This window comes from Podarcis melisellensis (assembly GCF_964234715.1).
Source record: "Podarcis melisellensis genome assembly, chromosome: 12".
Taxonomy (NCBI): domain Eukaryota; kingdom Metazoa; phylum Chordata; class Lepidosauria; order Squamata; family Lacertidae; genus Podarcis; species Podarcis melisellensis.
In genome coordinates this window covers 27,369,392-27,441,277 of record NC_138544.1, presented here as the reverse complement: position 1 = coordinate 27,441,277, position 71,886 = coordinate 27,369,392, and the positions used below count along the sequence as shown (strand labels likewise).

Below are 71,886 nucleotides of genomic sequence, written 5' to 3'. Positions count from 1 at the left end.
TGCAGCTCTGGCTCGCCAGAGCAGCGATGTCACACTGGCCATGTGACCCGGAAGTGTCTCCGGACAGCGCTGGCCCCTGGCCTCTTAAGTGAGATGGGCGCACAACCCCAGAGTCTGTCAAGACTGGCCCGTACGGGCAGGGGTACCTTTACCTTTACCTTTTTAGGCAAGAAACACCATTTTGAATGTGTTATAAACATGCAACACCAGGTGGCGCCAGAGAGCAAAGAAATTCTAAGCAATTTTCTATAGCGTTTTTTTCCTTTTGTTATAACGATTTAATTTCTGATTTATTTATAGCACTGTTTTCTTCCTGTGTGTAGATCCATGCTTAGAAGAAACAAAAGAAAGCACTTCTTCCCACAGTGCACAGTTGAACAATGGAATTTGCTCCTCCAAGAAGTAGCAATGCTATCAACATGAATGGCTTTAGAGGGGGCTAGACATATTCAAGGAGGAAAAGGTTATGAGGGGTTACTAGTCCTTATGTCTATGTATTACACTCAGAATCGCAGGCAGTAAGCCTCAGAATACCAGATGCAGCATGGTATAAACAGAGCAGTAATGTTATCCTGCTTTGGACTTCCCATAGACATCTCTTTGTCCATGGTGGGAACTGAACCCTGGGCAAGATGGGGCTTTAGTCTGATTCAGTGGGGCTCTTCTTTTGGAATGTTCTTATATTATGAACCAAAATTACAGCCATGGGATATTTTGCTATAGTATACAAGAATTGGCTTTTCCGTGGTGGCTCCCTGTTTGCGGAATGCTCTCCCCAGGGTGACTGGAAGGGTGATCCCTTCCAGTCGGGATTCAGGCCTCTTCCTGGGACTGAAACTGCCTTGGTCGCACTGGTTGGTGATCTCCGGTGGGCTAGGGACAATGGTGAGAGCTGTTTCCTAGTTTTGCTGGATCTCTCAGCGGCGTTTGATACCATCGACCATAACATCCTTCTGGACCGTCTTGAGGGGCTGGGAGCTGGGGGCACTGTCATACAGTGGTTCCGCTCCTTCCTCCTGGGCTGTGTTCAGAAAGTGGGGGATGAGTGTTCAGACCCCTGGGCTCTCACTTGTGGGGTGCCTCAGGGTTTTGTCGTCTCCCCCATGCTTTTCAACATCTACATGCAGCCGCTGGGAGAGATCATCAGGGGGTTTGGGGTGGGTGTTCATCAGTATGCGGATGATACCCAGCTCTACCTCTCTTTCAAATCAGAACCAGTGAAGGCGGTGACGGTCCTGTGTGAGTGTCTGGAGGCGGTTGGAGGATGGATGGCGGCTAACAGATTGAGATTGAATCCTGACAAGACAGAAGTACTGTTTCTGGGGGACAGGAGGCGGGCAGGTGTGGAGGATTCCCTGGTCCTGAATGGGGTAACTGTGCCCCTGAAGGACCAGGTTTCGCAGCCTTGTAGTCATTTTGGACTCACAGCTGTCCATGGAGGCACAGGTTAAATCCGTGTCCAGGGCAGCTGTGTACCAGCTCCATCTGGTACGTAGGCTGAGACCCTATCTGCCTGCAGACTGTCTTGCCAGAGTGGTGCATGCTCTGGTTATCTCCCGCTTGGACTACTGCAATGCGCTGTATGTGGGGCTACCTTTGAAGGTGACCCGGAAACTACAACTAATCCAGAACGCAGCAGCCAGACTGGTGACTGGAAGTGGCCACCGAGACCATATAACACCGGTCTTGAAAGACCTACATTGGCTCCCAGTACGTTTCCGAGCACAATTCAAAGTGTTGGTGCTGACCTTTAAAGCCCTAAACGACCTCGGTCCAGTATACCTGAAGGAGCGTCTCCACCCCCATCGTTCTACCCGGACACTGAGGTCCAGCACTGAGGGCCTTCTGGCGGTTCCCTCACTGCGAGAAGCCAAGTTACAGGGACCCAGGCAGAGGGCCTTCTCGGTAGTGGCGCCCTCCCTGTGGAACACCCTCCCACCAGATGTCAAAGAGAACAACAACTACCAGACTTTTAGAAAACATCTGAAGGCAGCCCTGTTTAGGGAAGCTTTTAATGTTTGATGTATCACAGTATTTTAATATTCTTTTGGAAGCCGCCCAGAGTGGCTGGGGAAGCCCAGCCAGATGGGCGGGGTATAACTAATAAATTATTATTATTATTATTATTATTATTATTATTATTATTATTAGCTGGTGCCTTCATTATACAGTGGTACCTCGGGTTACATACACTTCAGGTTACAGACTCCACTAACCCAGAAATAGTACCCCAGGTTAAGAACTTTGCTTCAGGATGAGAAATAGAAATCATGCTTCGGCGGCACAGCAGCAGCAAGAGGTCCCATTAGCTAAAGCGGTGCTTCAGGTTAAGAACAGTTTCAGGTTAAGAATGGACCTCCGGAATGAATTAAGTGCTTAACCCGAGGTACCACTGTACACCTTTAGGCACCAGGCAAAAATGTTTCTCTACAACCAGGCCTTTGTCTGATTAACATCCAAAATCCATTTTAAATGTCTTAGGGTATGTGTGTGTGTTATTGGTTTGTTCTTGTTTTTATTAGATACAGTGGTACCTCGGGTTAAGTACTTAATTCGTTCTGGAGGTCCATTCTTAACCTGAAACCGTTCTTAACCTGAAGCACCACTTTAGCTAATGGGGCCTCCTGCTGCTGCCGCAGCTGTTATAGTGACATCCATCCTACTTAGAGTAGACCCAGGAAAATTAATGTACATTTATTTCACTGGGCGAGTCTACTCTTGAGTATGATTAACACTGGTTATCCCCATGACTAAACTCCCCAACAACTATTTCTCTAGAAAACACTTTGAAGACATTTTAAACCCTAAAAAAAAAAATCACTTAATCATAATTCTTGTTTACTATTACTTGAGTGGTTTGCTGGTTACAAGGCAATAAACCTTCATATCCTCTGCATAGAGAGGGTTGGTTTTTTTGTTTTTTTTCAAGGACTTGTCAAATTGGTGTTTTTTTTCTTTTTCTTTTTTATTTGCTACAGTCTGTTCAGTGTCACTGTGTTCGAACAGCAACGTGGCTCCAGCTTCCAGGTCTGGGAAGCTGTACATCAGGCACACTTTAGCAGATTTATGTCATCAGCCCCCACACAGTATCAATCATTCTTCAAGGTCAATTCTTAGCTACCAGAGCAAGTGCTGTATTGAAATCGCCAAGGCAGACTTCGAGCTAAGCTAGCTGCAAGCTTCCAGGTGCTGCATAGGCAAAGGGGCCACCTTAAAGCAGCCTTTTCCCCAACCTGCCAGCTATGGGCGGATGGAAGCTGCGGTGCAAAACATCTGGTTAGTACTAGTTTAGGGAAGGCTGTGTTAAAGAATTCTTGGCAATGTGTCTCAAAAAGTTTGTGATCTGGAAGGAGAGGGATGTTGTTGCCATCAGCACAAATGCAAGATGTCTGTGTTAAAAAAAACCAGGGCACATTTTTTGAGACAAATAAACAGAGATTTATCAGTTTCTGGCTGCAGTTTTACGAAGTGCAGCACTGAGAGGTCTCTTCTGCCTCTTTCAAAGCTCCACAAATTAAATGGGATGCATCCTGTGATCAGCAGAAAGAGCCAGGATCATGTCAAATAAATATTGCCCACGTTTGATGCTGTTTCATGTTGTTTTCTACAGTTTATCATTCTCAAAAGCCCCAAACTCCATTGAGAGAGAATTCTTTCACATTTATTACTGGTTCCAGTTTCTAAAGATTTACAATACAGAGGTTGGGGGTGGGGGAGACTTGGTGTCCCGTCCCCCGTCCCCCCCACCTTCTTGCTCAGGAAGTCTCAGCAATATTCCATTTCATAACTGTTTGGTTAGATGCTTTGTGAATTTGCTTCCCTATTAGGGAGATCTCATTAAAAGCTCCCCGCCCCCTTTTGATCCACAGCAGGAAAACTTCAAATGGACATGAAAGCAATGTAGGGGGGGGGATCTAAAGGTTCCTTACCACTATGTGCTTCAAAAATTTTGATTAAGGTTTCCAGACACTGGCCTGCTTCACAGATCACATTAAGTCAAACCATGACTTAACAAGAATTCACTAACAGGCAGGCTTCCCAGAGAAAAGGTCAGAGCTCCTTTGCTCTTCCCTGCTTTTTCTACTGAACCATGATTTGGCTTAGCATGTCATCCACACCTGGGCTCCTGGTTTAACTCTGCCAGACAAACCACAAGCCATAAACCATAGCACAAATCTCGGTTACAGCTCATGGTGGTTGTTTTTTTACCCCAAACTTCAAGACAGCCAAACTCCAAGCCCAGGTTTAGATGGCATGCTAAGCCAAACCATGGCTTGACATGGCATAGCAGCAAAATAGCCAAGGAAGAGCAAAGCGGCTGTGATCTCCTCTCCAGGAGTCCATGCATTTTTCCTAAACCATGGTTTGCTTTAGGGTGGCATGCAAACCAGGCCACAATTGTGATCTAGAACAATACATGTGCATTGGGGTCAATTTCCAGCTAAGGCGTATGAAACTCAAGAAGTGTGTCATACACTCTGTTGTTAGGCAGAGTGAGGTAGCTGCCCACCAGGAACCTAATTTTGAGTATCATGAACAAGCAACAAATTACTTATTTCATTGTATTTTTACTGCCAGCAAAAGGTGCATGCAGGATTTCCTGCCTCGGGTGCCAAAATAATCTGACCAGCTTCATGGGACTCTGACCATGATTCTGATGGTCCAGCTCATGCAGCAAAATGTCTTGGGCCACCTCTGAGGGTGCAACAACTAGATCTCTAGGTGGTAAGCAAGGAGACCGGGGACTCAGCTACACTGGTCAATTATATTGTTAGAACTGTGGTATAAACATACGACACCAGATAGCACTGTAAAGCTATGATTCATCACTAATGGGGTTTTCCATTAAAAGCTTTTCTGATGTGCTTTTCTGTAGTGATTTTTTTTTTTAATGTGTATAGATCCAGCCTGGGTTACAAAATGGGTAAAATCAAAAGTGACAATCACAATATGAGATGCATGCAAATCCCCAGTTGGCCCATTGCCCCCCTCCATAAATCTAATGTCTGAGTCATGAAAATAGTGGCAGGGGGAGCGATGCAGCAACTTAGCCTGTTTAGCATTGTTGAATACGTATCCCATATACATTGACAACCAAGCAGTTGAAAGGTGGAGTGGACTATGAGGTGTATTTTGTTTACCTCTTTAAAAAAACATATTCTTGTTCTTCGTGTGGTAATGACTTCTATAGAGCTTTGAAAATCAATAAAACATGTCAGGGGCGTGGAGAGAAGCTGAACAGCTGAATAGGAAATACCGATGTCCTGTTACACTTCTGTAGTCCCATTTCTGTTGTTCATGGCTATCATTTCAACATATTTACAATTAGAAAATAATATTGTTTGGTGGAGCTTTAAGTAAAGACTGGCTCTGAGGAGTCTCCAGCAAAATGATCTCTCGTGGGCTCCCCTCTATGTTTGGGGGCCTGGGAGGTAGCAGCAGCCATCTAAATCAGTCTTAGGTGTCAGATCAAGGGGATTGTGGGAAATTTAAGTAGTGGCACCCATCACTGATTGTAGCAGGTATCATCAGTGGTCTTCCTGGAATGTCAGGGACTCCTGGCATCTACCCAAGGATGGTGTTTCCTGACGCTAGGCCTGCTTTTTGTAACTTCTCTGGAAGTGTCATCAGGGCCTAGAAGAGACTGTCACCCCACCTCCACACACCCGGCCCTGTCCCTCACAAGGCACCATTCTATGGATTGCAATTACAAACCACTTTGGGAGTCAATCTGCACTGAAGTGCAGAGCACAGTGGAACCTTGGTTGTCAAACGTAATCCATTCTGGGAGACCGTTCAACAACTGAAGACATTCGACAACCGAGGCACAATTGCCGGTCGGCAAAATCTACTGAAAAAATGGAGAAATGGACCTCGAAAGACTCTTGACTTCCGAAAATTGTTCAAAAACGGAGGCATTCACTTCTGGGTTGTTGGTGTTTAGGTTCCAAATTGTTCGGCTTCCAAAGCGTTCAACAACCGAGGTTCTACTGTATAAGGACTCAGCTACATTAGTAACGAAAAACCGTTTTATATGCGTTATAACACTGTGACACCAGATGGCGCTGTGGAGTCTCGTTTTTCCTCAACGTGATTTCCCTTTAGGAAGTTTACAACAGTTTTAACTGAAACTCTTCTCTGATGTGTCTAGATCCAGCCTAAATGTTATGTATTTAGTGATAGAGGAAAAATTCATTTGGTCTGTATTTAGGGCAAACCAACATGACTTACTAGTCCCAGGCATGAGGTAGATCAGAGCACAGCTATCAGTTGGATGACATTCTCTGGATTTTGCAAAACAGTTCAAAAAATGCACATAAATATGTGTATACAAATGCATATTTTAGGGGAAGAATGCATACAGAACATGAAGTTTAAGAGAAGTGCATACAAATAAAATTAAATTTGGGCTTTTTTATCCAAAAACCCCCAACAAGCACTCAAGGCTGTTCATCCCTAATTGTATTGTAATGACTCCAATGAATGTCATTCTATGTTCCTTAGATAAAAAGTGGGATAAATTTATGATAATTATCACACTACAAGATGGTTCCAAAAGGCAATGCTTAACATCCCAGTTCCATATGAGGGTCTTTAGATCTTTTTATATCTGAATGCACAAATCTTTTACAAGTGTTTGTTCTCACCTGCTGAAGGTCTAGCCGTTTTTTATTTACTTTAGGTACGTTTAACCACTTCAACAGCTTATACACCCACAGAAAGCAGGATAAAAAATAGGACTAATTAATGGGGGGGGGGGGTGTTCTGCAAGTAGGCAGCGATCTCCAGCATCAGATCCCAGATGGTTCAAATGTCTCCAAGCCTTGCTTTGTTAGGTGGCATTTGGCGTGTGGGGGTGGGGAGAGAACCTTGAATTAATTATATATATGGTCTTCAGAGGAATGGTTGCAACTGATTTTTTTATAAAAAAAACCATCTTAATGTTTGCTTAAATGTTTGGGGAAGTCATTAATCAAGACTAGCTGCCATCAATCTCGAAACTTGTAAAAGTCAAGCGAAGGAGGCAGGAATACTTTAAAAAATGTGTTAAGCTAAAGGAATCATATGGAACTTTTTAACGGAATGTATCAAGGGAATTTGCAAGCTCTAACCCCATACAACTGCAGGAAAGGCTACTGAGGTTTCTATCCTAGGGAGTAAGCATCGCTGAATGCAGTGGGTCTTAATTCCAAGGAAAGAGGCATCAGACGCCATCGTGAAAGTGTGAATTAATTTAACACAGAATAATTCACCCTTGGTCGTTCCTAAGAAAGAGCAGGCATGCTGGGGAGGCGCGGAGAGCAGAGTGGTGTGCAAAATTATAAATCTGAGCAAGAGAGACAGACAGACAGAAGGCACACTTGGAAAAAAAAGCTAGGCATCATTTTAAAATATGCTAGACACGATGATTGATTTCCCATAGGGGGATTCTAAAAGATGTGCCAAGGGGGTGGAAGAGGAGGAGAGGAAGAGCCTATCATTTTCAAAAGGTCATGAGAAGAACCAGAGCAGAAAAGAGCATTTGATCAAAGCGAAGCTGTCAAATCAGTGTGCTGAAATGCAGGCAGCCAAAGTTAAAAGATGCTTCAGATCCCGAGCACTGCAAAGAAGGGGACTGGGTTGCTCTGAGCAATGCTGAAAACACGAGCTTTTCGAAAGGGATCAAGGTTTGTTCCTATTTGGGTTGGCGCTCTTCAGACAATACATTAGGTCTATGCAACACACACACACACACCACACCACACCACACACCACTTCCTCTTCTGCCGTTCTTCCAGCCCAAACTCATAAACTGCTGATTGACGGATTTACAGGGCAGTCTACATATGGATCCTGCATTTTTATTTATTTATTTGTATTTAGAAACTTGCTTCCAGCCAAGATTGGATGCCTAAGCTGATTGCAATTAAAAATCCACCAGAAGATGGAATGCAAGTCAATGGGTTGATGTACATATGGTGGAAGGAGGAGGAAGGGTCAGGGCTGGCTGAATACATTTGGCTGCTGAAAGCGGATCCCAAATTGACCGCCTCCTGCCACTAAGGCCAATGCTTTAACCATTGGCCCTGACTCCTATGGGCCAAGGCACTTTTGGCCCCCCAAATGCATCTCTGGCCATTTTAAGAGAAAGAGGGAGGTGTTCATGGTGAGTTCCAGCACCTCTTTTTCCTGGAAAAATTGCTCTTTAGGAAGGTTCCACTAACTACTGAAAAACAGCAACCCTACATACCTGTCTACCTCAACCTGGTACCTTTCATATGTTTTGGACATTCGCGTCATCATTGACCATGCTGGCTGGGTCACCATATTGGGAAAGGCTTTTATATGCACTTACTTGGGAGTAAGACCCCATTGAATAAGACTTATTCTGAGTTGGCATGCATAAGATTATGCCGCAATTAAATGAAAGGTATGACGAAAATGTCATACATATGAGTAAATAGAAGAAAATTGATTTGATCGGATAAATAAAACGCTTATTAATAAGCAGTGCTTTCAACTGCTAGAGTTCTAAGGTATAATGCAAAAAATAAGGTAGAATATTTAGGATGCCCCTATTTGGCCACAACTAGATAGTATCTTTCTATTGCAATTGCTTGCTTTGGAAATTTTATTAATACATAGGAATGCTTGCAAAATCCTCTAGTAATTTTTCTCCCATGCATGCACACACACAGCCTGTTTATTTCAATGGAGAAATTCCACAAAGTTTGTGTCCGAAACCTTTTGATTACTTTTAGCATGGCATGGCCGATCTATATGTAAAGCAATACTCCGCCATGTGGCATTTTGCAAAAACAAAGCAGTGTTTTAGAAAGCTTCAGCAACAGAACTCACAAGTGTTATGTTCTTTAAAAACACTGGATTAGAGACAGGGGTAGCTTTTCTTCCTGTGGAAACATCTTCTGAGAAAAATGTATAGAGGATAGATTGATATCTCCATCACATTTCAAATTTAAGCATGCACATGAAAGCTCATACCAGTAACCTACTAACTTGGTCTCTAAGGTGCTACTGGAAGGATTTTTATTTATTTATTTATATTTATTTTGTTTTGTTTAAACAAATAATAGAAAGCCAGAAAAATTTAACCAAAACACATGGAAGTAAATGCTTCACATACAGAAGATACCAACTTCCGTCCTTGTCATCTCCAATCAGGGTAGTTCAAGACCTTTTACTTTCTGAGGCAGAAGCTGGGATGGGAGCAACGGGAGCTCACCCCATCGTGCAGATTCAAACTGCCAATCTACTGATCAGCAAGCCCAAGAGGCTCAGTGGTTGACCACAACTGCCAATCTAGCAGTTTGAAAGCATACTAGTGCAAGTAGATAAATAGATACCACTGTGGCAGAAAGGTAAATGGCATTTCCAGGAGCTCTGGCATGGGTTTTTAAGCAGAGGTTAGATGACCATCTGTCCTTGATGCTTTAACTGAGATTCCTGCATTGCAGGAAGTTGAGCTAGATCACCCTTGGGGTCCCTTCCAGCTCTACAATTTTATGATTCAATGAAAACTCATGAACCTCAGTTTTAAGAAGCAAGTATAATTTTAAAAATAAGAAATAGATTTTCCCTTTACAGCTCTTAACTATGACGCCTGCATTTTGACTGGGTCTAGAAAAGGCACATATACTCATGTGTTCTCCACAGTACTGTAATGCAAGAGTTCTGCCGAGTTGCAAAGGGTTACTTGGGATGCAGTTTTGAAGTTTATTAATATCAATGGGAACTTTGCCACTGACTTCAAGAGCTGTGGGCTGTACCTTTAACAGCTTTTTTTTTAGGGGCCCAAACGATTTAAGCAATGGAACAGACATCACTTCCATTTGGAAAACTATCATTCCCATAGATCTCAGATTACCTTCTGCGGCTTTTAGTCTTTTTTTTATCCATTTAACTACTTTTTTTTTTTTTTTACGTCTTTGATCGTGTTTTACTCATTTCCTGCAGCATGCTAACATCTCTTGGCTATCTTCTCCATTAAGAGCTAGTTTTATCCTGAAGTGTTCAAATGGTTTAGAATCAGAAGTGTAACATGTGTTTCATGTGATATGTGCGTGTGTGTTTTATATATGTATAAAAGCTGCAGTTCAAAAAGGTCTTTTAGCCATGTGAGACTTTTTTATTTGAATGGCAGTGCATTGCGATAAGCTTTTGAAAGCCCCAAATTTCATAAGCCCACTGTCTTCCACCCCCCTCCGTACCTGGGGTTTGCTGTTCAAAAGAAGCAAACTGAGAAACCCAACTGTGCTTAAGTCCATTGATTTCAGTGGACCTACTTGGAGTGTGATGCATTTGGATCTCAATCATAATTCCATAATTCTGTTTGGGATTGTGGCACAAGCTTATGGGGGGGGGAATCCTCATTTATTTAGGTTTGGCTATTTATATACTATCAAACCTATCCATTCTTAAGGAAAGCAGCCCTGAGTCCTCACTGGAAGGTCAGGTCGTGAAGCTGAGGCTCCAGTACTTTGGCCACCTCATAAGAAGAGAAGACTCCCTGGAAAAGACCCTGATGTTGGGAAAGATTGAGGGCACAAGGAGAAGGGGACAACAGAGGATGAGATGGCTGGACAGTGTTCTCGAAGCTACCAGCATGAGTTTGACCAAACTGTGGGAGGCAGTGGAAGACAGGAGTGCCTGGCGTGCTCTGGTCCAGGGGGTCACGAAGAGTCGGACACGACTAAACGACTAAACAACAACTACAATATATACGATACAATACGATATCTTAATGTCATTGTCCCATACAGAACAACGAAATTGAAAAACTACATAAAACATTCAAAAACCCCTAAAACATTCAAACCCCTAAAACATTCAAAAACCCATAAAAACATTCAAAAACCCATAAAAACTCTGAAACCCCATTTTAGATTACAATATACTATAGAGACTCCTTATGCTCCTAGGCTAACTGCCCAAGTTAGCCATGTCCACTGAGCAGTTTACAAGTTAAAATCAATAGAGCATAAATACAATTAAAACAATAGCTGTACTAGGATAAATGTTGACATGATATAATATGAAGCAACTTTTGTCCATTTTGGGAAGTCAATTTTTTGGGGGGTGGGAGGGAACAGTGAGGGCGAAAGCATAATCGTTCTAATTTTAAAGCCCTGAAGAACACAAAGGTTTTTGCCCGGTGCCCAAAAGTTCCTCCCATATGCATTTGGGCAAGCCTCTCTGAGGACATTCCATAAATGGGGTGCCACCACTGATAAGGCCACTTGCAGTAACCACTGGCCTCACCTCATTAGGCAAGAGAACCTGCAGCAGTGAAGATCCAAGCAGGTTTATATGGGAGGAGGAAATCCTGCATGTTGGATGACATCACTTGGAAAACAGAGGCACAGCATTAACAACAAATGCATGATGCCACCCTTTAGCCAACATTGCTTACCTTAGAACTAAGAAATCATGATTTCAGAATGGACCATGACTAGTTACACAGTCAAACGTAATGGAATTAACGGATTCAAACTGCTAAGCTCCATGCAAGTGTTTCCACGGACCCTGTGGATTTTTACTGTAAAGGTCTCAAACACCTGCAAGGAATTCCATTATATTCTTATCCTTTAAATCCACAATGAAAATGCAATAGGCTAAGCTTCAGGTTCCTTCTAGACATCACCTAACTGTGTCCTTTTGGCAGGGAAATGTCTATAATACATGCTAAATGTTTTAATATAAGTCACAAATCATGACAGCGAATGAGGCATTTTTAGGCATATGGAAAGCAGTGTCTGAAGTCACTAGGAAACTCTGAAGTTGCCTTTTTAACACATTATAAATCTTTATTAAAATGATTCATAAGCACAATACTGGCAGCATGAACACAAATGTTGCCATATTTTATCCTTCGGTCACATAATAGACATGGCTTCAAATTGATTTTAAAAATGGTGATGGGTGAATTTATTTTCACTCGATTCAGAACCAGCATAGTAATTATGAGCTTTCTCTGTGAACGTTCAGGGAGGGAAATCTGTTTCAGAGCTTTCTTATGGCTCATAATGTTGGCATATGCAGTGATGGCACTGGACAAAAAACCTTTGCCGCATAGCACCCTGGGAACTGTAGTTCCCAGCACCAGCCATAGCAGATTGCCACACGGAAGCTCCATAATCCAGGAACAAGGATGTGTTCTAGACCATACAAAACAATTGGCAAGAAACAACCAAAAGCAGTTCCCAAATAGGGTAGTTAAAGTGCAAGTAGATAAATAGGTACTGCTCCGGCGGGAAGGTAAACGGCATTTCCGTGCGCTGCTCTGGTTCGCCAGAAGCGGCTTAGTCAGGCTGGCCACATGACCCAGAAGCTGTATCCCTCGGCCACTAAAGCGAGATGAGCGCTGCAACCCCAGAGTCAGCCACGACTGGACCTAATGGTCAGGGGTCCCTTTACCTTTACCAGTACCCCCCCCCCAAAAAAGGTGCCTATTTGGGTGTATGCCTCTGGATAGAGATGAGTACACTAGTTCTGCCTTTCTATCCCCTTCACCTTCGCGAGTTGGAGGGCAACAGTCTGCGATGGTCACCAACTTTGTTTTGAGAGGGAATTAGACAAATTCTAAGGCTATCAGTAAGGCTATCAGTGTTTACTAATTGTGATGGCTACGCTCCACTGTCAAGAGGCAAAATGCCATTGGATGCCAGTTGCTGGAAACAACACGAGGGGCGAGTGCTGTTGTACTCAGGTCTTGTTTGAGGGTTGAGAACAGGATGCTGAACCACTGATCTCATTTTCAGGATCTCCTTCCATATTCCAAGCTGGAAAAGCATTTAACTGGGGCTCAATTTTTAATGCAGCCAAGCCTCACAACTTGGACATATTTGTTTTAGGAACCAAGTATTTACAAAGTTCAGCATCATCACTTTTAGTGTATCTCTACTGAGCTCACCATTTCTGGTATGCTTTGAAAACTATACTTCACTTCCAAACCTTCCCCACCCCACTCCCTCACCTGCCACATAGTTTAGGTTCCAGTCAAGGACTATCGAGTAGCATTCACACACAAGCACCTTTGGAAAGCAAAAAACCAAAGCTGATTTTAGAAATGGGGGTCTAAGACCCTCAAGAGATCACCTCTTCCTAAAGATGGGATCGCTCAGAATTAGCTCAAAGTGGGACAGATTCACAACAGTTTCTGTATAATCATTTTTTCAAGTGACTCCTACAGGTTAAGAGTCAGGTGTGGATAAATGTTGGGCAAATCTCTGGAGCAATCCCCACATCTTTCCAGCCTCTTACAATCATTCAGCAAGATGGTAAAGAAATAAAACCAGCAGCCTAAGTTAGCTATCCCAAACACAAAGTTCATTTTTATCTCCATTCACAGAAGGTGTGACATAACCAGAATGCAAACAGCTTAGATGGGCCTTAAAATTTTGGACACTTCTAGTGACATCCCACCGTCTTTGAACTGCAAACCTAGGGTAGCTAAAAATATCAAAGGAAGTTACAATGTGCATAAAATGTGTATATACAAATGCCAATTTAGAAAGGATAACTTTAATTTAAATAGAAGTGTAATGCATTATGGTGCAGAAGACAGTCTGAGTGGCACAAGTGGCTGGCTGCTCAGTTTGCTGTCCATGTACTAACTGGGCAACCTCAAGATCCCCTGCTGTTTGGATATGTGGTGTTTTGGTCGAGTTTTTAGGAAATTTTATTGTTGCATTTTTAATTGCTTTTATTAGTACAGCATAAGCAGTAAAAACATTCCATTGATATCCTATCACATGCTGCTTTGGAATCCTCTTGGTTTCAAGAGACTGTCATGGGGCATGGGGGAATGCGATAGCAAAGTCTAAAGGACCATCAAGCATACACAATGAAAGATGTGAATTTCTACACTCGGAAGTCTTCCATCTACAGGCAATAGCTAACTGGACCCCTGGCATATAAAATTCACTGCCATTTAGGTGTGGCCTATTTCGTTGATTTAAGTTTTCTATCACACACAGTGCAGTCAACCAGTCATTCCAGAGAGAGGAAATGGGGGCATGAATAGCTTGTGAAAGTAAGGATTGATTGCTTGGGACTTCACAGTCCCCCTAGTCTGGAGTACAATGAAACCAAACTGGTAAGTTTGTGATGGGGAACTCCAGATTCGGAGGCTTTATCTGGAGAACAGCAATGGACAGGTGAGCTGTAGCTTTCATGGCCTCATTATAGGCTTCCAAATTGCATGAGGCTGGCCACTGTTTAAAAATGCTGAGCTAGATGAGCCTTGGATCTGGATCCAGCAGGCCTGGAAAGCTCAGTTGGTTAGAGCATGGTGCTGATAATGCCAAGATTGCAGGGTTGATCCTTGTACGGGATAGCTTCATATTCCTACATTGCAGGGGGTTGGACACTCTAGAACAGGGGTGTCCATCCAGTTGACCGCAATCAACAGGTCGATCCCCAGATGATCATGGTCAATCGCAGGGTCCTTATTGCTCGCATTGTTTAGAATAATGTCTCCGCCCCCTCCCCGCTTGGTCTTTCCCTGTGTGTTCCTTTGTCGTCTGCTGTAGCATTGCACCCGTCTGTTAGCAGCTGTGTTGTTGCTGAACGATTTATTTAAGTTCTGCACACTCACCGTTTAAAAAAAGCTAAACAATTCTGAACCCCCCCCCCCATTTTTTCCCCATTTCCACCGGGAGTAGATCACAATCTCTTGGGAGTTTGACGTCCCTAGACTAGATGATTGTCAAGAGTCCCTTTCAACTCTATGATTCTGACTCCTCAAATTATTAAAAGAAGTAAGTCACCAGAATTTTGCCTGATGAGCTTTATTGTATTGTTAGATCTTATTTAACAACTGAAAAACATCAGGGGCAAGACCTGTGAATATCTCTGGCTATCCAGCAGGAGGAAAGAAAACCCCATTGAGAAATGGTCATTGGAGCTGATGGGAGTTTGAGCCCCATATCTGAAGCTCTTTCACCTCTGCTATACAATGGTACCTTGGTTTACAAACTTAATTGGTTCCGGAAGTCTGTTCTTAAACCAAAGCATACTTAAACCAAGGTGTACTTTCCCATAGCAGTGGGGGACTCAATTTACAATTGGAACACACTGAACAGGAAGAAAACATGTTCTTATTCCAAGGCAAAGTTCACAAACCAAACACCTACTTCTGGGTTTGCAGTGGTCTTAATCCAAATTGTTCATAAACTAAGCTGTTCTTAAACCAAGGTACCACTGTACTGTCCATACACACCAGGTATAAGATTTCACTACTTTTATTGGTGCTTCAAATTCCTGCTTCTTGAGATTCCATGGTGACCATTGAGAAGAATTCCTACCCCTGAATACATGCTACATAGGCAATTAAGGCCACCAAGCACACAATATCTTGGCTGTTCCAACAAAACCATTTTATACTTAAAATGCTAAGAGTATTTTTTAAAATGTATTGCACAAGATAAGTTTCATAAATGTAAAGGTCCCACTTTTTGCTCAGACATCTTGCAGTTTTCACAAAGGTCTTCTCTAAGTCTCCTTGTACCAACAAACCGCAACCCAATTTCAGGGATTTCGGGGGGGGGGGACCCCCCAATTATCTGTAGTTGGAGGACTCGTCAGCACAGCTAGTTGCTGTCACTTGGTTCTTTGCATTAGCAGTAGACCAAATCAATACAGACCACAGGAATGGAGAACTTGAGAGACAGCACAAGCTTGTCCCCAATTCGATTAGCTGAGTAAAACTGCTGTCAGTCAGTTTCACCTCTTTATCTGTAAAAGCAATTTATTTAAAATTTGCCCCAATTTTAAGCTTGTAATCCCAACTGCTACAAGAGTTTTAAAAAAGAATATTCTGTTTATTTGCTTTTTGACTGGATTTATTCCCTGAAAAACAGATACCATGACGGGTCTCCAGCTGTAAACAAAAACAAATCACACCAAAAAGGCTCCAGGCATTACATCACCTTTGTAAATTTATAAAAATAGTTATTCACCATAAATCATTAAGAGACATGTTTTAGAGACTTCAATTTCTAGATGTAACTAAATGCCAGATTTAGTCCATTAAAATATAAGTTATGGATGTTCAGCAGAAATTTCTCCCTAAGTTCTTTTATTTTGAGAAGAAGGATAAAGCATGACTCCCCAAAATTCTTCATAATACTTGAAAGAATACTGACTGCTCTGGGGATGTCAAGGCAAAGGTGGTTTCTGACAGCCTTCAGTCTAAACATAGTACAATATTCCCAACTTGTCCTGGGAAGACAGGGCAAATGACCAATTTTTGTCTCTCTCCCCCCCCCCCATCCAATCTGTATCTCAGGAGAACAGCATCTCAGCAAAAGCAAACTTTTAACTGAGAAGTTATCAATCCCTGGATCAGAAGAATTATTGGAGCACATTCTCCAAATTGTTGAGAAAACCTTTCCCAATGACTAATTGGGACAAGTCTGAAAAAGACTTAATGGTGAAAATGGAACCACTGTTCCATTATTGTTCATTGTATTTATGTGCATTAAAAGTATATTTTTGTATTTGTGGGTCTTAGTGCTGACTGGATCAAACACAATCCATACATACTTGCAGCATTCAAGAAGCAACCCTCTAGATATTCATGGGTTTCAGTTCCCATTCCTCCCTGTCTGTGCCAGCAGGCAGAAGAAAAGATAGGTAATAATAAGAGGGAGGAGTGGATTTTTAGTTTGTTTGTTGGTAATGGGTTTCATAAAATACAGTCTTTGGCAGCTAAAAACCTAAGTTCTTTTCTTATATTGTTTCATATTATTTTATTCATCTTTCCTGTGCGTGTAGATAATCTACAACAGCACTCCTTCTCCAACTACACCTGATGGAAGAGTTCTAGGTTCAGGTTAAGGCACTTGGTATTATCCATACTATTTCTCATTGCTTTTTCTTCTTTTTAGCTTTGGGATTTAATAATCCAGGAAGTACACCTTCTTCCTCGCCAAGTTTTCTCTTCTTTTTCTTAGATTTGCTGTGATCACTATGGTAGCCACTTGAGTCACTTGCATGCAGTCCCAGGTCTGCTCTGTGTTGTCCATTCCCTTGATCTGACATATCAAATATTCCATTATCCCCATCGTTGTTTCTCATCTCTTCAACACCAGCTGTCGCTATGTCCATCTCCATCTCCTCTGTGCCATTCTGCACCTCATGGGGCTTTTCATGTCTTCCCTTGTGCTTTTCCTTGAACTCTTCTCCAATGCTGCTTTGGAAAAAAAGTGAAAGGGGGGCAGTAGATGAGCTTTCAAAGGATATCATATCATATATGAGAATAAGAGAAGCTACCATTATTAGCCCTCAGAATTAAAGCTGTTTATTCTATTTCTTATTCTATTCTATTTTGAATTTGACTGGGTTTCCTTCCCATACTGTCTGTCATTTTCTTAATTTTCATGCAAAGGTCAATCCCCGCCCCCACCAGCTCACTAAATTTAAAGTGCAGTCAAATATACAGCTCATCAAAACCTGAGTATACTTTACAACCTTCACTTTCATCCTTGCTAACAAGAAAGGCATTACTCTTCAGTCTAAATATAGGTGAAGTTCCAACAACACACGGAATTGTGGAAGAGAAACTATTTCCCACCCTCATCTTCACATCTTTCAACTTCTGATATTTCATCCAAATCTGTTCTCCAACTAAATTCAACATGTGATCACTCTGAGAAGACTTTGCTCCCTTATATGCTGGAAGTAAACTTTCTTCTGAAGTACTTTGCAAAAAGACACATTACTGTACCTCTTTCTACAGAGTTTTCCTTTGATGCAGAACACTCCAGCAGCATCTGAATCAAAACACAATACTTTAAATATCAGTCTGTTGCCTATTTGGAAGCCAAGGTCTTTCCATTCATCGGTTGACATGTGATCAGGTTTGGGGATGGAAGCATTGAAACAGCCATGTACCAGACAGCCTATGTGACTAGGTGCCATTTTATTGATTGTACCCTGGAAATAGACAGACAAATTTAAAAAGGTATGCTATGTAGCCTCTAATTTCTCACAAATGCAAGCAGTTGTTTCTCTTACTAGTCTCTTCTATGTTCAATATGGACAATACAATAAGATATTAAGAGACATCATCACTATCTTAAAGCAGAGATCAGTGTCACAGGTGTGCACAGAAGATTTAGTCTGCCAATGCACGTTATAATGCTTGACTTGAACACTTAAGGTGGGGTATATGTGTTAGGTTTAATGCTCACCAAAGGATATGGCCCAATCTTTAGTAGCACTGCATACATTTGAAGAAAAGCTCCTTGTATTACAGCTACAAAAAGCAGATATGGAACTTTGGTGTATACTAAAACACTAAGAAAAATAAATACAAACAGAAACATATATCCTTGCTATTTTTAGGAACTCAGTTATCCTTTCGGATTTTCAGAACCTTATCCTGTGTCTGCTCAGTTGACATACATTGCAGATACCTTAAATACTGTTGCTATAACAGCTGAATTGGCAAGGTCTTAGAAATCTAACTTTTATTAAAGCATCCAAGAGCTTGATGTGTGACATTTCTGAAGCCCTATGTCCATCTGATGCTTGTGAAAGGCTTCAAGAGCAATTGTAATATCTTGTTTACAAATAATTCACACACACACACACACACACCATGCACCTGCAGTTGTTGGCACTGCTGCAATACTAGTCATTACTAGAAAGCAATTAAAGAGCACTACACTCTCACACACATATACAACAACAAAAAAGAAGACCACAGGTTTTGCATTTAGGCACATCTAAAACCATTAATTTCAGCGGACCAACATGCAGAATACTGCATGCAATCAGGCTGTAAATGGTAATTACACCCTGGAGCACTGTAACAAGTCAACTCAAGTACTTTGTGTTAAGATTTCACACATGTACCAGAAAGATGATACAAAGCTCCTGTTTTAAGCATTAAAAGCAATGGTAAAAAAGAAGCATTTATTTACATACCACAAGTTTTTTCCCTTCCTTAGGCTGGAACACGACAAAATCTGCTTCAATGTCCAGATGGACAGCTCCAATGTCATCAATTATATCTCCCACTTCCTTTGTTATTTTAATATCATCATAAGCCACAGGAACACCTTGAAAGCTGCAAGATAAAAGAAGCCACTGGGTAATGACACATATCAAGGAGAGCAACTAAGAACTATGAATGGTTTTAAGGCTGGAATATATCCAATGTCAGCTGCAACCAAGATTGTTCAAGTACATCTTCCTAGTATTACCCTGAACAAGCAAGTGGAAGTAGTAAAATCTTCTAGAGATACAATTTATGTGGAAGCTGCCACATATACTTCCATTTCAAAAGTGGAAAGGTAGGATACAAATGCCTATACCAATTATAAGGAAGAATGCAATTGAAGGGGCTCTTGTCATAGTTGTTTGGGGGAGCCCAAAAAGTAGGTTCTATATACAACAACAAATTAATCAGTTTCAGCCACCAGACTCAAGTTGCGTCTACTAGACCCTTAAAAAAACACCAACCCAATGTGGACTGAATCACTTCTAGAGCCCCCCTGGGATCAATGGCCCTGAAGCTTAAGCTTTATTAGTTTCGTAGTAGATCTGCCCCTGGGGAAAAATAAGCCCTTGTGCATGTTTCCCACGTGCAACTGGTAGAATACCCGACTAGAGGGGCCACTGGCCTGATCCAGCGCAGGCTTCGCTTAATGTTCTTGGCTGCCACGGGGCTCTCCCCACTTTCGATCCGCAGATCAAAGCCTTTATCCTCCGGGAGTTTGCTTCATCCACCCTCTTTCAAGCCCCGACCGCGCGCCGTGTGAAGAAGCGGCGGAGGCTGCGCAGGGCGTCCCTCCGGCCTCCCCCCCCCCCCGGAGCTCCGCATCCTCTCGCTACCTCTCCGAGAAGCGGCGCAGCTCGGCGTCCAGCTGCGCGCGGATCCCCGTCCTCTTGCGGTGCAGGAAGCGCGGCGGCAGGGCGACGTGCCTCCGCTGCGGAGTCACCACCAGGCACGAGTAGCGGCTCTCCGTCAGCGCCCGGGCCGCCTCGAAGGAAGGCAGCTCCACGCAGGGCGGCAGGGCGGGCGCCGGGGGAGCCGCTACGGCGGCCGGAGGCTTCTCCTCAGCCTCCTCCATGGCGCTACACGAGGCAACGTCTTCTTCTCGCTGTCGCCCAGCGATGACGTTTTCGCGACTCGTCTCGAATGGCGCGCCGAGAAGAAGAGGCGGCGGGGAGGAAATGACTCCTCTTCTGTTTCCGGTGCTAGTTTGGCAGCCATCTCAGGTGTGGCCTCTCGCATCCGGGTCTTTTGGAATGCGCTTTCTTTTTTTTAAGGCAAGAGCTTGGAGAACGGTTGGCTCGCCGGCTAAGCCCGTCAGCCTATAACGTCATCAGCCCAGCTGGAAGCTCCTCCCACATGCTAATAGTTAGCCAATCCTAGCTCCCCAGATGTTTATGTTTCACTGTGAGCTGCTAAGGTCGTTTTGCTTTGCTTTTTGGCATCACGTGCGCCTGTTATTTGAGTTTACATAATTCACTTACTGGATTTTCTGAATGCGCGACCGTGATCTCTCTGATACTATTTTTTCTTATGGTATTAGTTAGTAGCTGCACTGGCTGCCCTGAAATTGTGCTTTGTTTTCATCATTTTTTGCGTAGCAAATTGTAGTTGCAACCACACAGTTCTTTAACTTGAGGAAGAAGAAGAAGAAGGAAAAAAGGGGGGGTCTAAGTGTCTCCCACGAGTGGGAGGACCGATTAGTTTTCTTACTGCTTTTTCTATCCTATTAACACGTAGGGAATTGCTTCCCTCAAATAATACGCCGCCAATGAAAAGCACCCTATTTTCACCGTGGCATGGACTGCATGTGTGTAGTACGAACATAGGTCGAAGTGTGGGGCTTGGTGGCAGAACGGAATCCTGGTTAGGATTCCTAGAGATCTGGTTTGCCCTCACAAAATGTAATACAGCAGAGTTTTCAGAAATGTGAAAACCCTGGAACAGCCAAACACAAGGATAGTACCTACCTACCTTTTACAAAAAATAAGAAAGAAAGATATATGGCTGATGGGGATGTTCATTTCTGTTGCTCACATAGCCACACTGCCTACTTGTAAGAAAAATGGTGGGATTAAATCAAAGTTAAGTTAGAGACTAGAAGAATTAGGCGGCCTTGCAATGAAATTAAAGTCCTTTGTCTTCAGCAGTGTCATATGGAAAGTCATACCAATATCTTTTTGTTTTCCATTCAGATGAAAGCACTATACACTCAATGAATCCTTGCAGGGAAGAATCAAAAACATCTCTTGTTACTGATGTAAAAGAAGATTAGATAAGAACCAAAATTTTAGAGTTGGAAGGGATCCCAAGGGTCATCTAGTCCAACCCCTGCAATGCAGGAATCTCAGCTAAAGCATCCATGACAGATGGCCATCCAACCTCTGCTTAAAAACTTCCCAAGGAAGGAGAGTCCACAACCTCTCAAGGGAGACCATTCCACTGTTGAACGGCTCTCACTGTCTGAAAATTTTTCTGTATGTTTAGTCGGAATCCTCTTTCTTGTAACTTGAAGTCATTGTTGTGAGTCCTACCCTCCAGAGCAGGAGAAAACAAGCTTGAGATACTTAAAGAGGGTTATCATATCTCCTCTCACTCTCCTCTTTTCCAGGCTAAACATACGCTATTTCAGTGGGTCCATTCTGAGTAAAACTTAGTAGAATACCACCAATTGCTTGCATGAAAGAATAATAAAAGATGCTCCTCTTCAGTTCTGAAGTTTCCATCTCTTTTGGCTAAATCTGAACTTGCACATTATTTGAAGTATGTACAGTACTGCAAGACGTTTAAGTGGGTGCACACATGCATTGCTTTTTGTGTAAGTCACTTGAGCCTCATTTCTTGGGGGGGCAGCTAATAGTAATAATTAGATCTAGCCCTTTTTGTAAATGTTAGCACGATTTGTACATCTGAATTTTTAATCTCCCCCCCCCCAAAAAAAAACCCCCACACCATATTGTCAACTTCTCTATGTCTTTGTGGAGAGGGTGAGTACATACAAAAGAAAAATCAACAATGATAAAAGAAATGTAGTTTAGGAAGGAGTCGCCAGATGGCACAATTGAGCCTCGAATTGCTTTTTGCAAATTCTGTTTTTAACCCCTCTGAAATCAATAGAAGCTTTCCCCATCATTTAGCATCAAAAGGCTGAAGAATAATATTCTGCAAAATATTGCTGAAATCTGAACCTGAAGTTGTTCCTATAGCTTTTGCAGTGCTCAGTGCTGCAGTCTTAACCGTGATGGAAACTCTTTCATAGGAAATGGTAAAGGTAACACGACAGTGGTTATCTCGCATTTCCTTCTTGTTCTTCACGGTAGCATTTGAACGGTGATGGCAGTTATATGGCAGATATTCAAGGATGGCAGATATTCAAGGAATATCTCTGCTTCTGACCATCATTTTTTAATCTTTTTTTTGGTAGAGAGTCTTTAAATACTATGAAATTGGAGATACAATCCACCCCTACATTTAAGTCACTTTCTGAAATCAAAGGTAGCTAAAATATTGCGTACATAAACATGCCCAAAGATGTACAGTGGTACCTCGGGTTAAGAATTTAATTCATTCTGGAGGTCCGTTCTTAACCTGAAACTGTTCTTAACCTGAGGTACCACTTTAGCTAATGGGGCCTCCCGCTGCCACTGCACCGTCGTCGTGCGATTTCTGTTCTCATCCTGAAGCAAAGTTCTTAACCCAAGGTACTATTTCAGGGTTAGCGGAGTCTGTAACCTGAAGCGTCTGTAACCCAAGGTTCCACTGTATTTTGTAACCTGAAGATTGGTTTTCTCAATATGTTTGTAATTGATTCAGGACTTTCAACAATTGTCCTAAGGTAATTGTACTAATCAGACTTGTGGTCAGATTGTAACACATGCATAAAAATAAATCCAATTGATTACTGCTGGTCTCCCAGGTTTCCACCTTGCTTGGGCAGCATGCCCAAGTAAAGAAGATTCTTCTACTGCTGAAGGGGATGCCTTAGGGGGGATGCCTTAACACACACCCCCGCACATATTTCAGGGGCACAATTACGCATGCGTCATGTTACTCAGGCAGGAGCATAGCTCTGGAAGATATGTGTCCCAATTTCCCCTCTTAATATGGTGGATGGTAGGAAAATGCCACATTAAAATTTGAGTTACAGCAATTATTGTGATATGATCATTATTCAGGAATCTTAGAGATGATTAAATGCTGTGCAAGAGAACGTGTAGAGGCAGGGAGTTGGCCAGTATCAATAAAAAAAGCTGTGCACATTTATTTAAAAGTAATTCTTGATTTAGGATTTGTCTGCACTATACTGAGTTGAGCTGAACTTGATTTAGTCAGCATCGGGCTCAAAGATATTTAGGAATGGATACAGATGCTGTCAGCAGCTACCTATGCGAAGTTTGCATTGTACTGCTAAGAAGATGAATATATTTGCCTCTTGGAACAGGGATGGGGAAACTGTGGTCTCCAAATTTTGATTGACTCCAACTCCCATCAGCTCCAGTCCAGCCAGCATGGCCAATGAGAGCTGCAGTCTAACAACATCTGGAAGGCCAGCAGTTTCCTACTACTCTCCTAAACTGTCAAACTGTACCCTGAGGGGATACACACACACAGTGGCGTAGCATGGGTTGTCAGCACCCGGGGCAAGGCAAGTAATTTGCGCCCCCTAACTCATGGATTTTAGCACTCGAGTGCGAGCGCCCCCCATGTTGCGCCCGGCCCCCCTGCACCCCCACGCTACGCCACTGCCTCAGGCCCCCCAATAAAACATTTGAGGGGGCCAGTCCCCCAGTTGATGGGCATTGCCAATGTGGTAAACTATGCAGGGCGGGGCTTACCTGCCTCCCCCCCCCCCAATATCATACTGTATTCACGTTGGCACCCCTGATGAACTCAGCGGGGCTTACTTCTGCCCCACAAGCCTTTGCACCTCCTCGTCTCCTTTCCTCTCTATATGTAAGAGGGTGAAGGTCAGGCTGGCAGCGCGAATAAGGGCCCCACTGCTGAAGGCCTCTCCCGCCACGACCTCCTGGTCCACAGGCAGGGCAAGAAAGTGCCTTTTCCTTGGGGGGGGAGTCTTAAATTTCAAACCATTATTATTATTATTATGAATATCAAATGTGCGTGGTTTCTCTACCTCCACCGACGACTCGCCACGTGCGAGGAGGAAGGCAGGCTCCCTTCACCTCCCCGTCCCCTCAAAGGAAAGGGAAAACGACGTGAGGAAAAGCAACGCGGGACAGCGAGCGAGGTTCTCCCCAGAGCCTTTTCCCGCCGCCCCCTCGCAAGACAGTCCTGAAGCCGAGCGTGGAGTGAGGGGCGGGGCCCGGCAGAGTCTCGCTGCCCCCCAGCGCCTCTCGAGGGGGCATGAGGGGCGCCACGTCAAGGGCGCCCGTGGGCGCAGCGGCGGCTCCTGTCAGGGCACGATGCGGGCGGGGGTCCCTCCCGCAGCTGCCGCCGCCGGCTGACCCTGCCTCACCCGGCGCCTCTCCCCCACCCCGTCCGCCCACCCATATCCCGGTCAGGAGGGGCCGGTGGGCTGGCGAGTGCCTCACGGCACCAGCACCAGAGAGGGAGAGAAGTCCGCCTCCCGCCGCCGCCTTTTGTTAAACAGACATTTTAAATCGGTTTAAATGCACACTAACCTAGCAGTAACACCTCCCCTCCCAAAACTGGGCTGGTCGGGTGTGGTCTCTCCCGCGCTGAGCACTGCGCTGGGCGGCCGCTGCATTGTCCCTCCCCCAGATAGTCCCTCCCTCGCTCTCTCTCCGCTCCCGCTCCGCACCGCAACGCGGGCAGCTCGGATTGGATTCGCACAGCCAATACTGTGAGAGAGAGTGAGTGAGCCAGGTAGGGGCAGAGAGCTGCGAGTGCGCCCCCCAAAATGTTGCGCCCGGTGCGGTTGGCACCCCCTGCACCCCCCACGCTATGCCACTGCACACACACACGTATAGTCACTGTTCAGATGTCACAGGGCCAAGGACTGAAACTAATCCCTGGAGTGAACTTGCAGATCATTTAACATTCTCGCTTATGATTTTAGAATATTTGAATTAGCTGTTTAAATTTCCTTTGGCAGTGTCAATTATCCATGACTTTGCTTTGAGCCCAAAACATAGTTACTGGGATACAGAGCAAGCGAGATTATTCCATTGCGCCATTAAACCAGCTAGAGACCTCTTGAGATTTCTCACACTTCCTGATCCGCCTTACAAATGCAAAGACAAAGAGAAGTTTATTCCAAATCAGATATGGGAACATCTTTCTGTCAATTGCAGTTTTCCTAATACCTTCAAGGGAGGAGATTATAAGAGAGCAAGCAATACATTTTGCTCAAGCAGAGGAGAAGAGGCACTGCGAAGGCAGCTCCAGAAAACTAGTTACAGATAGGTAGCCGTGTAACTAGGTTAGACCCATTCAGTTCATCTTTTCAACCACTTAATTTCACAGAGAAAAGGCCTCTGGTTTTCACACTACTTACTCTGGGTAGTTCAGGGTATTAGACTCAACATCAGTTGCATAACTCTTACATAAGTGAAACTGAAGTGTAACATAAAGATATATACAGTGATGAAATATCCATTCAGTTGAGCAACTAATGGGCATCAATGTTGGGGGACAACTTTAAGGATGAAAATCAGGCAGACAAATGAATAACGTCTTAAGGGTTGCAATCCTATACCTGGGGGATATGTTGATGGACTCCAGCTCCCATCAGCTCCAGCAAGTAGGGTCCATGGCCAGGGATGATGGGAGCTGATGTGCAGCAACAGCCAGCAGGCCATAACTCCCCCATCCCTGCTGCACGTGCATACTTGGGAGTAAGTCCCATTAAGCAAAACAGTGCTTAGTTCTGCACAGACATGCGCAGGAGCATGCACAGTTATTTCCTGCTTGGACTACTGTAATGTGCTCTGTGTGGGGCTACCTTTGAAGGTGACCCAGAAACTACAATTAATCCAGAATGCGGCAGCTAGACTGGTGACTGGGAGTGGCCGCCGAGACCATATAACACTGCTCCTAAAAGACCTACGTTGGCTTTCAGTATGTTTCCGAGCACAATTCCAAGTGTTGGTGCTGACCTTTAAAGCCCTAAATGGCCTCAGCCCAGGATACCTGAAGGAGTGTCGCCACCCCCATCGTTCAGCTCAGACACTGAGGGCCTTCTGGTGGTTCCCTCACTGCGAGAAGTGAGGTTACAGGGAACCAGGCAGAGGGCCTTCTCGGTAGTGGCACCCGCCTTGTGGAACGCCATTCCATCAGATGTCAAGGAAATAAGCAACTACCTGACTTTTAGAAGACATCTGAAGGCAACCCTGTTTAGGGATGTTTGATGTTTTATTATGTCTTTCATATTCTGTTGGGAGCCGTCCAGAGTGGCTGAGGAAACCCAGTCAGATGGGCGGGGTATAAATAATAATAAGTTGCTGCTGCTGTTGTTGTTGTTGTTATTATTACTGTGAATGTGTCCATTAACATTTAACTCAGTTCTCTTCAGTCAGAGGCAACTGAATCAGCTTAAGTGATTCTTAAGTAAGCTTATTTCAGCGTCTTGTAAATCACACCAGTCAACTCCTTATAATCATATCAGTGGAAACCCTTTTGGAATCGGCTTGTGATGACTACGAATAATGCACCGCAATGAAAGTGGCATGATCTGGGCCAAGCAGGATTTATTGCATCTCTTTTTTCTCCCCTTGCACTGAGTAAAACCGCTGACTGCTGGTAACTCTCCTTTTCTTCTTGGTGCCCGCTTAAAGATTTAGGTCTGAACAAGGCTCTGTATATGCTTATGCTGCAAAGTTTCTCTGGGTTGAACTTCTGAGTCAAACATTTGCAATGCCAGAGCCAATATTTTGTGAACTCAGCCAGGCTCCATTTATCCTCCTCTAGTTCTTCTCCATTTTTTTTATTTCAGACTTGTAGGGAAAACTGAAGCCTCTTTAGCCCTGAAGGAATGGAAAAGCCCTGCTGAGAATCCGCTGGTGTGTGCTTCAGTGTTGCGTTAACCTCAGTGTTGTTTTGAAGGCTTCTTCTCTTCCCCTCCTTCCCACTCAGCTTAAGATTTAACTTGGCAGCTCTTTAGGTTCTCAGTGTAACGGGTTTGACTATTTACCATCCTATTCATCCACCCACATGTGAAAAATACAGTGAAATCCCAAGATGTCAAAAGTCAATGATGTATTTTTTTATGGGTTTAAAAAAAGAAAAGAAAAGAAAAGCACAAGAAACATGGAGTATCTGAGAACTGTAGCAGAAATTTAGCCTTAGTTGTTAGCCCACGTATTTGTAAGAATGTTGAAGCAAATGCTCTGAAGACTAGATATTTCTCTTTCTTCTTTCTTTTTTACCAAGCTATAACATTCAAGCCATTTGAGAAGATGGTTGCTTCACCGTTGCTGTGACTACAATCTGTTTTCAATGTGGAATCAATCACACACATCTTTCATGTGTATCCAAATGAAAAATGAATTAAATTAGCTAGTACGTGCAAAATAACGGGCTGCTCCGAGCAAAATTCAGCACTTTTAAGTTCTGTTGATTTCAGCTGGTTGGAGGCTTGAACCTCTCCCAATGGCTTCTTCCATGTTTCTCAGTGGCCTTTCATCCATGTAATGCCTCAGGGTTCCATCTTGTCCACTGTGTTCTTGAACATGAAAACCACTGGGAGAGGTCATCTGGGGATTTGGACTCAGGCATGCTCAATGTGCGAATCATGGTCTGCGAAGGGCACTGGCTCAGTGGTAGGGCATCTTCTCTGCTTGCTGAAGGTCCCTGTTTCAAGCCCTGACATCTCCAGACAGAACAGGGAAAGTCCCCTGTCTCAAATCACTGCCCATCCATGTAAATAATCCTGGGCTAGATGGATCAAATAACAGACTCCATATATACCCTGCGTCCTTTCTCTGCTTTCCACAAACTTGTTCTGATGCAGATGAGAGCTGAGGTGTGTCTTGGGGGAAACCTGGAAAATTGGGGGAGGCATTCCCTCCCATTCCCACCCATGGGCATAGCCAGGGAGGCAGAGGGGGCAGTTGCCTCCCTAAATCAAGTCAATAAATAGAAATACTTTACTAACTGACCAAATATTGTCGCAGATGGCTCGGTTCTGCTCTCCAAACATACATCCTGATTCCCAGACATAAATCCTGGCTATGCCCATGTTCCTACCGCCATCTTTTTGGAAACAAATTGGGGGGAAATCAGAAAGATTGGGGGGGAATTGCCCACCCTCCATTTCCCCTCCCCATTCCACCCCGGGCCTTCACATCTTGAGGTGAACAAACCAGAATTTGGTCTACGTAAAATGGAGATGCTGGTCCATGAACAGATTTCATAGGTGCCAGCTCCTAGGGGCTGAAGCACTTTCACAGGCACACCAATGTTTTTTAGGGGGTCAGGACCCCTCAGTGTTCAGATGGCATTTGGCCTTGCCCCTGGCTCCTCGCAACGTGTGTGTGATGTCAGGACATTGCATCAGACCCCCTCAATCATCTTGAGAAACTGGCGCCTCTGGTGGAGTTTAAGTCAACATGCGAGGAGGGGAGAGGGCACATGAGCGCACCAGCTCCTCCCAGCCTCCTCCCTGCCCAAAGATATTCCCAGGTGATACATTGCAGAGGAGAAGCTTCTTCCAATTATTCAAGTTAGCTGTCTGTTTAGGGTCGCTGTTGAATTTGCTAATCTGGTTGGGATATGCATCCTGTTTTCATGGCGTTGCACTCTGCTTGTAAAATCCAGTTTGCTGCTTATGAGTCCCTGTAGCCTCAATATTTATGCACATTCACATGTAGCAGCAAACGCAAGGCTGTACAAGGGGGTCTCTCCTGATAGGGAGGGTAGGGGAGGCTCGTTTAACCTGGCTTCTAGGTTTTCCAGGAATAGCTCCTGTTCTAGATTTGCTTCAGGTCCCTCTTTGGCTAGTTCAACTTGTTTTAGTTCAGTTGCCAGGTCCACTCCTTCACCTCCGTCATTAGTTTTTTCCTCCCTTCCAATCCAGGTGTGGTCAACAGACCACTCATGAGAATGGAGGTTTCCTGGATTATTTGCTTCATTAGCCTTGGGTTGAAAGTAGGTTGAAATTTTAGCCTGTTTTTTTTTCCTTTGGGGGAGTTGTTAAAAGTTCTGTGGGTGAAATCCCTAGTTCTTTGTCTTACATTGTCTTGTAAGTACCATGCTGGGACTCGGAAATAAATAGGGCTTCTTTATTCAGCCCACAGTTTTAAGGGCTTTGCAAGGGGGGAATTCAAAGTTGATTTAAGCAGCTTCAAAAGGGAGGGGAGATTTGAAAGTCCACCTGACAGCTCCCAGAGTCTTTTACTGATAAAAGTTGGCAGTTATTTTCATAGGTTGAGCTTTTTTATCAGAGTAATTCGATAATTAGGGCTCCTACTCACACAGCAGAGACTCAGTGGAGACTTGACCCGGCACCATAATCTCCCGGAAGTCCTGCTAGTTATTTTATTTAAATCAACAGAATACACAGAGAGACCATGGATTATGTTCCCCTCGGTCTAGCTCTGAGTGCCCTCTCCACCCCCCTTGCACACTTCCTAGCTTCCAAATCCCTCCTTACTGCCTACGGGGCCCAGCAACAAATCTTTCTGTCTCTGTTTGGCCATCTGCTGTGAGATAGGAAGGGATGGTCTGGTTCTTGGAGAAGGAGGAGGTTCTACCAGGCTTTCAAGTGATGTAATGTCCACTGTTATGCTGTGCTCTATCTCCCACTTCTGAGTCCTGTCTCTGTTCAAGACGAAAACATCTGTTAGCTTGCCCATGTTTCTCATCCTCCATTATTCCCCAGCTCTTTGCTTCTTCTTCTTCTGGAGTGTGCTCTGTTTGCCGCCACCACAAATCTGGGTCCATACTATCAGCGGCAGAGGAAGCCGCTTGGGCACCCAGGGATGGGGCGAGCTTCCCATAGGGGCTGGGCGAGGGTGGGGTGAGCCATCCATAGGGGCGAGGCACACCGCGGGGCCTCCGGAGTCTGCCTGCCTCCCACTCAGCTGCCCTACAGCTGGGTGGGGGGAGGCAGCATGGAGCCTGCACGTGCCCAAGCCATTGCGTCTCTCCCAGGAGTGACGCGTGGCTCTGGTGCGCTGCAGGCCCCGTGGTGAGTGCCACCTGGCATTTTGTCACCCCCCTCAGTGGTGACACCCGGGACGGCCTGCACCCACCACCCACCCCTTCCTCCACTTCTGCATACTATCGCCATCTTTCTCCTACCTGGACAGCTTTTGAGGTGGAGGTCTCTGCCAGTCTTCCCCATCTGCCTAGTCCCTGACATCAGGGTACCAACATTGCATCCCTGTTGCTGGGGTTTGCTGCTCAGACCTCCAGGCTCAACTTGCAAAGATCAGGGATGAGCTGCAATGCCGTTACATTACACACGAGTAAAGGCATGAATAGGGCTCACAGGAAAGCATACAGCAATTTCAAGAGTTCCAATGTCCTTCATGTCCATTTGTTAGTTTAAATCAGCCTTTCTCAACCTGTGGGTCCCCAGATGTTGTTGGACTACAACTCCCATCACCCCTAGCTAGCAAGGTCAGAGCTCAGGAATGATGGGAGCTGTAGTCCAAGAACATCTGGGGACCCACAGGTTGAGAACCGCTGGTTTAAATCCTTACAATGACCCTAGACGGTAATGCACACACAATAAAAATGATTGCAGATGTGACATCCACACCATACCTTTAAAGCACATGCCTCCCTGCAAATAATCCTGGGAGCTATAGTTTACCCCTCACTTGGCTACAGTTCTAAGCACCTCTAGCAAACTACAGTTCCCAGGGTTCCTTGAGGGAAGACATGTGCTTTAAAGGTACGGTGTGGGTGTGAGTTGAGTCTCAGAGAGAGCGACTTGCCTATGGCTTCCTAGTGAGATCATGGCAAAGGGGAAATTCGAACTGGAGGCTTCTAGATTTGTAGCCACTATGTTACACTAGGTTCTGACAATCATTTTGTTAGATTAAGTCTCAACATTTTGTCATAATCACAGATAGATACACACAATGTGCATGTTTTGTTTTTTGTGTGCACGTTTTTGTGTGGGTGGAAAGATTAAAATGTATTGAAATAATATATTATTTCCTGCAATACGTTGCCAAAATACGCAGTTGAACCATTTGCACATTTTGCATGAGAAACAGACAAAAAACGGCTTTCCCTGAGGGCTGCAGTTACTCAGAGTATGCTGTTACTAATAATGGAATAATGGCATGTGGGTTTCTGAGGTCATTATTAACCAATAAATATGGGATTAATGGTTGGTTAGAGCATTTAACAACTTCTTTAAACAAATAGAAGCAAAGCCTTGCTAAGGGCACTCTCTTCTTCTCAGTTCTTCTCTGTCTTTAGGGAGATTTACAGTAGAATTCTTTACATGTAAACTCAGAAGTAAGTCCCATTAAGTTCAATGATGCTTAATCCTTAAGTATGTGAATATAGGATTTCTTCTTTAGCTTCCAAAGTACTGAATAATATAATAATGATTTCTATTTTTAAAAAAGAAACTCAGATTAATATAATATTTCAATATTATTTTGCCAAGATAACTTGGATTTCTTTCAAACTCTTTCTGTCTCTCTTTGCAGTCGTTCATGCATGATCACAATCTATGCAAAATTATAACTTCCAGGTTCCTTTGACTTCAGAGTGAGAGCTAAACATGTGCCAAAGGTTGTATGTACCCTGTGCTCACTTACCTGGGAGTTAGTGACATTGAATGCAATGGATCTCCTGAGTGTTGCACAGTAAGTGCGGCCCTCCATGCCTTTCTTTCTAGCCCTCGGCATTCTCCCCAACCCACACCTCTCACCACCCCTGATCTGTGTTTTTCTGGGTGCTTTTGCCTGGCTGGAATGTGTCCCTGAACTGTGATAATGCCACTCATTTGACTGGGTTCCCCTAGCCACTCTGGGCGGCTCCCAACAAAAATTAAAAACGCAATAAAACATCAAACATTAAAAACTTCCCTAAGCCAGGCTGCCTTCAGATGTCTTCTAAAAGGCAGATAGTTGTTTATTTCCATGACATCTGATGGGAGGGTGTTCCACAGGATGGGTACCACTACTGAGAAGGCCCTCTGTAACCTCACTTCTCGCAGGGAGGGAACCACCAGAAGGTCCTCAGTGCTGGACCTCAGTGTCCGGGCTGGATGATGGGGTTGGAGATGCTCTTTCAGGTATACTGGGCCGAGGACGTTTAGGGCTTTAAAGGTCAGTACCAACACTTTGAATTGTGCTCGGAAACGTACTGGGAGCCAGTGAAGATCCTTTAGGACTGGTGTTAACACGTTTAACATGTTAGTTCATCTGCAAGCCAATCTCTCCATGGCTACTAGCCACAATGGCTATGTTTTACCTCTACTTTTGGACACAGGATACCTCTGAATACCAGTTGATGGGAATTGTGGGTTGGAAGAGCGCTGTTGTGGTCAGGCTTCGTTTGCAGGCTTCCCACAGGCATCTGGTTCGCCTCTCTGAAAAGAGGAATCTGGTCTATATGGGTCTTTGGCCTGATCCAACAGGGAGCTATTTATTTTCTGTTTATTTTATTGTGTTTTCCCTCTCCACACTCCAACTTCCTGCCTTACGTAAAGCGAGGTAGGATTCCTGTTGCTAATTCATGCTAAGAAACAAAGTATTTCTAAAACTAGGAAAATGCACACAGAGTGATATAGTAGTGGAGTTTTTTCTGTATTTTTTTTCTGTGGAAAAATGTCCGCCTCCACATTCCTAGTTACCTGTGTCCTGTATTTCCATAGGCAACTCTGCACATACAAAAATGTCTAGCCAGTGTGCCAGGTTTTAATGTCAATTATTTAATGTAACTGTTTTTGTTTTGTGTATTAGCGCTAGGATCTGACAATGTTAGATTTATAGATATAGAATGACTGAGATTCTTGGCTGTTATAAGCTCTTAGTAAGAAATATTAGATACGTTTCCATGGAAAAGGCTCAAGAGTTCATATATTTACAAAATCAGTGTGCATCTGCCAAGTTATGAAACAGCATTTGGATGTAAAGTTTATATTAATCTCTACTTAAAATTTTTTAAAATAAACATTAGAAATCAAATGTCTAAGCTCAGTATGGAAAAAGATTTGAAAACTCTTACTTTTAGATAAATGTAGCATTTTGGCATATTTTGCCATGAAGCAAAATATCACTTCAATGTATCGCTTACAATATATGAAGAATAAAACCAGCCACAGATTATATTAAAGCGTACACTAACTTCAGTTAAAAGCGCTATGAAGTACGGATGGCCAAGAAATTCAAGTCTCATTTGAAGCTGAATGGATCACATTTGCACTTTCTGAAGCAATATGCAAACCGAAACACAACTTTCATTCAAAATTCACATTGATCCAAAATTTGCAGTTTGCCAACCAAACAATGCTTACAAAGAAGCCTATATTAGGGTGCAGAAAAATGCCTATATTGATGAAAATAAGAGACACAAATCTACTATATATGTTGGGGAAATGGTTGTCTTTCTGTTTTTCTGTTCTCTGTACGTTTGGATGGTTCACAATACCTTGGCAGCAGACTTGGCATGAGAGTTCCTTTGGTGGGGGCAGTGCTTGTCATCATTTGGATGTCAGCCACCATTTTGAATCCAGATGGCAGACTGAAACATGACTTCAGTGAGACTTTGCCCATTTTGGGGCATAGGTTCGACTGCCTCTCAAAATACTGTCACCAAACTTGGCACCAGAGTTCCTGAGGTGGGGCTGGTGGACTTTGTCACCATTGGGATTCTGGGTACCATTTTGAAACAAGATGGCAGACCAGCACGTGACTTGGGCATGACTTTACCCATTGTTTGGCATAGGGTAAACCACTACTCAAAGTATTGTTGCCCAATGTGGTACAAGGGTTCTGGAGGTGTGTGTGTGTGTGTATCTTCATTGCTCCTTGGATGCTGGGTGCCATTTTGAACCAAAGCAGCAGATCAAAATATGAGTTTGGCATTATTTTACTCAATTTTTGGTGTGGTTAGTCCAAACTCACAGAATACACTATAATTTTTTTAATATATTTTTTAAAAAAGACAAACACAATTTTTTTTTTGCTTATTAAAAACCCAGGCCAACATCAGGCATTCCTCACTAGTGCATTATATTAGGGGAAATTGCTTGCACAAATATGTACCTTAGCCAACATTTCAGTCAAAAATGTGTTTATTCGGAGAAATTCAAACTAGAATGTTGATGAATTTTCATGAGGATTTTTTAAAAATTGCAAATTGCTGTAAAATGTGGAGAACTGAATTGAAGAGTGGTAAAATAAGAACTAAACTAAAGAGAACTAAAGCTGGAAGATCCATCTTCCTAGTCCAACTATCTGACTTTTAGAAGATATCTGAAGGCAATTCTGTATCGGGAAATTTTTAGTGTTTGATGTGCTACAATTTTTCATATATGCTATAAGCCACCCAGAGAGGCTGGGGGAACCCAGCCAGATGGGTGGGGTATAAATAATAAAATTATTATTATTATTAAATTATCCCCACTGTGAAGTAACGTGACATAAACATATCCTCTCTTCCAATCTGATTATGCTTTTGATGGTGGGTTGTTCTACAAGCTCACTATGTACTGCACACAGTTCTTCCCAACAACATAGGACTCCATGACATTCATAGATCACATTACAGTGGTACCTTGATTTACGAACTTAATCCATTCCTGAAGTCCGTTCTTAAACCAAAGCATTCTTAAACCAAGGCGTGCTTTCCCATATCAGCGGGGGACTCAATTTACAAATGGAACACACTCAACAGGAAGCAAAACATTTTCTACTTCCAAGGCAAAGTTCACAAACCAAAACACCTGCTTCCAGGTGTGCAGCGTTCTTAATCCAAGTTGTTCGTAAACTAAGCTGTTCTTAAACCAAGGTACCACTGTATTTCAATTCATATTCATGAATCTTGCACATTTAAACTATTAAACCTGCTGAATTTGACCCTAACCTCTAGGGACAGAGAGGGACAACAAAAAGGGCAATTGTTAAGAAAGGTGTTCTGCTTCATTTCACATCTCTTTTGTTCAATTCTACCTTTACTTTCTCTTTCCTCTAGGAAGAGCATGTAAGACCAACCCAAGCAAATTTCTTCCCATACCTATAACCTAACACAAGGCCTTTAATGAGCCGTGACAAAGGTTAGAAACACTTCGTACCCTAACAATTGTGGCTACCCTCAAAGCATCACATGAACTGTATTTGCTGAGGCTTTTTAGGAGACCCCTCACAGAGCTGCAATTCCCAGCACTTTTAACAAACTACAGAACTCAGGATCTTACTGCCATGGGTTCTCCAGACTTTCAGACAACAGCCTTTCCCCAGCCCTAATCTAGAGATGCTGGGGATTGAATCTGGAAGGTTCTGCATATATAGCCACAGCCCCTCTTGTCCTTCCAGTCCGAAACATTCATTCTTGGTGTATTTTTAAAATTTTGTGATACAGGTGTAACGTCCCCATGGCCTGTGTGTGTCATGCGTTAATCTATTAGGGCTATTGTTAACCTCCTGTCTCACACTCTAAAAATGGAACACTTGCCCGTCTGAGATTTAAGAAGCTATATTACTCAGAATCCAATTATATATCAAGTCTTGATGGCCTGACAGCTCAGCGATAACTTTACAAGGGAAAATCTTGGCCTCCAGGAGAGCTCTTGATATGAATATTGGTCTGCCGGAGATAATGAATGGCTTTGTGTAAGCCTAGCACTGAACTTGACTTTGCCACTGTTCAAGCAGTTGTTAATTCATTTTATATGTGATAAATATGTATTCGAGAGAGAGCAGTGCAAAGTCTTCAGCCATATATCACATGCAACAATGTCTCCCTCATAATCTGCACTGAGGTCCCCCCCCCTTTTGATTGTCAAAATTCAAACTATCTTTGTTCATGGGAGCACATAGTTCATTTTCCATAAATCACAGGCATAAATATTCTACAGCCTGTCTAAATGTTAATGTACACCAGAAGGAGATTCCTCCCCACACCTCCAAGTCATTCTGACACAGTTTAGCTTTCAGAGAATAGCTTAAAATTGGGCAATAATATATTCAGAGCCATCCAATCAGCTGTGCAGGGCGCTGAGCCTAGGTGATGTCATAGGGAGTCGCAATGATGATGTAGTAAATTGAGCAGAATGGAAGGCAAGAGGCAGGGGGCACCAAATTTTGGTCTTGCTCAGGGCGCCACTGAAATTTACAAGACCAAAGTCCACCCGCTGCAAATTTTTATAAATTAACTAGCAGGCATGGGGATGACCAGTGTTCTCAGGTGTGCCGTGCTTGGGAAGGCAGAGGTGAAACCTACCCTCTGCATCTATAATACCAGTGGGGGTGGGAAATCACCTCTCCCTTCCTGAGACACCAGTTAGCATTAGGAAAAAATCTGCCATTGATGGCAAGGGAACTTGCACATCAAAGCAAAGTGGAAATAGATGGATTCACAGCATACTTAAAAGTGACTGGTCAAATATGTTTCGGTCACAGATCATGAGTGGCTTTCTCCATCAGCTCATGCAGCTTTACTGAGTGATATTATAGGCCTTCTCTTTATGCTTGGCTAGCTGATTAGCTCTATTGATGGTTCCCTGATTACTTTATTTGTCTGTGTGATATGGACTGCAAATGTGTAGGAGACGTTATGTTGTTTATTTGTTCCGTTTTGCTATTCACTGCAACCAAATATATAGGTGTACACCATCTGGGTTTGGTTGTTTCTTTCATATGGAAAGTCTTAATAAAGTGTTCTTAAAAACAAAGCAAGAAAGCTCAACTGAGCGAAAATCTTCGTTGAGGAGAAAATGGGTGGCTTGCCCGTGATCTTCAGTACTGCTCCCAATGTGAAATGTGGGCAATCTGAGTATCAGTATTAGTCACAAGAGATTGTGAGAAGGGATCAAGACGGGATTGGGTCCTCTTCTTGTCAATTGCCTGCGCTTCCCACACAATCACCCTCCTTCCTCCCTCCCCTTTGTGAGGGACAAAGGGCCTTTCTAGGAGCAGTGAAAGTGTTGCTTTTATTAAACAAGCCATCAAAATCTAGAACATGGGTAGGCAAACTGAGGCTCGGGGGCTGGATCCGGCCCAATCGCCTTCTAAATCCAGCCCACGGACAGTCCAGGAATCAGCATGTTTTTACATGAGTAGAATGTGTCCTTTTATTTAAAATGCATCTGTGGGTTATTTGTAGGGCATAGGAATTCGTTCATCCCCCCCCCCCGAAAAAAATATGGTCTGGCCCCTCACAAGGTCTGAAGGACAGTGGAACGGCCCCCTGCTGAAAAAGTTTGCTGATCCCTGATCTAGAGCGTATTTATTTTAAACATTGATAACCTGCCCTTAAGCCAAATACCAGTAGTAAGACAGTCCCTGCCCTCAAGTTTACAATCTGAAAAGATTTGACACACAAGGAAAAGCAGATAGGGAGAGAGGAGAAGTTACCGTATATATAAAAATAGCAATCTCAGGTTCCAGTTCTTAACATTATAGATTTTCTAGTATTATGACACTGCTCTGTCTATGCTAGTTCTAGTTACAGATAGGTAGCCGTGTTGGTCTGCCATAGTCAAAAACAAAAAAAATTCCTTCCAGTAGCACCTTAAAGACCAACTAAGTTAGTTCTTGGTATGAGCTTTCATGTGCATCCACACGAAAGCTCATACCAAGAACTAACTTAGTTGGTCTTTAAGGTGCTACTGGAAGGAATTTTTTTGTTTTGACTATGCTAGTTCTAGTTCGCCTCCCTAATTCCAGAAACAGACAAAGGTATAATTAAATAAGGAAAATGTATCCTGCTTGTTAGCCCTGCAGTCAGTGGCATAGTGGGGGTGCGGGTACAGGGGCAGTTGCCCCAAGTGAAAAATTGTTAAGGGCACAAAAATTCAACACCTGGTGCTGCCTCAATACACCTGTGTGCTTCCGTCAGCCATTGAAATTGGCTTCTCCCTGCGAGCCAAGTGACTTCTCTAGACAACGGAATGACTCTTCTTATCTCTGTGGCAGCTGTGATCTCACAGGTGACGTGGATGCCGTCAGGCAGTTGAATGCACTTGTGCACGCCATCTGTTCCCCTCCCTCATACACACACACCCGTGCGGCCCCGGGGGCTAGCAACCCACACTATGCCACTGCCTGTAGTGGTCTCAAGTTGCTTAGATGCCTGTAGCATTGCAGCAGGCATTAATTTTTTCGGAGAGCTGCAGTGGAAAGTGGAAGTAGCAAATGTCCTATATGGGTGAAAGGAGACTAAGGGTGGACCCTAAGGTCTTATTCACAGGCCCAGAAAGATGAAAATTGTATCTCTGAAGGCAAGATGCATGAGCCATCCCTGTAACAGAGGGGTGAATGCATGAGATCTCTCTTTGACCACAAATGATGAATACTAGCAATGTGACTCAGTTGTGCTTCCTGTGACTGTGCAGATAACGAATGGCCAAAGTTGCTGCTTTACAGTGGTAATGCAGGCCACTGGTTGGGGTGAATGGCAGCAAGAATGGTCCCCTTCAAGGATGCATCAAACATTTACAGCAAGACCCACTTATATCATCTCTCTCTAGTTCTAGCAAAGGGGAAGATTAGCTATTCTATTTTAATAAATACATTGTAATAATCAAACCAAATAGATCTAGCTTCTACTGATGCCTCTCTGTTTGATTTAATGAAAGGGGTGACCTGAACATCAATTCTTGGCAGCTTCATGCTTTGCATTTGTGAGAGCTTTCATGCTGTGCACAAATGTATGACAAAGTTCTTTGCCTACTTGTCTATACTCCATGAACTTGGCAGCAACGTCTGACAAAGCAATTCAATTACACTTTGGGTTTATTGTCCTTGGCCCAGATCCTACTTCTGCAGATATACACATTGCAGATCTGTGTGCCCTGAAAAGTAGTATTGTCTATGTTATTGCAATCTATGACCTGGGTGTAAGCCAGATCATCGTTCCCCAGAAGCAAGGCTTACACATGATCCCGATTGTCAATTATGCAGAGGACAAGTGCTCTGCATTGTAGTGGCACCTTTGGCAGAGGAAGCCTCTTTACTGTGAATTTCGGCTGAACTACTTGAGTGTTGTTATACACTTGCTTGTGATAAGGATGAGTCTGTGAACTTGGCAGCAATGTTTGACCAAGCAATTTAATTATACTTTGGTTGTAATGCCTGTGATCGTAGGTAGGGGTTGGTATGGAGGTAGTCAAAGGAGGGTTGTTGCATCAAAGCCTTGCACCTTCTCTGCTTCCCCTGCTACATGTTATAATTTGTGTGTGCTAGTCAGTTGACCCCTGGTCTGGTGGTGGTGTTAAACATCATGGCAGGATCTGCATTGATCTTCTAAGCGTTATAACATATAACGATCTATAATGCTTAATGGCAGTTTCCCTTTGCCAGTGGGTCGCTGCTCTGCAGTGCCCTCTAGTGGCACATTTTAATAACACATTTTTAACGTTATAAACGACAAGTGTAGATCCGTCCCAGGTCTGCCCAGAATAAAGCATCTATCATCCACAATTTGTTTGTGGATACAGAGGACAACCTGGTGTGTTTAACTAAGTCCTAGGCAAATAATCTGGATAGCCCTGTGCTAGACTAGCTGTGTCTGCTTGGGCACTTTCTGTCAGGCGACAGAAAGGAAGTGAAGTCGCCATCTTCCATTTAAAATAATCCAACATCCATGCCAGGAGACTGATCCACTCTGTCAGAATGTGAGAGATTGTTTGTAGTGGTTAGGAGGTACTGGTCAGTCAAAATCAGGGTTTTTTGTTCCCATGTATCTTTTTCAGGATGATTGTGGAACATTTTCACAAATACTCTGAACTGTCACACTTTTAGGTTTCTCTTTATTTGACATCTTGTATGAACAAATTATGAAATATACCTCACAAATTGGAAATATTTACAGTTTCTTTACAGCAAGGCATTGTTCAGGTTTTGACTTATGGCATCCTTAAAGCATTCTGTCTTTCAAAACAAAGACATCCGTGTTGTTGCAGCATGCTCATAATTCATTCATTAGGCTTTGCGTAGGAAAGGCGAGCCTTTCAAGTCTCATTTCCATTCCTGCCATTGTGCAATCCATTGTTTAAACGCTCTCCATTTTCATGTCTGCGGGTTGTTGTGTTTTAGTTTTCATTAAAGAAAATCGTCATAAGGCGAGCCCGAGTAAGAGTCTGAAAAATTCATTTTAAAATATGATCACAGCCATCCAAAAATCATTCAGACAAAAGAAGAAGAAAACATTAAGGACGTTATCACTACTGTGTATCGTCAAAATATGCAGTAAAATATCTTCAAATAACAGGAGAGAAAATCAAGACGAATCTCTGCAAGGAGATGCCACTGTGCTGTTGTTGTTTTCAGCTGTGAACTTATTGCAAATAAAAAGCCGCCATGTTTCTATTGCCTTCTCTCAAAAGTCGCTGCCGTCTACATCTTTGCCTCTTAAAGAAAATCCTGAAAGTAGTTGTTCTTCTTGAAAACTGTAAACCACTCAGTAGGCTCTTCCATTATAAATTAGGTGTGGGCCTCCATTACACATGTTGTCTGTCATTTCCTGTAAGCATAAAATGGGGAGTTATGATTAAAGGCAATTTTTTTTGTCAGCTTTGCATGTTGCTAATTAGCCAGTACAGATTTAAGCAACGTAAGGACTGAAGCTCACATCTGGCCTGTGCCAGATTTTCTTTCCTAGAATTATTCCACCCAGAATGATCAGCCCCTGGGTGCATTGCCACACAATGACAGTATGGAGCTGCCAGACAATCTGTTCAATGAGAGATTGGATGACACTGACTATTAGGAGTCAGCATGGTGTAGCGGTTAGAGTGTTGGACCATGACCTGGGAGACCAGGCTTCAAAACCCCACTTGGCCATGAAGCTCTAAAGGTGGCCTTAGGCTAGTTGCTCCCTCTCGGCCTAACCTACTCCCCACAGGGTTGTTGTGAGGATAAAATAAGGAGAAGGAGAACTAAGTACACCACCTCAAGCTCCTTGGAGGAAAAAGTGGCATAGAAAAGTATAAATAAATGAACATTGAATGAGCCATCATTCTGATCTGTTTGTGAGATTAGAAGACATTGTGTTAAGCAAGTGTCATCCCAAGCAAGTGTCATTCCTCATCCCTTTGCTTATTAGGGAAAAGTTCTGATCTTTTGGAAATCAGGCTTGTTGTGTGAGGGCTCCAAATCGGCTTCAATTGCACCGCCTGAATTTCCTGGGGTATGATTGAATCCCACCCAAAAGAGTGACAGTCTGGAAGCACCCTTAGTCATGGGTGTGGAAAAGCCTTGGTAGTTTGCAGCCCACAGGCCTGAGTCTGCTTCCCCGACTCATCGTTTAGGGGAGCTTAATGCTGTGTAACATGATGTAATGAAAGGTGATTGCATGAGAGAGCTAGAAAAAAACCCCAGACATTCTTCAGCAACCCAAATGGAAGGATGCTGCGCACGGAAGCATAGCAAAAGCTTCTTCACCAACACCAGCCTTACCCATTCCAGCACACAGGCAACAAGGTAAAATGAAAACATCCCCGGTACACCTGCAACTGATCTTGAAGCTTAGAGACTACCCCAAATGACTATGAATTCAGAAGACAGTACACTTCTGAATACCAGTTGCAAGAAACCACGGGGAGAAGAGTGCTGTTGCCCTCAGGTTCTGCTTGCGGTCTTCCTATAAACATCTAGTTGGCCACTGGATTCTGGAATAGACGGACCACTGCCTGGATCCAGCAGGCTCTTATGTTCTTAAGATTGATGGCCTGGTTGTCACTCATCCCTCTAGGTTTTATGACTTGTCTGGTATTTTCCTTGGACCCCTGTGTTAGACATCTGCCTCACTGCCGCTTTAACTTAGCTTTCACTTTCTTTTTGTGGTGGCCCTCGAGCTCCAGTTCTTGTTAGGTCCTGATAGGTTTCTGTTTCTCAACAACTTATATTTCACATTGAGATGTGGACCTACTTTAGGGATGTGGCTCATCTAGTTGTTTTACTCCAACTCCCATCATCCCTCACTATTGGCCATGGTGGCTGGGGCTGATGGGAGTTGGAGTCCAAGGTCATCTGGAAGGCCCTAGACTCCTTATCGCCTCATCCCTGGTCTACTGACTTCTTTCTCCTTCATTCCCAGTGCTGTTGGGATCTGCCTCCTGGTTATTTCAACTCTCCTTACAGCAACAGGACATGTAGCCAGTGTGGTGTAGTGGTTAAGAGCGGTAGTCTCGTAATCTGGTGAACCGGGTTCGCGTCTCCGTTCCTCCACATGCAGCTGCTGGGTGACCTTGGGCCAGTCACACTTCTTTGAAGTCTCTCAGCCTCACTCACCTCACAGAGTGTTTGTTGTGGAGGAGGAAGGGAAAGGAGAATGTTAGCCGCTTTGAGACTCCTTAAAGGGAGTGAAAAGCGGGATATCAAATCCAAACTCTTATCTGCCCTTCCTTCACCCTAGACAGCAGATAGCATGTGACTGAAAAAGTGTCTTTGACAAGCGGTAGCAGCAGAAATAACAACAACAACAACAATTTATTATTTATACCCCACCCATCTGGCTGGGTTTCCCCAGTCACTCTGGGCAGCTTCCAGCCGAATATTAAAAACACAATACAATGTACCGCATCAGACATAAAAAAACCTCCCTAATGGTCGCCCTAAGCAGTTTCTTACAATAAATCTGTCTTGTCCTGTTTTTATAATGCCCCATGGAAGAAATGGAACCTATGTTTGTATTATGGAAGAGATGACAGTTGGGTCACAATTTGATACCTTGGTCTCTGCTGGGATTTCCAGGAAGGGCGCCAGATAATGTCGGTTGAGGTGAGGATGTGGCGATGTAGATACCTGTCTGCTGGGAAACAGAGTGAGATGAGTAAACTTAACATCCTTTCAGCCATTAAGCAGCCAATTGATGTCACCAGTGAAAGCCAGTATCATTCAGTAAAACAAATATTGGAGGAGGACTCAGGAGCTCCTCAGTCAGCCAAGTCACTGTGTTTGCTTAGATTTCCCCATTTATAAAAAGGAAATTATGGAGCTTACTTACATGATCAGAGATAACGAGGGTGTATCAGTACTATGAGTACTATCACATTAAAATACAGGAGGAGGAGGAGGAGGAGGAAAGCCCCTGATTATACCCATTATAACTGGATTCTGCCTCAGATATAACTTCGTAGTATAAACAAATCCAAACTTGTTGAAATAGTTGAAAGAGGAGAACAACTCAGGAGAGTTGTGAGGATGGATGGTTAAAGGGCCGTTTTAGGCACTTCTCACATGGGAAGTGCAACATCATGGTTTTGTATCCTTTGTGAGCTATTGGGGGTAGGTCTAAATTCTCAGTTCATTTGGGCTTCCAGTTCCGGTCTGCCTTAATGGAGGCAGCACCCATGACAGCGGGAGATCGTTGCCAAAGAAAAAACAAGGATGATTGAGGGTAATTATCCTTGCAAGTTCGCCCCAGGGACAGGGGGGAATGGGCTTCACTCGCAGTTCATCTCAGTACCTGGCTCTTGGCAGGATATTAGCTCCACCCAAGGCATGATGGAGAACAGCAACAACCGGGAAAAGATAGACATAATGTTTTACAAGGACAGGAAGAAACATCACAGACAGAATAATTGCCACACACAGGAAGAGCAAGGAAATAGTTTGAATGTTTAACTGTAAATTTATAAATCATTTAATATGTCAATACAAATGGAAGTTGTCAATATAAGTTGTTGTATAAGGGATTGTTATTTTGACTGGAGTGTAACTGAAATTAAGAAGACTTTGGAATGCAGAAATAAAGTAAATCATCAAACCATCAATTCTAGCATGTGGGGGGGGGTCACCTAAATTATATAATTTGGCATCTGAATAATTGGTATTAGTAATTGTATTATAATTTGGCATTGTTATAATGAGGCTATTACTGGATTATTGTAATTGAAAACTAATAAAAATTATTATAAGAAATAAATTCTCAATACATTCATTCAAAAATGCTTACATAAAGTTAGCTATTTGAATTTTGCTCCTGAAAGTCATTATGATTATTGGTGGTCAGTTTTTTAACGAAATTGTTTAACTCTTGACACTAAGCTTCCAACTGTGCAGTGCTTTGTGGGGGGTTTTATGGGATACTCAAGGGTACGGAGTACCAGCACCTGTTTTTGTTGTTAAAAAGTGTGGCACTTACTGTAACAACTTCATGGTGAGTACCAGCACCTAGTTTTCTAGAAAAAAAGCACTGCAACCGTGTCAATCTAACTCAGGAAAGTGCAATGCAAAAAAGTGTAAGTTTTTTTGTTTGTTTGTTTTAAAAGATGATTTGGCTGTCTGTGACAAGGGTCTGTATTTTAAGTGCATACTGATTTGAAAAGGTGTAAGTCAGTCCACCGGTACATTCAACAAAATGCCTATTTGGATGCTTATAATAAGGATCAATAAGTTAAGTGAAGAACATACTTCCAACTCTAACATCTTACTGTGCAGTTTTCTGTGTCATGTTTCCTAGAAGTATTGTAAGTGAATAAAGACTTCTGGGGGTGATTTCAAAGCATCAACCAAGGACTCAGCTACATTAGTAAAAAAACAGCACTTTGAATGTGTTATAAACATGCAACGCCAGATAGCGCTGGAGAGAAAAAGAAAAAAATCTTTGCGATTTTCCATAGTGTTTTCTTTCTTTCATTTTAAAGATTTAATTTCTGACTTATTTATAGCATTTTCCCCCTGTGTGTAGATCCACCCCAAGTCTGATTATGCATTCCTGTAAGAAACTAAACTTGCTACAGAGTTATTAAAAACCAAACCAAGCATTGTAGCATTCTAGAATTTAGCATACCTTGAAGGTAACTCTGGTGTCGGGGGTACCACTGGGCAGCTGGGCAGGTCGGTTATTTCAATACCCCTCAATCTCTAATATAACAGTCACAAATGAGGCAGAGAAACAGGCAGCATGTCAGTATCAATATATAGAAAGTTGTACTTCCTGTACAGATGTACACAATCAGCAACTTCTGGCAATATACTCTAGTGCTGGACTGTACCTCTTTAGAGTATAGGAGCAGATGCCCAAGGGCATTCTCTTGCTAAGAATACCTTGTACATCCCCAGAAAGCCTGGCTCAAACCTCAAACCTGGTATGCAGGTTTTGTACGCTCTGGGAATATGTGGGGGAAATTCAGCCGTCTGATTCTTCCACTTGCAGTTTGAAGCAGTACAAACCAACAACACATCCATTGCATGGGGTTGCTGATTGTTCAGCTTGACCTCCAACATTGGGGTGGAGTTCACCTGTGGCCTCCAGTGTTGTTGGGATCCGAGCTATCATCATTCCCAGCTCCCAATGATCAGAGACAATGTGAGTTGTCATTCAGAAGGACATCTGGAGGGCCATGGGTTTTCCATCCCTGTCCCACATAGATTTAATCTTCGGACTCTCTCCATTTTACAAAGTACTAAGCAGGGGGAAACACTCAGGGCTTTTTCCCCCAGCCAAAAGTCGCAAAACTCAGTTCCTGCACCTCTCAGATGGGCACCATTGCCATTATAAGAGAATGAGGGAGGCGTTCATGGTGAGTTCCGGCACCTTTTTTTCTAGGAAAAATATCACTGGAAACAATATTTCCATGCAGTGAGGTGTGTCTGTATATTCACATTAATTAAGCAGGTTATTTAGGGAGTGCTAGACTTAGCGGCTAAGCATTTGTCTATCTTATACAATGGAACAATGTAGATAATTGACGCATTTTGTTGAAATGGGTGTACTGCGGAGATACGGTATCCAAAAATAGCTTTCTATAACAGAACGAAGCGTGCACCAAACGGCAGTGTTTCATTTCCCAGTCCTTTGTAAAGCCGAAAATTGAATTCTTCCCCTTACTGCTGAATGAATATATTAGAACACAAGAAGAGCCTTTCGGGAAGAAACGCAACGGTTTGGGAAGACTGCCCAACTTACCTTCTCGCCCATTTCGTGGGAGTGATGCAGCGAGTGCTCTCTTTCTGAAAACATTCTTCTTTGCTCGTAGCTAGCTAGCCGACAAGTCAGCCACGAGGACAGAGTGCAGCCACCAATGCCGATGCAAGCCAGGGACATGGAGGTGACATGCAGAGGATAGAGAGTTGAGGATTTCTTTGTCAGAGCCCGAAGGAACTGAAAATTTAATATTCCTCCAATTAGTCCACAGATACAGCAGGCTGAGAAAAGTATCATCTAGGAGGAGACAAGAAAGATCACGTTACCATGGACTTCTCAGCCAGAGAAGGCAATTGCGGTGCAGGGGAGCTAGAAAGCAGAGTGACGGACTGACGGATATATAACCGCATGGCCCAAAACATTTAAATAAATAAATAAAACTCCCCTGGGCAGGTGATGACAAAGTATTTTGCAAACAATACTGTATTGGCCCGAACATAAGCCGCACACGAATATAAGCCGCAGCTTTAAAACTGGAGGGAGGGGGAAGAAAAGAAGAAAAAAAATACCCGAATATAACTCGCTCCCTTCCTTGCTACTCCTGGCTGCATACTGGGGGGCTGCATACTGGGGCGGGAGGCAAGCCGTGCTGCATTCCTGGTGGACTTTCCCCTTCCTCAGTCTCGGGGGGGGGGAGCTTCTGGTGCTGTTTGACCCACACTCATAGCTGCATACTGTAAGGTTGCAAATATAAGCTGCACGGTCAGAATTTGGGAGGAAAGTGTGGCTTATATTTGGGCCAATACGTTACAGTGGTACCTCGGGTTACAGACACTTCAGGTTACAGATGCTTCAGGTTACAGACTCCGCTAACCCAGAAATAGTACCTCGGGTTAAGAACTTTGCTTCAGGATGAGAACAGGAATCATGCAGTGGCGGTGCAGCAGGAGGCCCCATTAGCTAAATGGTGCTTCAGGTTAAGAACGGTTTCAGGTTAAGAACGGACCTCCAGAATGAATTAAGTTCTTAACCCAAGGTACCACTGTATATGCAATGGGGATTCTTCAGGTGTGATGCCTGCATCACAGGGAGTTAGACGAGATGACCCTCTGGGCCCATCCCAACTCTACATTTCCAAGAATCTAGATTTTCCGAAAACCAACCATAAATGATAAAAGACGACCAAAAAGAACAAGAAAAATCTTCCTTGCCCAGAGGCAGCATAAAATGATGTACAGCCCAGATTCAAAACATAAATTTTAAAAGCCTAGGTGAATTAAATACAACAACTCTTCACCAGCCTCCCGGTGAGCCTCTCTAGGCTGCTCCACAGCTGAGGTGCCACTACCAAAAAGGCCCTTTGCTTGATAGCCACCTGCTGCACTTCACGTGGTGGGGCACTCATAGCCATAGCAGGGCCTCTGAAGAAAATCAGGTAGGCACATGTGGGGAGAGGTGAGTTTTCATGGAAATACAGTTTTCGACCTCAGTTACACCCAGCATGTCGATGAACACATATATGAAAGGTGTAAGAAGTAGCTATGAGTTCTATAGAAATTTTGACACCTGTGTGTACATTTTCTCAGTATGTGTAACAGGTGTTGCCATTCTTTTGGGGCCTGTGGGCACATCTTTAAACCATAGAAACCATTGTGGGCACCACGTACGCCACAACCAGGCAGATTGGACAGCTTCTCATATTGGCTACCACAGAATGCTTCTTTCAAGTTTATTTTCAACAGAGGCCCTTAAAGTGTACACCTCAGATATCAAAAGCCAAGCTAAAGAGGTGCCTAAGTAAGATTCTTCTTCTGTTTTGCATCAGTGGGCTCTTTGCCATTATAAATCATAATATTAGATAACATCAGGGCATTTTTTCAGCTGGAACTTGCTGGAACTCAGTCCCGACACCTCACAGGTGGGTGCCATTGCCATTATAAGAGATTACATTGCCATTGTAACTCACTCTACATGGGGCTGCCCTTGAGACTGACCCAGAAACTCCAGCGGGTGCAGAATGCCGTGGCAAGACTCCTTACGGGGTCTTCGCCACGGGATCACATTCACCCGGTGCTATACCAGCTGCACTGGCTCTCGGTGGAGTACAGGATCAGGTTTAAGGTGCTGGTTTTAACCTTTAAAGCCCTATATGGCCTAGGACCCTCGTACCTATGAGACCGCCTCTCCTGGTATGTCCCACAGAGGACCTTAAGGTCTTCAAATAAAAACATCTTTGAGATCCCAGACCACAGGGAGGTTAGGCTGGCCTCAACCAGAGCCAGGGCTTTTTTGGCTGTTGCCCCGATCTGGTGGAGTGCTCTGTCACAAGAGACTAGGGCCCTGCAGGACTTGACATTTTTCCAAGATGGAGCTGTTCCACCAGACCGTTGGCCAAGGCACAGTCTGATCTCCTCTCTCCTTCTGTAATCCTCATAAAACTCTAGCCCAATGGTTGCCATTAATTTGATTCTGAATTGATTTTAGAATGTATTTTAATTAATTGACTGTGATTTTATGTAAATTATGCTATTTTTACTGCTGTTAACCTCTCTGAGCCTGGCTTTGGCCGGGAAGGGCGGGATATAAATAAAATTATTATTATTATTATTATTATTATTATTATTATTATTATTATTATTATTATTAACGAGGGAAAGAGGCAAGTTCTGGCACCTCTTTTTCTAGAAAAATAACACTGGATAACCTCATTCTTGGCAGAGATTTGAACTGACAGCTTTCAAAGAGCTTTCCCACCTCCTCCTTCCATTCCTTCACCCATTCTTCCTCCTCCTACACTCCTTCTCGCCCTCAGGGCTTCCCTCTCCTATGGGATTAGGCCAAGGGCAGCACAGAATTAAACTGAATCTTGCCGGTCACTCGCCTCTGGCCCAGATTAGGAAAGTACCTACCTTTCCCAAGGGCACTTTCCACTGTCCTTTTGGAGATGGAGCATGGTGTCTTGCAGCAGTAAATAATTCAAGGCACACGACAGTTTGCATTTCATCTATTGATACATAATACAAGTCATGCAAAAACTTACGACAAGTCCTGATTTTTTTTTGGCACACAGTATTCCACACGCTCCACAAAGCAGAAACTGTAACAACAAGAAGAACATATGTCATAACTGAAAGTCTAGAACAGCAGCGTCAACCCTGCCGCGCTGTAAAACAATAAAAACCATAGCAGAATATTCATTTTTTTAAAGCTGTGGCTATATCTAGATGACAGGATCTTTGTATTTAGGAACAGCACAAACCAAATCCAAAATCCGCTGGGATGAGAGTTTGGATTCGGCAAACTCGGAACCACGTCAACGTTCCATTGCAGCCACCTTAAAAGGGGAACTTCTGAGGAGTTGTGGGAAAGGGAAAGGGGTGTCTTACACTTATTCAAAACCCTGTTCGACTCCATCCTGTCATCTAGGGCCCAATCCTCAACACTTAGGCCCACATTCACCTGCAGACTCAGCCAGCAACAGCCCCTTCCAGAGGCTCCCAGATGGAGCTTGGAATGAGTCAAACTATGCCAACCTGTTACACTGATATTCTATAGTTAGGATTGCTCTGAAAGTCTGTTTCTAGGCCTGTTTGCAAGGTCAGCTACAGCCTGCCCTTTTGGCAGGTCATATCTATCCTTGAGGGACACAGGTGGCACTGTGGGTTAAACCACAGACTTGCCGATCAGAAGGTCGGCGGTTCGAATCCCTGCGACGGGGTGAGCTCCCGTTATTCGGTCCCTGCTCCTGCCAACCTAGCAGTTTGAAAGCACAAAGAGCAAGTAGATAAATAGGTACCACTCCAGCGGGAAGGTAAACGGCATTTCCGTGTGCTGCTCTGGTTCGCCAGAAGTGGCTTAGTCATGCTGGCCAAATGACCTGGAAGCTGTCTGTGGACAAACGCCGGCTCCCTCGGCCAATAAAGCGAGATGAGCGCCACAACCCCAGAGTTGGTCACGAATGGACCTAATGGTCAGGGGTCCCTTTACCTTTATCTGGACTAGGAATTTATCCTTGAGTGCATGCAAAGCTATTGAATGTTTCTCCTTTTGCAAAAATGTTTTACAGCCATCCTCTTACTTCTGGCCAAAATGGTAGGGCTATGGATTTTACTTTTCCTTCTCAGTTCAGCCTTAAGAAATGACAACCAGTGGCAATAATGGCCATGAACACAATTATACTTAATGTGGAAAAGTCAGCCAAATGCTACAAGTCAAGCATCTTCATGCACAGAAAATGTCAAACAGTGAATTTCAATAAATGAATCTGATGTATTTAGTGCAGAAACTGAAGCACAAAGTCTAAAACTGGGAATTTAGATTTCAGCACATTTTCCTGGGAATAAGCATCATTGAACATACTTCAATGGACTTCCAAGAATAGCTACATGAATCGCACTGCATGTCCAACTTGTTTCTTATTCTCAACAGAGAAATCGTAGAAACCCTATTTTAACCCCTCCTCCAATTTACCACCATACAGTGCTTACACATGAAAAACTGTTTCACATTAACACTCAATTATTATTATTTTAAAATCTAGGGAAATTCAACACATTCCACCTCATCCTCCTGAAAAAGTTCAATTCTGTTTCAAATATCACCAGACCTAAATGCTGTCAGAGTGGTCTGTGGTCTATAAATATTAATGGTTGGAAAACCAAGATGAACCCAGTGTGCTTGGTTATACCTAAGCCCAACACTGTGTAAGATGTCACACATGCATGGATACTAGTTGGTGTCACCACGTCTGAGTAGTTCTCTGGGCCCAGCAACCCACAATGCAGCAGTGGTACTTGCAACATGGCAAATTACTCTGTAGTGAAGTGAGGTTCACCACACTGACTCTCTTGTTATGTCCCCCTCAAGCTTGGAAGCACTTCTGCTCTCTGGTGGTAGATCACTTGATGGAATGCAATCATTGATACATAGACACATCACAATTAGCTTTTCCAGTAGACATAGTCTAACCTCGGTGTAAGCTTCGTGTAGCTTAATTGAGCTGAATTCTCAATAAACAGGATGCCTGGAGAATTCCTTAGATGATCAGTAATTTGGAACCACCTATACCCCAAACTAACTATCTTGTGACATAAGAAGAATCTCCACCTATAGCAGTGAGGCTACAGGCACGATAATACAGGAGAGCAGCAGCAAGACTCAGCCTGCCAATATCTTATAGAAAAGTTAAGGGGTGTGCAGTGACTTGAAGTGCAGCATAGGCAGGAAAGACAAAAGTAGGTGAACCAGGGATGAAGAATCTGGGGCTCTCCAGACATTGTTGGACTACACCATCCTTGACTATTGACCATACAGGCTGCAACTGATGGATGGAAAGTGGAGTCCAACATCTGGTGGACCACAGACTCCCCTAGTCACCCTTTTCTTCTCCAAACTTGGTTCTCACCTGCCAGCTTTCTTCCATGTTACTTTCAATTACAGAGCCCTACCAGGTGCAAAAGGGGGTGTTCAGCTCTCTCCTGGTGCATTTTAAAGCTCTTTCTCCATTCATTCATTCATTCTCTCTCTCTCTCTCTCTCTCTCTCTCTCTCTCTCTCTCTCACACACACACACACTTAAGGCTAATCCATGCTTCCTCTTTCCCCCGGGGAAAACCACTCTTTAGTGCTCTATTGGAACAAACAGCAATTCAGGTTTTATCCGGATTGACATTTGCTCCTATTTAAAGCGAAAATGGGTTTTCCCTAGGGGGAAAGGAGCAGGGCAAGGGAGAAACCACTTTGACCCATGTGCAGAAAGTGTGGGTCAAGTGGAAAATTGCTCACTCATATTTTTTTTCTAGGCACATTTTCTGACACAGATCATGTTTGGCCTGAAGCAACTACTTTTATCAAGTATGATTCTCATCCTCTGCCCAGATTGTTTTAACTTGTGTATTACTCCTCAGTGTACATCCTCAGTCTGCATAAAAAGCAGGTTAGCAAGACATAAGTCACAATCTGCATAAACTCTAATTACAAATAAACTGTCATTAGATATTACTGGAGGCAAAAAAATAAAATAAACGGTTGCATAAAGTTACTTGGGGAGGCCATTCAGGCCGAAATGTGCATTAATCCAATAAGTTCCTGATGTAGTTTGGAAATGAATTGCCTTTGTTCTGATCCACTTGAGCTTCTTAAACCAAAACGAAAAGACTGCCATAAATCCCCTTACAGGCAATTTCTTTCCTAGCGACTAAAATATATTCAGCCTGCAACCCGGGAAGTGCTTGGAAGATCTATTGAATGCTATGATTTGTCTGTCTGCAGATTCTTTGCTGGCAGAAAAAATGGGTCTGGAGCAGAGAGGGGAGGAACTGAGGCAAGGAGCTGAGACCCAGGTCTCTCCTTTCATAAGCTGCGGAGAACACTCTCCGTAACTTAGGAAGCAGACCCTGAAGGTAATAGGCTGGTTGAAAGCTAAAAAAAAAATAAAAAAAAATTGAAGATCATTGTACATAAGGCAGAGGCACTGTCAGCCAATGATTTGGGGAATGCTGTTGAGTCAATCTTAGTTATGGGGCTGCACTGCCCCTTAAGAAAGAGGTGCAAAGCTTGGGGGAAGCATTTATATCAGGTTTGTGGAAGCCCAGATGTTGTTCAACTGTGTATCATCCCTGGCTATGAACCATGCTTGCTGGGGTTGATGGGAGTTGCAGTTCAGCAACATCTGGAGGGCCAAAGCTTTCCTACACCTGGTTTAGATGCTGGGCTACTGCTGCTTGTAGTGCCTTCCATAAGCTTTGCCCAGCATGTCAGCCATATCCCTTCTTGGGGAGATGATCTCTGGCCACAGTTAAAACATACTCTGGTTACATCCAGGTTAGGTTGGTGCAAAGCACTGGTGTGGACCTTCCAGGCCACTGGCCTGATTATGCCCATCAGGTCTTAGAGATTGGCCACCAGGCTATTTGGGGGGAATCTTAGAACCCTGCAAAGCAGAATATGCAGCCTTCCCACATGGAGATCGAACCTGCATTCTTGATGTTATCAGCACCACGCTCTAACCAACCGAGTTAAGCTATTTTGTGAAGCATCGTGTAAAAACCAAATATATAAATTAATCAGGGAGGTGAATCAGGGCACCCATGAATGAAGATCATGGGAGTGTGTATGGGGGGATCTTCAGCCCTGCATCCCCACACCACCCATGATTCGCAAGATTCTGGCTGTGGGATTCAGGAACGTGAGGACAGGCAGCGGAAAAAGAAAATGTGTTATGAGGGTCAAAGGAAGATGGTCTCCTTCAACCTTTTTATAGTACTAGGAAGTTTGCTTGCCCAATGCCAAAGCTGTTCCAGCAGCTCTTTTCTGAGATGCCCCATTGCCTCTGCTCTTGGCTTCTGGCCACTCTGAAGCAGCAGCATTGGAAAGACAGAAAGCTTTAGAAACTCATCCCTCCTCCCATGCCCCCATAATTGACTGAAGTCCCTGGGAAGAAAAATGCATAGCATCAGCCTGCAAGTAACTCGCATAAAAGACACATCTAGTGTAGATATTCCCCATGTAAAAACTATGGTTTCTATCCAGAGGAAGGTAACATACCCTCCAACATTTCTCCAATGAAAATAGGGAGTAATAATACAAATACTAATTTAATTATTTATATCCCACCCATCTAACTGGGTTGTCCCATCTGGGATGCTTCCAACATATATAAAAACATAATTAAAAAATCTAACTTTTTTTTTAAAAAGGCTTCCCTATACAGGTCTGCCTTCAGGTGTCTTCTAAAGGTTGTATAGTTACTTATCTCCTTGGCTCAGGGGTCTCATAACTCCATCCCCTCCAATATTTCTCCAATGAAAAACAGTGATGTCCTAAGGAAAAGGGGGACATTCTGGAATCAAATCAAAAACTGGGGTGGCTTCTGTAAATCCAGGACTGTCCCTGGAAAAGAGGGGCGCTTGGAAGTTTCTGAGCTAATTGCTTCTAAGTTCTATTGAAATCAGTGACTTAGATCAGTTGTGACTAAGGTGCCCTTATTCTCAGCTGCCACCGCCTTTAGACTGCTTTTCTCTGAAGCAATTCCATGCAGCTGGGGCTGTGACTATACAGAATCCCAATCACCAGATGGGATTGTGTCACACAAAAAAGGGGCTACCACACATCTGTGTCTCTTGTCTGAAGAGCACCTAAAATACCACTGATTTCATTCAATGAAATTAGGTGCAGCTAGTTTCTCTGTAAAGGAGCCTAACTGGGTTTACTGTAGGCAGACCGAGAGGTGACTAAACCAGAGAGAAGATTCAGAGAATGAATAATCATTGGATCAGTTTTGGCATTTGAATGCCACTCATTTGTCACTCATTTCAGAAGTGAGTCATCAGGGCTTTCTGTATGAGTGGCATAAATGCTTAACTGTCAATAAGTTAGCAGGTTTGCTTTGTGTGTGTGCTTGCTATTACATAAGCCTTCTTCCTTAACATTCACACACAAGTTAGACTTTGGAGGGAGACGGGGTGGGGGGATGGTGCAGCCCGAACGATCAGAATCCCCACGCTGATCCACGTGGTGGTTCCTGAACCATCCACGGGCTGGATCCAGAAGGCAATTGGGCTGGCCTTAGTTTGCCAACCCATGATCTAAGAGAACAGATCCCAGGTTAGCAGAGAAAGTTGGCAAAGAGGAAGACTATGTCCAGCTTTTGCCTTCAGGTACTCTCTCAGGCGTGGGACGTGGGTGGCATTGTGGGTTAAACCACAAAGCCTAGGACTTGCCAATCAGAAGGTCGGCAGTTCAAATCCCCGTGACGGGGTGAGCTCCCGTTGCTCGGTCCCTGCTCCTGCCAACCTAGCAGTTCAAAAGCACATCAAAGTGCAAGTAGATAAATAGGTACCGCTCCGGCGGGAAGGTAAAGGCATTTCCGTGCGCTGCTATGGTTCTCCAGAAGCGGCTTAGTCATGTTGGCCACATGACCTGGAAGCTGTACGCCGGCTCCCTCGGCCAGTAAAGCGAGATGAGCGCCGCAACCCCAGAGTCGGTCACGACTGGACCTAATGGTCAGGGGTCCCTTTACCTTTACCTTACTCTCTCAGGCACTGTTTGGTAGCTTGGATGATTTTGCAAGAGAACTAGACAAAGAGTGATCAGTCTAGCAGTGGTTATTAATTTAGCAGAACCTAATAACTCATGAAAGCAATTGTACTTTAACGTTATTATAGTAAGCTGCTCAGAGAATGCTGTTATCAGATGACATAATAATGCCATTAACATCATTCTCTTTCCCTCCCCACCTCTCCCTCTAGCTACCTTTCTTCCCATTTGCGTGTGCGGCCGAGCATCAGTTCACACAACCACTAATGCAGTCTAATCCCAGTCACCATATCTTCTCCAGGCAAACTACCTGCCCCCCTTCTGTTCAGACCACCAGTTAGGATTCCCTTCTGGCACAAGACCAGATGTTTCCACCACTTCCCTGCAATGGGCTCATATGAGACCTTTGCTCATGGGTCTAGCTCGGTTTCTCAGTTTTCTCTTCTTAAATTGGCTTCCCCAAATTTCTGCAGCAATTTGAGATTTTCAAAAAAAATCCTCCCGAAAATTCACCAGCATTTTAGTACTGATTTCTCTGAATAAACACCGCTGTGTGCCGTTTTTGCACGCACTTTTGCAAACAGTTTATCCTAAGACAATGCACATTATGTGCCGTTTTCGCAAATGTATCTGTTTTTATGCACCATCTCCCCTAGCACATGCAATGTTGTAAACATCGTTTGGCTGGGGAACTGCCCTGCAAAATCAGAGAAGAGAACATTGCAAAAGATCACTGAGTTTCAGTTCTCAGGCAGTTTTGGAACATGTGCATTTGATAGCTTCATTTTCAAATGCAAACCGGATTAATTTTCTCCCGCATCTCTGGCTCAGATTGTAGTTGGTGCACTGAAGTGAAAGCAAATAAGAGTAGTGGTGAGCCCAGCTGCAGTATGAATGGGTAGATGGCTGCAGGTGGGGCTTTGACATCCATGCCATGAATGTGCTGTACAGCAAGCTGTCCATGTGCTGAGCAGCAATGTGAAAGAGATGAGGTTATTTTGTTTCTTACTTGTTGGATATTATTGTGTGCACTTTTTTTTGAATATGTTAAATTTAAATCAATTTTCTTTATTTTGAACCAGGGTTGTGGGGACTCAGTTCCAGTGCCTTTTTTTAAAGATGCCAAGAAGTGCAGTAGTGATAAATTGTGAGGCCATGTCAGTGTGGTACAGTGGTTATTGTGCTAGACTAGGACCAGTGGGACCAGGGTTCAAATCCCTACTCAGCCATGAAGCTCACCGGACCAGTTATCCACTCTCAGCCTAGCCTACCTCACAGAGCTGTTGTGCAGGTACAATGGGGAGGAAGAGAACCATTTATGGCACCTTGAGCTCTTTGGAGAAAAGGTGGACAGATATATAATAAATACAGGGAATAAGTTCAGGTACTTTTCATGACAACCCCAATAGCTAGGCATCTTCTGAAATTAATTCTCAAAAAATGATTCATCCTGAAAATGATTTTTTTTTACCAGTGCAGACACTACAGCTTCAATATCAAACTAAATTCTCTCTCTCTCTCTCTCTCTCTCTCTCTCTCTCTCTCTCTCTCTCTCTTTCTCTCTTTCTCTCTTTCTCTCTCTCTCACACACTTTTGCTTATTATCCAGCCTGATGGACAGTTCTGACTCAAATGCTTGCGAGCTATTTTGCAGCATTTTGGTTACCATAACAAAGTGACTTGGGAGTTTTTCAAAAAATAAAGTGGCATATTCATGCTAATATGACCCATCTCTATGTCTGCTTCGCCTACTTAGTGAGTTTCTCTCTTTGAGAACAGCTTCTTTAACAACTGGTACAACAGTTGCAACCTTCCCTGGACTGGGAGAGCTTGATCCCACTAATTCAAGACTGTGTTAGTGCAATGCAGTCCAGTATATAGAGCTTCCTTTGAGTTTGGCCCAGAAACTGCAATCAGTGCAGAATACTGCAGCATGATTTCTGACAGGAACGAGACCCTGTCAGCATATTACACCCCTGCCCAGAGATCTGCACAGCTGCTGATTTCTTACCGAGCCAAATTCAAGGTGCTACTGGTATTATGGCATATAAGCTATTACACAGTATGGTCATATCTAAAGCTCTCAACAGCTTGGGACCAGTTTACTTGAAGGATAGCCTTACCCCATATGTGCCCACTTGATTACTTTGATCTGTGGAAGCAGCACTTTTATAAATATCACATCTACAAGGAAAAGATCCTTCACTGTGGCAGCACCTACTCTCTGGAAGTCCCTGCCCATTAATGTTAGGTAGGAGCCTTCACTGTATTGTTTTCAGCACCTGCTACAAATTAAAAAAAATAAAATAAAGATCAAAGCTACTCATACATGTATTTTTAATATTTGCTTATGTATTAAAGTTACATTCTGCCTTTCCTCCCAAAGGAGCCCAGGGTAGCACATCATTTTGTTATGTGGTTTTACAGTAAACCCACACCTTATGTGCACTTAGCTTCTGCACATTGAGCTTTACGCACATGGGGAATTTCTTTTTTTAAAGGGAGTGGAAAGGGGACAGCTTTTGGGGGAAAATAACTTTGGCAATCCTGCCCACCACTGAACTCAATGCATTTTGACTATACAAGATTTCGGTTTTAGTCATTATTTAGTATGACCATAATCCCGCATAGGCTGTGAGTTTCCTGCATTATGTATATTTCTTTTAAAACTTCTGCTTTTATTTTTGTTTGGATACCTTGCTTTTAACATTTGATTTGATCAGAATTGTTCAATGAACCTTTTATATTGTTTTATGTAAACTGCTTAGAGGGGTTTTTTGTTGATGAAGCAGGATATTAAATCTCATTAATTAATTGATTGATTGATTGATTGATTGATTGATTAATGAAATGGTTGGCATGAAGAGGATTGGCCAATCATACCCCCCCTCCAGGAAATGACATCATCATCCTTGCTGTGTGATAAATGGTGGCGCTTCCTCCCTGGCCTGCTACGCCATGGAGTCGGGGCTCAGCCCAGAATCAGAGGAAGTGAAGAAGAGAGCAAGTGAGCAAGTGGGTGGGTGTCTCTCTTGTTAATGAACAGAGTGACTTCCAAGCACCACAGGGAACCACCGCCAGCAGTCCTCTCAAACATCCGAAATGAGAAGAAAGGCCTGTCTAGATCCAAGACAGTTTTTAGCCTGGGCACTTCTTGTTTGAGAAATCAAAACACTGAATCATTATGGCACTTTTGAAGTTAGTAGCTAGCACATGCACTACCACTGATGTGACTTACATAATTCAGGATGATTTTTTTTTTTTAAAGCAGATTTATTCTTCCTTTTTGGTGGATGCATGCTTGCATGCCTTCCTCTGTGTGTAGAGGCGATTTGTATGCATGCTGTCACTCTCTTCGCAGTGTATGCCTGTGTGCTCAATACGCTCATGCTATTGGTTCTCCCGTTTCTATGGAGAACCAGCTCATTCCGTGTGAGTAGTAGATTTTTTAAAAAGTCAAATCTAGCAGCATTTCTATTCACCTCAAAGGACTAATTACATCTCACGTTGTATGACTATGACAAGTAATACAAATGGAAAGGCCGCATACAACGGCTGGATTCAAAGAGTTTTTGTATTTCAGTCTTTTATCCACTTGTATAACAGAGAGGACAGACATATCTTCATCTATATCACAAGCAAGATAAGGGTTTCCACACAGATGAGATTAACTGAGTGATTGATTTTAGGTTGTTGCCATATAACTAGGCTCTTCTTCCAATATCTGTTGCCTTAACTGAAATTGATTTCTTATAGAGTGAGAACCATGCCAAATTTCAACTCCAGAAATATTAGGTGGACAGAAGCAGAAGATCCATAATATATTTTACTACATATTTTAATGTATTTCTTTTCCTTTCATTTCTCTCTTCTCGGATATATTAACCTTTCTGCCCTTGAGCTTGGAAAACTCATTAGTTCTCACATTTGTAATTAGTGTAACCATTCTGTTCTGAGGTTCCTTATGGGAGTAGAGCTCTATATTTTGACAGTCCACACAAATTCGTTTCAATAGACATGAACAGAGCAATCCCACACATGTTTGTTTAGAAGCAAGTTTAGCAGGGCAGCAGCTAAAGAAGGAGCAAAAAGGGTTTTCTTGTTTGTGTGTGTTTCTTTGTGGCTGATTAGCTGCTCTCCCTGTGCAAGGGTCAGAGGGGGCAGGGTTTCTGTTGAGGCAGGTGATTAGCTGTGGGAGGAGCTTATCAGAGCTTGCAGGGCAGCAGCGCGCACCTAGCGGCGCACGCAGTTTGATCCATCTTTTAGATTTAGGGGAGCAAGTCTCAAACGTTTGTTGGGGGAGACCTAGGTTTTTTTGGGGGGGGGGAGTTATTTGTCCTGTCTTCCCGCTTTTTATCATGGAGGACCGCTGTAGCCACCCCCAACGACACGTTCTCAAGATGGAGGGTGAGGGAACAGCTGCAGTCGCCTGCGGTTCCTGCGCAACGTTTGCCATCTTGCCAAAGGTTGCAGGCAGCTTTACCTGCAGCAATTGCATGTTGATTGCCCTCTTAGAAGACAAAGTCCAGCAACTGGAGGAACGTGTAGCTACGCTCCAAAGAATTAGAGAGCTGGAGCTCTTCTTGGAAGCAACAGAGCACACCGTCTCCACCAAGGAGGAGATAGGGGACTCCCCTGAGAAGGAGGCTAGTTCACCAACACAGGAGCCAGATATATGGAGAAACGTGACTCAAAGACGTAGGAGGCCTAGGGTTCGCTCTGATTGTTTAGAAATACACAATCGCTTTGAGGTCCTCTCCCCTAGCATGGAAGACGAAGAGCAGACTCCATTTGAGGATCTCTCCCTCATTACAGTCGATCAGGTATATGAAGACGAGCAGCAAAGTCAGTCCTCAGGGAATGTGCAGGTGACCTTGGAACGGACAGCTCACGGAAAAAACCCCGACCAAACCTAAGAGGAGGCGAGTAGTGGTGATAGGGGATTCCCTACTGAGGGGAACAGAAGCAGGGATCTGTGGGCCTGACAAGATGTCTCGGGAAGTGTGCTGTCTCCCCGGGGCTAAGATCCAAGATGTAACTGAACGACTGCAAGGAATCATAAAACCCACTGAAAAATACCCCTTTTGGTTCATGTGGGAACCAATGACACTGCAAGCAATAGCCTCCAGAAGATCAAAAGAGACTACGAGGCTCTGGGCAGGAAATTGAAGCAATTAAATGCACAAATAATCATCTCATCTGTCCTCCCAGTTGAACGACGTGGCCCAGGGAGAGAGGGAAAAATAGTGGAAGTGAACAGCTGGCTTCACAAATGGTGTAAACAGGAATGGTTTGGATTCTTAGATCACGGACTGCAGTTTCTTGAAGATGGACTTCTGGCAAGCGATGGGATGCACCTCACAATGGTTGGGAGGAATGTTTTTGCCAAAAATCTCAGAAACCTCATCAGGAGGGCTTTAAACTGACTAATGTGGGGGAGGGAGACAGTGCTCCTGAAGGTAGGAGTCTATCAATTGATGAAGATGATCATCCAAATGTCATAGACCAAATGGAGCAAACAGCACGCAGACCTAGTGGTGGGAGGAAAAAATCCTTAAATAAGAGACACGGGGGAATGATTAATGGACTTCAATATCTGTACACTAATGCACAAAGCATGGGAAATAAACAAGATGAGCTTGAGCTCTTGGTACAGCAAACTAAATATGACATAATAGGCATCACTGAAACCTGGTGGGATAAGTCCCATGATTGGAATGTAATAATGGAGGGATACAATCTATTTCAGAGATACAGACCAGACAAGAAAGGAGGAGGAGTGGCGTTATATGTCAGGGATGTGTATACCTGTGAAGAGATCCAAGATTTAGAACCTCAAAGCCAAAGTGAGAGCATTTGGGTCAAAATTAAGGGAGAGAAGAATAACAGGGACCTCATTGTGGGAGTTTACTATAGATCCCCAAGCCAAACGGAGGACATAGGTGATGCCTTCCTGGAACAGATGGCCAAGCATGCAAAAGGAAGGGGGATAGTAGTAATGGGGGACTTCAATTACCCGGATATTTGTTGGATGTCAAACTCAGCCAAGAGCATAAGATCAAACAGATTCCTCACTGGCCTTGCAGACAACTTCATTGTCCAGAAAGTGGGAGAAGCAACAAGAGGAACAGCCATTTTAGATCTGGTACTAACCAATGTTGATGACCTGGTTAGTGGGGTAGAAGTGGAAGGATCATTAGGCACGAGTGATCATGCTCTTCTGAAGTTTACTATACAGCGGAAAGGAGCAGCCAAGGGAAGTGCTGGGTGAGATCCCATGGACAGTGATACTAAAAGGAAAGGGAGTTCATGATGGCTGGGAGTTTGTTAAGAGGGAGATAGTAAAAGCACAACTTCAGGCAATACCAATGAGACGGAAACATGGAAGGTACCTAAAGAAGCCAGGGTGGCTATCTAAAGAACTTTTAACTGAGTTAAGATTAAAAAAGGATGTGTACAAAAAATGGAAAAGGGGGGGGGACCACCAAAGAGGAATTCAAACAAATAGCCAGCACATGTAGACACAAAGTCAGAAAAGCTAAAGCACAGAATGAACTCAGGCTTGCTAGAGAGGTTAAAAGCAACAAAAAAGGCTTTTATAGGTATGTCCGTAGCAAAAGGAAGAACAAAGAAACAGTGGGGTCACCCAGAAGAGAAGATGGTGAAATTCAAACAGGGGACACAGAAAGGGCTGAACTCCTCAATGCCTTCTTTGCCTCAGTCTTCTCCGATAAAGAAAACAATGCCCGACCTGAAGAATTTGGAGCAAATGATTCAGCAGAGGAAACACAGCCCAGAATAACTAAGGAGATAGTACAAGAATACTTGGCTAGTTTAGATGTATTCAAGTCTCCAGGGTCAGATGAACTGCATCCAAGAGTATTAAAACAACTGGCAGATGTGATCTCAGAACCACTGACAGTCATCTTTGAGAATTCCTGGAGAACAGGCGAAGTCCCGGCAGACTGGAGGAGGGCAAATGTTGTCCCTATTTTCAAAAAGGGGAAACAGAGGACCCAAATAATTACCGGGAAGATTCTGGAGCAGATCATTAAGCAAACAGTCTGTGAGCACCTAGAAAGGAATGCTGTGATCACCAATAGTCAGCATGGATTTCTGAAAAATAAGTCATGTCAGACTAACCTGATCTCATTTTTTGACAGAATTACAAGCCTGGTAGATGAAGGGAACGCAGTGGATGTAGCCTACCTTGATTTCAGCAAGGCATTCGACAAGGTGCCCCATGATATTCTTGTAAAGAAGCTGGTAAAATACGGTCTTGACTATGCTACCACTCAGTGGATTTGTAACTGGCTGACTGACCGAACCCAAAGGGTGTTCATCAATGGTTCCTCTTCATCCTGGAGAAGAGTGACTAGTGGGGTGCCACAGGGTTCTGTCTTGGGCCCGGTCTTATTCAACATCTTTATCAACAACTTGGATGATGGACTCAAGGGCATCCTGATCAAATTTGCAGATGACACCAAACTGGGAGGGGTGGCTAACACCCCAGAGGACAGGATCACACTTCAAAACGACCAAAACGACCTTGACAGATTAGAGAACTGGGCCAAAACAAACAAGATGAATTTTAACAGGGAGAAATGTAAAGTATTGCACTTGGGCAAAAAAAATGAGAGGCACAAATACAAGATGGGTGACACCTGGCTTGAGAGCAGTACATGTGAAAAGGATCTAGGAGTCTTGGTTGACCACAAACTTGACATGAGCCAACAGTGTGACGCAGCAGCTAAAAAAGCCAATGCAATTCTGGGCTGCATCAATAGGAGTATAGCATCTAGATCAAGGGAAGTAATAGTGCCACTGTATTCTGCTCTGATCAGACCTCACCTGGAGTACTGTGTCCAGTTCTGGGCACCACAGTTCCAGAAGGACACTGACAAACTGGAACGTGTCCAGAGGAGGGCAACCAAAATGGTTAAAGGCCTGGAAACAATGTCTTATGAGGAACGGCTAAGGGAGCTGGGCATGTTTAGCCTGAAGAAGAGGAGGTTAAGGGGTGATATGATAGCCATGTTCAAATATATAAAAGGATGTCACATAGAGGAGGGAGAAATGTTGTTTTCTGCTGCTCCAGAGAAGCGGACACGGAGCAATGGATCCAAACTACAAGAAAGAAGATTCCACCTAAACATTAGGAAGAACTTCCTGACAGTAAGAGCTGTTCGACAGTGGAATTTGCTGCCAAGGAGTGTGGTGGAGTCTCCTTCTTTGGAGGTCTTTAAGCAGAGGCTTGACAACCATATGTCAGGAGTGCTCTGATGGTGTTTCCTGCTTGGCAGGGGCTTGGACTCAATGGCCCTTGTGGTCTCTTCCAACTCTATGATTCTATGATTCTAAGTCCCACTGTGGTCAATGCAGCTTGCTCCCACATGTTTGCATAGAATGACTCTTTCCTCTTGTTTCCAAAATACTTTGGGTTCAGAAGTCCCAGGTTCACTTAAAAGACAGCTGGTAGAAGAGCTGGCAAGATATTCACCCAAGCCCTTAGCGTCAAGACCATACTGAACTAGATTTAGTATGAGACAGCTTCATATCTTTCTAAGTGTTGGCTACTCTCATCCAAGCAAAGCCATGAATTTTTAGCATCTTTGAACCATCCTTGGTACCAAGGGTCTTCTAGGTCTAATATCCCTATCATGAATACAGAGATGAGCACCCTCCAGATGTTGGTCTGCAGTTCCCATCACCCATCGCCATTGAGCATTTTGCTTGAGGCTGACGGGGGGTTGGGAGTCTAACAATATCTGGAGAGTCACAGGTCCCCCCAGTCCTATATGGTATGACTGAAGTGGCTCCCATTAAATATCAAATAATATCTGGTTTTCTTTCTTTTAAAATAATGTTTTTCATGGTTGCAGCCTGACAGTCTTTGGATTATGTACCAAAGTGAGCAAGAGCCTAAAATTCTTATATGGCTTTTCTGCCCCAAGATTTCTAAATCAATTTAATGATGCCAACATTGCTCCACCCAGATGACTTGGGTATTCAGGAAGTGTAATAAGCTTTGTCTACCACATCTTTTGATATTACTTGTAATTAAGATACAGCCAATTTCTGTAAGAATATGCCCAATACCTCAAAGTCTGCATCTCACAGTATGTTTCCAACTAGTCTTCAGTTATGAACAAGTTTCCACTCATACATGACCCTTATCATTATGCAGGCAATTAGCACTGACGGTATGAACAGTTCCATTGATCTTGGTGGGTCTGCTACTGACCATGAACCATTTTTTTTTAATCCATGAAGGCAGTTAGCAATAATACTATCTTGTGCATCAGAACTCTGCACAAATGTGACCTCAATTTCAATAATGGGCTTGCTTATGCAAAAAAATACTGCTGTGGACTGGAGTCACACATTGCAACTATGGCTATACTGCATACCATTGTTGTCAATATAAATTAGTTTACAGCAATGAGACTGTATAAACACCAAAGTTATGGAATCCCAAAGTTATGAAACACCCTCCATAAGGAAGTCTGCCTAGTCCCATTTCTGCTCACCTTGTGAAAATATATTTATTACAGTTGGCTTTTGAGATACTTTTAAACTGTATCTGAATTACAGGGTAACAATGTTGGGGTAATTTTTTTAAACCTTTACTGGTGGTGATGGTGCATTCAACTGCTATTCTCTGCTTTATAAATGTTTAGCCACTTTGAGTGTTCTTTTAGAATAGAAAAGGTGGCTAAAGGTGCTTGGCAGTAAACAAATAAAAGCAAATATATCATTTGGCAGCTTAATAGGATATTGTGGTTGGTGAGACAATATGTGTAATAGAGATGTGCATGATTTCAATCTACACAAAGCAGGATATTCTGAGCTAAGGTTTCCATAGTAACCTTCCCTTTAGCCACTTATGTGTGAAACTGGGCTCCCATCTAGTTGCAGCTATTTGGAGGCAGAAGTGGGTCAAAGGCCTTTAATTAAATTTCCATGTTATGTTATTTTTAGGAAGAGTGCATAAAAATCAGCTTTCCTCTAATGGGTGTGCTCTTCAGAAGTTTGAAGCAATTCATCCCACCCTAACTGACCTATTCTCCCTCTGATACCTGAAATTATTGCAATTAAAACAAAACCATTCAGTTTCAAGCCTAATTCTGCAGTTACAAGCATGCTTACTTGCACATGAATCTCAATGAATTCAATATGGCTTTCTTCGGAGCAAATATGTCTAAGATGAGATTGTAAGACCAACCACAGAGCACATTTACAGAACAGACACAGTGGTCTCAGAAAGCTTGCTGCGCCATTGATAGGGTTACAACCTGGCCAGGATCATGTGAGGAAGCTGACTGTATGAATTAGCTCTCTTAGAAGCCATTGAGTAGGGTACATCTAACTGCATCAATCAGCTCATACCCCTTGCAGTTCTTGAAAAAGGCAGAGATCTCACCCTTGTGGGAAAACAATGACAGTTTAGCAAAGGTGAGCTTGAAACCAAATACTTGAGGATGCAGTCACAAAACCATACAGCATGGCACATTTTTAAGTTAGGCATCCACCCAGAACCCAGGCTTGTGGAAATGTCCCATACGTCCTGTATGTTGTGTACCCTGCTATGTGTGTACTATCCACGTGGAATAAGATAGCTGCAAATTAATATGGTTGGATGACTCCATCATGAGTTTTAACCATGTTCTAGATCAGGCTGTTCATATATGATTTTTTTTAAGGTGTACTCATATGGGTATGCACAGAGGCAACTAGCAAGGAAGCCCAGAAATAGATTAAAAATATGCAAGATCCTTACCCAATAAAACTTTGTAACAGTAGAACATTTCCAGGCTCACAATGAGGCAGGAAACTCACTAAGCTAATATGAATCTGCACCTAATTATCTAATTGTCTATACCCATAAAATTATCAGTGTCGGTATTTTTGTCCACAGCTGCTTCTTCAGCTGAGCACTGCCATTCAAAGGTTTAATGATTACTCCTAGTCTGACAAAAGCCACAGGGTTGAATCCAACCCAAGTTTGTTGGAACTTAATTCCCATTGATTTCATTGGGATCTAAGTGCAAATAATTTGGGTTGGATCCAACCTGCTCTTCAGAAAGCTATACCTCCCCACACACATGCCCACTATTATACTCGGGCCACCTGAAAGTGTGAAATTGTGAAAATGTGAAAGCTCTTACCACAATCTATCAGTGCTTCTTCTGTGGCTCAGCAGCTTAATTAATGTGCTGCTGTTACTTTCCAAGATACATGTACTAACATGTAGGTAAATATACTAACTAGACATTTCAAAACAGAAATATGCAGCTATTTAGTCTAAGATCAGAGGAAATGGTGCACCTTGTGCATCGTTTCTTTTATTTGACCAGTATATGTCTATATGATTCTAATATTTTTTCACTTCGTTTCTCTTTAAGTTTTAAAGTTCTTATTCAGTTAAAATTATGAATCCTAATACAGGTCACATTTGCTTTGCTTTCCAATGATTTAAACAGAACCAGTGAGGAAATGTACCTTTGTATGCTATGCTTTTTATATGAATGTAAGTGAAATCATTGGTCAGCATACCCCACTGTAACCTAACTAATTTCAGCTGAAAACTCCACTGCTACTCCATGATGGCTGCATTGATGATTATTACCATGCACCACAATGTTAGCCATGCTGGGCATAACATTGAAAATTACACATACTTAAGTCCTATCCCACTCAGTTGGATTTAATAATGTAACTGAGATTTAAAATTCAATTCAACTGAATGGGAATTAAACCTACTTAGTTTTGTTTGGGTTGCACCAAATTCCATTTAAATTAATAGGACCGGTTTCCAAAGATTATGTTTAGGAGAAGGGTGCCTAAAGCTGAGCTCTGAAGCACATTGGATGCCAGTCTCATGAATTGCAATATAAAACAGTACAATGTACTTTCATTCAACAAATAGTTACAATGGATGGAAGAAGAAGAAGAAGAAGAAGAAGAAGAAGAAGAAGAAGAAGAAGAAGAAGAAGAAGAAGAAGAAGAAGAAGAAGAAGAAGAAGACACCCTCTACTGAAGCTGAGGTGTCAATCTTTGATTTACTGATATTTAAAGTGGTGGTGGTAAGTGATTTCAACAAAACAACATATGATGTCAAAATTAATTGTGAATATGCTTGAATGTTGACTGACTTTGTCCACATTTTCAGTTCCTGGTAAAATCCTGACTAAAAGGTGCAGTTGCTCTACCCTGATCACAATAAAATGATGTAATGCTGCAAAAATATGCTTCCTTTTCATTCTTTCAGAAATATGCAGTCTAAGTCATGTCCTTGGCATCATTTGGAAATACCTTTTCTGTCTTTGGACTACCACCTGGTCCTTTGCACAATGGTGCAACTAGATAATTTTAGACATAAACATCTGGGGGGGGGCTGGCTTAAGATGGCAATGTGCATTACTTTGCTTACTTCCAAAGTGTTAAGCCACCCCTGTTCCATTTGGGAGTCTTCTGCTTATTCTGCTGCATGGGGTCCTGGACTTCTGCTGGCCCACCCAGCCCCCTTAGACCAAGTCAGACCATTGGTCCATCTAGCTCAATATTATCTGCTCTGACCTGGGGCTTCAGGTAGGAGTTTTCCCAGCCCTACCTAGAGACACTTGGGAGCTGCATGCATGATGGACACTCTGCCACTGAGCTATGATCCTTCCTCCATGGCTTTGCATGGAGCAGGGCAGCTGGAATAGTTTTACACCCCATTGTTGGTTTTTCCATGGCCAAAGGCATAGCCCAGTGGTCTGCAGGTATAAATCTGATGACAGCTGAGGTGGGGTGTGAGATTTTATGCTAGAGGGTTCAAATAAAGTTCAGGTTATGTTGTCCTAAAATAGGTTGGGAGGGGAGGGGAGGGAAGGGAAGAAAGGAAGCAGTCTATACACATGGATCATGCAGATATCAAGAGTGCACTGAGCATGCAAGCTAGAGAAAGGGCCGTATGGAAAATTAGCACCCGCTGAGCACAACATCATCACCATCAAGAGTTAAAGAGAGAGTGAAATGGCTAACGTACACACACCCCGCTCCATACCGGAGAAGAGTCTCCCAGCTGAGGCGCACGCTCGGAAAGAGCCAGGCTGAAGCTGACCGCCCCCACGGCCACGCTGGAGACCCCCAGCCCTATCTCCAGCACGGAGAGCACCAGGAGGCCTCCGATGATCTGACTGCTGGTGCACATCCTCGCTCGGTCATCGTTCCTACCAAATCAGCTCCGAAAGCGACGCATTCGCCTTCTCCAAGGGGAAGGGAAGAGGGAGGAGAAGGGCTCTCCCCTCCGCGGCAAACTTTTGTCCTCTTCTTCAGCAGCAGCGGGCAGGCATATAGCCACAGCGGTGAAGGCCGGGTGGCCTCTAGTCTGGGCGTACTTCTCTCTCCAAGCCGGGCCGGAGATCCTAAATCTGGGCGCGCCTCCAGTTGATGGATCGGGGAGGTAGATTTCTCGCGCTGCTCGGTGCTGGGCGTCGAGGAAGCCCGGAGCGGATAGAGCGCCGCTGCCGCCGTGCAGAGCCCGAAGGAAGCTTCAGCGGGGAGCTGTCCGAGGTGCTGATTCCTCCTTTCCCAAACCTCCCTGACGCGCGCTCTCCAGACGCTTCCTGATCACACGACTCTCCTCAGCGGTGGCATCGATCTTGTTCTCCTTTGGGGTGTCTGTCTCTGCCTTGCTCTCTCTTTCTGCGGACGCTGTATAATAAGAGTCTGGATATCCTTGAGGCTGGCAAAGGCAGATTAAATTCAGCACCACACTCCTCTCCTCTCGCGCTCAGCTGGTGTCTTCTCCAGAAAAGAGAGAGGGGGGAAAAGCGACCTTGTCTGAGCGCCTCCTTCGCTCTCATTGGAATGACCTCGCTAAGAGTTGGCTGGAGGGAGGAGACGCCGAAGGGGGAAGCCCAGCCCTAGCAAGAATTATGCATGAGCCTGGACGCGGCAAGTTCACAGCAGCCCTGACACAAGCGCTCACGCCCAGCGCTTTGAACCAACCCCAGCGACGACGACGCTGGTGTAATTATTTATAATCTATGGGGTGCAAAACTGCAGGTCTCTTTGGTGCATTGTGTGATGGAAGAGCAGTGGTGGAGTCAGGTATTTTTTTAACACAGCCCCCAACCCACCCCAGACCTATCTTACTGGGGTTCCTCTATAGATGGTAATCTGGTGGGTTCCACGCCCCGCCCCTGCTTATGTTCATATGTGGTAAGCAAGCCCTGCTGGTTTTGCCCACCTACACTTAGTGGGACCCCAGGCTTCCACCCAAAGTCCTGCCCTGACAATACCATTGTACAAGAATGAGTCAGATAATGCAATACTTTCCCCATACCTCCATCCTAGAAAGGACTGGTCTTTTTAAATATATGAAATATTGGGAACGTGTTGGAGTTATGTAACTTCTCTTCTTCTGGTTTCAACATTCACAGTTACCAATAAATACACATCAATAATGACATATATAGCCTGCTTCCCCCATTCTGATTCTAAGGCTATTAAAAATAAAACAATTGAAATATTTAAGTGGGATTACTTCTAGATGGAATGATTTACATAGCATATAGCAGGCTGAGGGTAACCCTTGGGCTCAATGGTAGGGCATTGGTCTCATGTGTGATGGTCTTGGGTTCAATACTTGGCCTCTCTAGGTAGAGTTGGCCAGTGCAGTCCCCCTTCATCTTGCAGGAGAATCGGGGCCACGAGTATGGCGAGGCCTTCTGCGAGGCAGTGTGGTGGCCTTCCAGGCCTCCCATAGCCGAAGCAGCCCCCCTTCATCCGGTGAGAGGATCGGGGCTGCGAGGAAGGTGTGGCCTTCTGCTAGGACGCGTGGTGGCCTTCCAGGCCTCCCGTAGCCAGCATGACCTCCCTCGTCTCACAGTGGCCAATCACATACCGATGGTAAACCTTCAGGTAGGAATGGAGCACAGGTACGCTCCCCCCCCTTGGTTTCCAGCAACTGGTATTCAGATGCACTGCTGCCTCAAACTGTGGAGGCAGAGCATAGTCATCATAGCTAGTAGCCTTTGATACCCCTGATCATAGCTGCAAGTGGTGTCCTTGGCTAAGACTCCATGACCAAGTTCTCCCCAGGAAGTCAGAACCTTATGAAAGAGGAATTAACTTTTCTGCAATGTGCCTCACAGATTGTGCGGGATATTGCTGCCTCCTATATTTGAAGGCGTGCCAGTAAGTAAAATGACTTGTAAGTATTCCAGCTTGCTGATTGAACGGGTACATTTGTCCTTCATCGTTCCACTGTTGTTCTATATATCTTATGTACTGAAAACACATGATGAACACTGAAGGAACAAAGAAGGGCTGGCAAGAGCCAGTGAGAGTCAAATCACAGAAAGATGTGTATAGGTGTATATATGGTTCTCATGCAGATATGCATATCATAATATTTTAGATACCCACCACCTCTCTGCAAATCATATTGTGTCTGGACTGCAACATCAGGCTGCAGGCAGGGGCTGACATGAATTCATGCTCCTCCATTCAAAAGAATTCAATCTACATGGAAAACTAAGAGCAGAGTTATTTTCACAGAGCTATCTCCCTGACATGATAGCTTCCTATGTGCAAAGAGGCTTCCTTGATTTCTTTCTTTTGAGAGAAGTTTGTTTTGATTATTGCTTATTGTTTAATGCAGGGATAGAAAGCCTTTTCTTAGTCAGAGGGCCACATTTCCTTATTGGGAACTTTCCAAGAGCCGCATGTAAGTGGTAGGGCTGGGCGAGATATCCTCCAAAACTGATTTGAAGTTCTTATTGTGATATTAGTTTCATAATTTTTGACCTGGCAATATATCACAAATCATGATGTGTGTGTGTCTGCTATGGAAAAATCACAATACAGGGGAAAACCATGAAGCCAGCCAATGCCTCTACATAGCTCCATCCTTATTTCAGACATTGTGGCATATCTATATATCACGATGTTCAGTTGGTGATATATCATGATGTTACCAGATATTGCCCAGCTCTAGTCAGTAGTGGGTGGGGTCAGAGGCTATAGTGGGTGGAGCAATGTGATTTTTATTTTATTTTACCTTTGTACAGTAGGCTAGTTTCTATCAACACTCACACATCCCTCTATAGCCTCTATTCAGGCAAACCAGAGGCTTTGTTGTGAAGATTGTTAATTTAGCCTGTGGAAGTTCTCTCAATGATCTTTGTGTAGAAATAAATCCTCAGCACACACACACAAAAGTTGTAAAGCTTTACTTGCAGAAACCTAGTTTCAAATCCTACAAAAACAACGAAAGATACATTGCCTCGGTAATACATTTCTATTCTTATACTTTCTGGTCCTAGTGTAAGGCTCAAGATGAACTTATTTGCCCCAAACCAGCTTTTTCAGCTAAAAAAACAAAAGAACTTTATCTCCCTCTTTCCAGCTTGCTCCATTTTGGTCCACACCCAGGGAGATTCTGTGTCTGCTTGCAAAAACAACTCATGACTCTGAATGGTGGGGGCTACTTCATTAACATAAGTAAATACTTTGAAATTCTATCCAAAAACCTGTGACTCAGCCATAAAACTTAGCTCATCCCACCTTTCAAATGGAAAAAAACAAGGCTTTAGCCGTGTGTCCAAACATTCTTTGCAGTAACCTGAATACAGTTCCGTTACAATTATACACCATTTTAATGTAACATTTAAATAAGTTCAACATGTCAGAAGTCAATAACAAATTCCAGGCAGGCAAAAACAATCAGAAAGTAAAGCAGCACCCATGAGGGGGTTGACCTGGGTTCAAGGACCAGAGAGAGAACCACATTCAGCCTCCAGGCATGAGCTCCACCCCCCCCCCCTTGGTATAGTGGCGCTACTTGTTAATTGCTTATCTGAAAGTGACAACAGCAAGGCAGGCCAGAAGCTGCAGGATCACAGATAGCACCAAGTGAGCAATTTGCTCA

At 43.6% G+C, this 71,886-nt stretch overlaps 2 protein-coding genes across 7 annotated transcripts; both read right to left on the bottom strand.

Annotated features, from left to right (window-relative positions):
• Positions 1–15,800: 15,800 nt before the first annotated feature.
• Positions 15,801–20,140, bottom strand: POLR1F (RNA polymerase I subunit F). 2 transcript variants are annotated; one of them, XM_081883427.1, is made up of 4 exons: positions 19,843–20,140; positions 18,934–19,075; positions 17,729–17,937; positions 15,801–17,194 (listed from the first exon to the last, which is right to left on the bottom strand). In XM_081883427.1, the coding sequence occupies exons 1-4, from the start codon at positions 20,079–20,081 to the stop codon at positions 16,867–16,869; spliced, it is 918 nt and encodes a 305-aa protein (XP_081739553.1). In that variant the 5' UTR covers positions 20,082–20,140; the 3' UTR covers positions 15,801–16,866. The 2 variants fall into 2 exon arrangements, with proteins under 2 accessions (XP_081739553.1, XP_081739554.1); XM_081883428.1 differs by having other exon boundaries at positions 15,801–17,191; positions 19,843–20,133.
• A 19,706-nt stretch (positions 20,141–39,846) lies between these two features.
• Positions 39,847–69,401, bottom strand: TMEM196 (transmembrane protein 196). 5 transcript variants are annotated; one of them, XM_081883459.1, is made up of 6 exons: positions 68,002–69,090; positions 48,969–49,025; positions 45,971–46,225; positions 44,852–44,925; positions 42,787–42,868; positions 39,847–40,579 (listed from the first exon to the last, which is right to left on the bottom strand). In XM_081883459.1, the coding sequence occupies exons 1-6, from the start codon at positions 68,158–68,160 to the stop codon at positions 40,517–40,519; spliced, it is 690 nt and encodes a 229-aa protein (XP_081739585.1). In that variant the 5' UTR covers positions 68,161–69,090; the 3' UTR covers positions 39,847–40,516. The 5 variants fall into 5 exon arrangements, with proteins under 5 accessions (XP_081739585.1, XP_081739586.1, XP_081739583.1 ...); XM_081883460.1 differs by having other exon boundaries at positions 68,014–69,089; XM_081883457.1 differs by having other exon boundaries at positions 67,996–69,088.
• Positions 69,402–71,886: the final 2,485 nt, after the last annotated feature.

Bases quoted from the DNA above. Each gene is read 5' to 3' on its own strand.
- POLR1F (XM_081883427.1), bottom strand. From the start codon at position 20,081: ATGGAGGAGGCTGAGGAGAAGCCTCCGGCCGCCGTAGCGGCTCCCCCG. The intron at 17,938-18,933 runs GTATGTAAATAA...GTCTATTTCCAG, and splicing joins AGGAAGGGAAAAAACTTGTG to GGTACAATCAATAAAATGGC. The intron at 17,195-17,728 runs GTACAGTAATGT...TTTTTTCCAAAG, and splicing joins GGAAAACTCTGTAGAAAGAG to CAGCATTGGAGAAGAGTTCA.
- TMEM196 (XM_081883457.1), bottom strand. From the start codon at position 68,160: ATGTGCACCAGCAGTCAGATCATCGGAGGCCTCCTGGTGCTCTCCGTG. The intron at 49,026-67,995 runs GTACGTTAGCCA...TTGTTGTTACAG, and splicing joins CGGTATGGAGCGGGGTGTGT to TTTCTGCTTTGTGGAGCGTG. The intron at 44,926-45,970 runs GTAAGTTGGGCA...CTGTTATATTAG, and splicing joins CCCACGAAATGGGCGAGAAG to AGATTGAGGGGTATTGAAAT.